At 39.2% G+C, this 70,783-nt stretch overlaps 5 protein-coding genes and 1 long non-coding RNA gene across 9 annotated transcripts; all 6 read left to right on the forward strand.

The window, feature by feature from the left end:
- Positions 1-784: 784 nt before the first annotated feature.
- LOC112179867 lies at positions 785-1,544 on the forward strand. The gene is made up of 2 exons (XR_002927939.2): positions 785-926; positions 1,152-1,544. It is a non-coding gene; the product is annotated as an uncharacterized LOC112179867 (long non-coding RNA).
- A 19,941-nt stretch (positions 1,545-21,485) lies between these two features.
- On the forward strand, positions 21,486-25,223 carry LOC112175076 (vesicle-associated protein 2-1). 3 transcript variants are annotated; one of them, XM_040509850.1, is made up of 10 exons: positions 21,486-21,599; positions 21,700-21,879; positions 22,989-23,059; positions 23,147-23,228; positions 23,665-23,780; positions 23,884-23,964; positions 24,160-24,231; positions 24,601-24,631; positions 24,846-24,988; positions 25,054-25,223. In XM_040509850.1, the coding sequence occupies exons 2-9, from the start codon at positions 21,750-21,752 to the stop codon at positions 24,938-24,940; spliced, it is 678 nt and encodes a 225-aa protein (XP_040365784.1). In that variant the 5' UTR covers positions 21,486-21,599; positions 21,700-21,749; the 3' UTR covers positions 24,941-24,988; positions 25,054-25,223. The 3 variants fall into 3 exon arrangements, with proteins under 3 accessions (XP_040365784.1, XP_040365783.1, XP_040365785.1); XM_040509849.1 differs by having other exon boundaries at positions 21,522-21,879; XM_040509851.1 differs by having other exon boundaries at positions 21,522-21,879; positions 24,846-24,899.
- Positions 25,224-40,259: 15,036 nt separating this feature from the next.
- LOC112179301 (vesicle-associated protein 2-1) lies at positions 40,260-44,167 on the forward strand. Its single transcript, XM_024317682.2, has 8 exons — positions 40,260-40,508; positions 40,611-40,728; positions 41,865-41,935; positions 42,029-42,110; positions 42,613-42,728; positions 42,825-42,941; positions 43,418-43,492; positions 43,812-44,167. The coding sequence occupies exons 2-8, from the start codon at positions 40,668-40,670 to the stop codon at positions 43,980-43,982; spliced, it is 693 nt and encodes a 230-aa protein (XP_024173450.1). The 5' UTR covers positions 40,260-40,508; positions 40,611-40,667; the 3' UTR covers positions 43,983-44,167.
- A 6,805-nt stretch (positions 44,168-50,972) lies between these two features.
- LOC112176094 lies at positions 50,973-57,523 on the forward strand. 2 transcript variants are annotated; one of them, XM_024313913.2, is made up of 15 exons: positions 50,973-51,397; positions 51,496-51,545; positions 52,125-53,786; positions 53,865-53,931; positions 54,034-54,096; positions 54,283-54,346; positions 54,438-54,531; positions 54,650-54,733; positions 54,819-54,908; positions 55,005-55,032; positions 55,292-55,819; positions 55,905-55,963; positions 56,483-56,592; positions 56,696-56,783; positions 56,870-57,522. In XM_024313913.2, exons 1-15 carry the CDS (start codon positions 51,016-51,018, stop codon positions 57,104-57,106), a joined length of 3,606 nt encoding a protein of 1,201 aa, XP_024169681.1. In that variant the 5' UTR covers positions 50,973-51,015; the 3' UTR covers positions 57,107-57,522. The 2 variants fall into 2 exon arrangements, with proteins under 2 accessions (XP_024169681.1, XP_024169682.1); XM_024313914.2 differs by lacking the exon at positions 54,819-54,908 and having other exon boundaries at positions 56,870-57,523.
- A 972-nt stretch (positions 57,524-58,495) lies between these two features.
- On the forward strand, positions 58,496-60,910 carry LOC112176688 (bax inhibitor 1). Its single transcript, XM_024314737.1, has 6 exons — positions 58,496-58,665; positions 59,455-59,598; positions 59,691-59,782; positions 60,077-60,263; positions 60,367-60,522; positions 60,613-60,910. The coding sequence occupies exons 1-6, from the start codon at positions 58,549-58,551 to the stop codon at positions 60,658-60,660; spliced, it is 744 nt and encodes a 247-aa protein (XP_024170505.1). The 5' UTR covers positions 58,496-58,548; the 3' UTR covers positions 60,661-60,910.
- A 165-nt stretch (positions 60,911-61,075) lies between these two features.
- Positions 61,076-64,349, forward strand: LOC112176689. Its single transcript, XM_024314738.2, has 5 exons — positions 61,076-61,908; positions 61,995-62,003; positions 62,037-62,160; positions 63,343-63,453; positions 63,863-64,349. Exons 1-5 carry the CDS (start codon positions 61,817-61,819, stop codon positions 64,094-64,096), a joined length of 570 nt encoding a protein of 189 aa, XP_024170506.1. The 5' UTR covers positions 61,076-61,816; the 3' UTR covers positions 64,097-64,349.
- Positions 64,350-70,783: the final 6,434 nt, after the last annotated feature.

Here is a 70,783-nt window from a genome sequence, read left to right on the forward strand (position 1 = left end):
AAGGGAATACTGTCATATACTCAATTGCGAACTTTTGATCAAAGAATTACTATCTGGCTAGTTATAAGAAAGTAAGATATTGCATGTTGTGCTCTATCAACAAGTCTTCTAAGTGCCTAATAGTGCTTATCATATTCTTCTTTATTTCTTTAGAAGATTTAATAATACTGGCTTTTAATTAACTGCTGGGTCTGCACTGTGCAGTCAACCTCCGTGGCCAACGAAAATATCCTCCAAATATGGAGTGCAAAGATAAGTTTCTCCTACAGAGCACAATAGTGCCTCCAAATTCTGATATTGATGAGCTTCCAAAATATACCGTAAGAAGTTTGAGTTGGATACCACTCTCTCTCTTTTACTAGGTTCCTTTGTCAGTTTGAAATGGTAGTGACATTGTCCACCAATTAATGAATCACCCAGTTCACCGAGGGAATCGGAAGGACAATAGAGGAATGCAAGTTTAGGGTTGTGTATATCTATCCGGGTGCAGTTCACCTACAGGTGTGTTTACATTTCCATTTTCATGTACATTACTAGAAAACCTCTAATAGTCGATCATCGCCACACTGATGCCATATGTGCTTTCTTTCGGTCCATACTGAAAAATTGTAATCTGTTTCCTTGTGAAAGCTCTTCACAGTGGTTAGTATATTTGCAATCTTTTCTTATTCTTAATATTTGAAATGTTTTTTTACTGTAGAATTCTTTGTGATTGTGATTTGTTTTCCCTTCAGATTTTATACCATTTCAAAGTGAACGTTTTGTGATTCTTTGTATGTATATGGGCCGCAGGAAGTTCCTGAAAACAAGCGTAGGTTGTCTATCTATAAAGGTATCGTTATTTCAAAGCAAAATGCTGGCATTCATACAACATTTCGCATTCGGAGGATAATTGCTGGCATCGGGGTTGAGATTGTTTTCCCTCTGTAAGTTCTTCTCCTATGTACTATATGTTCACTTGTCCTTCCCTTGATTTGCTACTTATGTATGTATGCCACTAACATGCTTGGATTCTCCTGCCCCCTCCTCTGCTCCCCTGAAGATTCTCCTCGAATACTAATTAGTGAAAATCTTAAAATGTTTGTCATCATATATTATATTTTCTGTGAAGGGAGTGTACATGTTTTATGTTTCATTCCTAGTTATGGCAGATACTCACCGAACATTAAGGAGTTGAAGGTACTTAGTCATAGGAAGGTCAGAAGGGCAAGGCTGTACTATTTGAGAGACAAACTTCCTAGGTTCTCGACTTTCAAGTGAGAAATAGAGATGCAGTCGTTCTTCGGTTGTTTTTGTGTCAGAATTGTCCCCTGAATCCTGTCACGTTGTAAGAACTATATCCTCGAATGCATTTGATGTCATGTGTATCACTTGTCTCCAATAGTTTTGTTGTATGTATCAGTTCTTTCCCTTTTTCAATTGTTCTTTAAACTCTGCTACTAGAAAGGAAGAAGTTTTTCCTCCAACTATGACATCAAACTTTCGACACTGCATGTAATTTATGTTTTCTTTACTGGCCACCCAACTGAAGTGTGGAGATAAAACCCTGTCTTTGTGTAACATGTCTGTGTGTGTGTGGATGTGAGTAGCTTGCGAATACAACTCTATCTCAGAACACGTTCAAATTAATCATTTGTTAGGGCCACAATGTCCAGTTCCATGGTAAAGCATCATTTTTCTAGAAAGTTGTTTCATTCTTTCTGTATAATCATAAGATGCATTATGCCTTCATGTTTTATTGTTGTCATCATGCAAGCACCAGTACTGGTTTTTTTCCCTCCCCTCCATGTACGATGTACTGAACTATACTAATGTATTGCCCTATTGCCTTCAATGATTCTTATTGTGTTAGCATCAGTGCTGGTTATTTGATTTTGTCTGTGGCGTTTAAGCATAGTAACTAAATTGCTTCAGAAACTAGCATTTGCTGCTGTTAGTGTTTGACGCAGTCGGATTGATAACTAGGTTTACCAGCAATAAACCTAACAAAAGGATTCTGGAGTTCACCAGAGATAAATGAGAAAATTCTCTATTTGATTGATAAAAGTTGAAAGATAGGTTCTGCAGCCGCATAAATAAGAGAAAAATAACCCTAGGGCGACTAACAATGAAACCCTAAAGCCCATGGGTAAAAACGAAAACAACCCAAAAATAACTAGGAAAACCAAAACGGGAAAAATAGAAAAATGCAATTTTGAGGCCCTAAACGACCACCGAGCTGTTTCGTGTCTACTAGTCACTTTTCGTTTTTCTCCTTTAGCACGATCCAACTGTTCTTCGAATTGGGCTGTCATCCGTTCTGCATCAGTCTCCTCCACCTCCGAAGAACTCGACCCCGAGTTCTCATGGATAAAGAACCTCATCTTCACGAAACTCATGCAGGCCATTTCTGGATTACCTGCATGAGTTTCGTGAAGATGAGGTTCTTTATCCAGATGAGAACTCGGGGTCGAGTTCTTCGGAGGTGGAGGAGACTGATGCAGAACGGATGACAGCCCAATTCGAAGAACAGTTGGATCGTGCTAAAGGAGGAAAACAAAAAGTGACTAGTAGACACGAAACAGCTCGGTGTCCGATTGGGACGTGCCTTACCTTTCTGGAAAGGAAATTGTGCCAAAAACAAGATTCATTTTTGTCATGAGCTGTGGCCTTTTTCGGGCTTTCGGGGTCGTTTAGGGCCTCAAAACTGCATTTTTCTATTTTTCCTGTTTTGGTTTTCCTAGTTATTTTTGGGTTGTTTTCGTTTTTACCCATGGGCTTTAGGGTTTCATTGTTAGTCGCCCTAGGGTTACTTTTCTCTTATTTATGCGGCTGCAGAACCTATCTTTCAACTTTTATCAATCAAATAGAGAATTTTCTTGTTTATCTCTGGTGGACTCCATAACCCTTTTGTTAGGTTTATTGCTGGTAAACCTAATTATCAATCCGAATGCGTCAGTGTTGTGTTAAATCAGGCACAATCTTAGACACAAATAGTACACACACACACCCATCTTGCCTTCTCTAGGTTTAGATTACACTAACATCTCGATCTCTTGTCATGATGAATTTGAAAGTAATCACTAGTGATAGAGATTGATTGCACTTTAGCCTAGATTATGTTCAAGCTTTTGTGATCAATCAATTATGACATTATTACTGCTTGACTCACCTTGGCTGGAAAGAAGCACCAGATCCCTCAACCGGCTCTGTTGTATATCCTTAGGCCATCTCCAGTAAGGGAGGGCTATATTGGGGCTAGAGCTATAATTTAGTCCCCAGAAATATTATTCTTTATTCATGAACAAATGAACCATCTCCAGTAAGGGAGGGCTATATTGGGGCCAGAGCTATAATTTAGCCCCCAGAAATATTATTCTTTATTCATGAACAAATGAACCATCTCTAGTAAGGGAGGGCTAAATTTTAGCCCTATCAAGTATTTTATGATTTTACATTATGTTTTTTAATTTTTATGATTTTATTTTATTTTAATAATATTTTAATTTAGACTAAAATTAATTTATGAGGAAAAAATTAATTTTTAAGGTGTATATTTGCATGAGGTATGTATGTGGCATTGTTGATAACATTTTCTGATAAGTTTTTTATTTTTTTATTTATGAATGGGTGACTTGTTTTTATTTGCTTTAACTTTTATTGTGTGGCTTTTTGGTTTCAATTGTAATGAATAAAAGTGTACTTTAATTCTACTTTACTTTCACCATTTATTTCATAAATAAAATATTACATAAACTTCATTAACATGATACAAAATGAATAAATTAAAAAAAAAATGCACTTGAAAGAAACTAGTTTATATTAACTAAAATTCGTCTTCATCGAATGACATTTGTGGATGATAGTCATTCGATGTTGAGCCGATATTCGGAAACAATTCCCGTGCGCTTAAATTTTCAAGTGTTTCTCTCTTTTTCCCATCAAAATAAGTCTTGCTCTTTGGAGTAAAATTAACGGTTTGCATCATTAAAATAGCTTCTTCTCTATCTCTCTCTCGTCGATCTTTCTTTATCTTCTCCCTTATTACTTTTGCCTCTTCCGCCTTCACATTATCTTCCGCCAATCGATCCATGCGAGCTAATAACTTATCTTCAAAGGCTTTCTTCTCCTATTCTTGGTCCTTGATTTACTTTCTTCTTGCAGCATTTCTTCCCATCGGCCTAGGAATCGGATCCCTAGATGAAGTTGGTGTTAAATTACTATCGACAGGATCATCATCATCTTCCAAGGACACCGGGAGGTTTCTTTGCACCGGGGGTGGACCAAAATGTTCTTGTGAGGGTGTGTCAAATGTTACCCAATCTTTGCACAAATCGTAGCAACTATGAAAATTGAACGATTTTCCTTTCATGTCTTCCCTAAACATATCATCGACGAGGTGTTGCTACAACAATAAATAAAAATAATAATTCATGAAATGATATTAAAGTACAATACATAAAAAATATATATGATAGGAATCTTACTTGATCTATGTGATTTGCTCCACTATGAAGCCTTCTCTCGAAACGTGTGACGCAAGAATGCCACTTATTCATGTATGGAAAGAGAAATTTTAGCCATCGTGACTTACAACTTTCATCCGATCTTGCATTTGGAGGATTGCCATTGAAGCCATCAATTAATTTTCGCTCCACTTGTTTCCAAATGCCATCTCCCTTTTGGCCATTACCTTTCGTAGGATTTTCGGATACTTTCATATATGCAACACAAAGAACTTCATCTTCTTTTCTTGTCCAATTCACACCTTTGAGAGAAGGAGTGGACATGCTTCCAATAAGTAGAAGTGGTGTTGGAGAGGGTAGAAAGTGTGAGAAATTATGAAGATAGAATATATGTATATATAGGTAAAGTAGGAAAAAAGTTACTGGTTTTTTTTTTTGGTAACACAAATGTTACCGTTTTTTTCTTGGTAACACAAATGTTACCGTTTTGTTTAGGAATACATATATACTAAAAAAAAAAAAAAAAAATTTGAAGCCAACGGTTAGTTGTGAATATGTATAATTATACTCATTAATTATTCACCATTGGATTTAATTGTTTGCATGATTATGAGCCATAGGATTGAACTATTGCATCACAAAGAGTAAGATTGGGCTGATTTTCCGTGGGTCCCACCAAAGGCTAAAGGGCCACCCATAGGGCTAAATGTAGCTCTCCACCCACCTCTCCACCTCTAGCCCCTTAGACCTTCCCTTGTTGGAGTCCATTTTATAGCAAAAAGGGCTTAAGGTCACCTAAAGCCCTCCTTATTGGAGATGGCCTTAGTCTTATCTTTTCTAGCTTTGTAGCTCTCTTCATATTTGTATTATTCTGGTAAAAAATAATATGAGGATGTCAGGAGAGGATCATGGGAAAAATAAATAAAATAGTTTCTTATTTCCATATTTATGGAGGAAAAAGCTATTCATAGTCCCTCTTTGTTCACTTTACTACTCGGAGCTTGTTCTTTCTTCCAAATTTTCCAGCTTAGTCTTGAAGAGAGCTGGAATCAAATTAATTAGGAGGTTTGTATTGTCAGCAATAATCTGCATTCTATGGGTTCAATAGATGACCCATTTTATTGATGAGATTTTACAACAAATACAAACGTTACGTTATTTGCCTAACTTGAAGAAATTGAAATTAGCAAAAAATTAAAACAAAATGTTTTTGACCTGGACATTATTACTGGGATGTTGCTGCTGGGGTTGGACTTGCAATGAAGTGGTGATCTGATATTGGTAGAGTGACCTTGACGTGAAGTTTTTGTCCTGCTTGGCAGTGGCCTTATTCCTTGAGAGTCCTAGCATACCACTGTGGTTCGAAGTTTCTACCATAGACTAAGTGGTAGTCGTCGAGTTTGTCAACAGGGATAGCATGAAGACCAGCAACATAGAAGGCGATAGGAGACCTTGTGTTGCAGGATTGATAATCTTCTCTAGTTACTTCGATCAGGTTATGAAATTCCTAATTGTAAGAGAAAACTGGAGTATCTCCAACGTGAAACTCTTTTGTGGATGTCCAATTCTTGTAATCATTGAAAATACTCCACCTAATTGAGTCACCGACATTATAAACAGCTCCAGCTTTGTGAATATCCTCAGATGAAGAAGCTTTTGAACAAACACTCAGAAGAACCATTGTAACAAAGAAAATTATTATGGAATAACTCAAAGCCATGATGGAACAACAACTCTAGTAGAGAGACCGAAACAGGAGAGTGTAAGGAATTACAAACGGAGTATCAAAGAGAGAGAGATCTATTTGCGACTGAAAATTTGTGTGACAAATATTGCACCCACTTGGGCACATAGGTGGTGATTTAGCCTAAATGACTAAAATAAGGACCAAGCGGGGCTTGCGTTGGTGTACTGGCAGTACTAGGGATTGATTACTTGAGCCCACAAACTTTTGAGTTTTTAGCCTTAATAAATGGGTTGCATTTTTGTCTTCAAGCGGGGTTTTCACACTTGGAGATTGAAGGTGATGCTCAGAACATTTTTACGGCTCTTAACTCTCCATAGGAGGATTTTAGCCCGGATGGAGCATTAGTAGAGGAAGCCAAGGTTCTTTTGAGTCATTTTCAGTCTTGTAGTTTGGGTTATATCCCTAGAGAGTGTAATAAGGCTGCCCATATATTGTGTGGCTAGAGCTGGCCTATCAATGTCGTTCTCTACTTATTGGTGGAGAATGACACCAGATTGGCTAAATCCAATTCTAGTCGACGATCTAAGTTAGTGAGTTATGTCATTGAGTCTTTGATATGGAGTGTGGTACTCTTCTCTCTGGTTTTGTAGGGTTTAATGAGGCCACTATATACTCCTTGATGTAGTTGTTTATTGAGGATGAATGAATTCCCATTTTGATCAAAAAAAAAAAAAAACTTCGAACGACGAAATGTGATAAAGTGCTCCACTTGATTTTGTATGGGAATGCCAACACTCAAGACGTACAAACTTTTGTACTCACATCCTCAATTGGGCAATTTGTTTCTACAGAATGCATGAAATGGTCACCTAAGTCTTAAAACCTGAAGAGTTAGTCAGACATACACTAAATTCATGAACATTTCAACCAGTCACTAGCTCCTATCAGTTCAATCTCATCTCCAATTCTCCAAAAGTTAGATTACATGGCACTGACTTAAAACAATCTAGAGAAAGTGCTATCTTGCCTCAGACAACAAAATCCCCAAGTAGCAACACATTACAGAATATAGAACGACATATATGTGTGTCAAAACATCCTCAATTCAAATCAATAAACACAATCTACTATTATACCCAGTACCCAACTCTCCCCTAATCGAACAACATTTCACACAAAAATTCAATCTCCCCTACCAATCTTCTACAGAAGAATATGTTGATAGGATAATGTGGAATTTAAACATGATAGACAAACTAGTTAGTGTTTTTGACTTGCATTTTTTTTTTAGCAAGAAAAACGTAGTTTTATTACTACTACTACTACTATTATTATTATTCTTATTATCATTATTGATTGCAAAATTACAGAATAAAAGAAAAGAATGACCCGCTTTTATCTACCTTCATATAGTATGTTTTCAAGAACTGTGAAACAGAGTACCAAAAAATAGAAGTTCCTATTTTTATTGGATATTAGATTTTCCATCCAATTTCCCCATTAACTTGCTGGGCATTTTTGTCTTTCCAATTTTCATTAACTCGCTGAGTGTAGTTTGGCTTGTCTATTCGCTATTTTTTTTCATAGCTTAGAGGCTCGCTTTTAAGTGAGCGATAAGTTCAAATATAGTTGGTCTATACTATGTACCACTGTGGCTCCTCCACGAATCATTGTTCATTGATCGCAAAATTACATAATAAAAGAAAAGAATGACCCGCTTACCAGGGACGTAGCCAAGACAAGGGCTACTTGGGCTACAGCCCAAGGGAAAATTTGGGCCAAAATCGACCAAGTATGGGTATAGCCCAATAAATATATATATATACACACACACACACACACATACATATACTGATGCTTTGCAGGTTGCAGGTTCCCTATTTTTATTGGATATTAGATTTTCCATCCAATTTCCCCATTAACTTGTTGGGTGTTTTTGTCTTTCCAATTGTCACCCAAAAAAAAAAAAATCTTAAGCATATATGACTATATGAGACTCCTTATTTTTTTTTGTCTTTTCTTTTCGAGAGAAATGAAACGACAAAAGCGAAGAGATGAAAAGAAAAAAAAAATTACCCTCATGTTATTTTGTTTTTGTGCATATTGACATTCTTGAACAATTAGTTTGTTAAGTTTTTTTTTCTTTTTTTCTTTTGGGTGACAATTGGAAAGACGAAAACGCCTGGCAAGTTAACGGAGAAACTGGATGGAAATTCTAAAAGCTAACGGTAAGGTGTGATTCAGCAAGAATTAGAAAAGTAAGGGTGTGAAAAATCAAAATTGAAATGTCAAGGGATAATTGGCAGTTATGGGAAAAGTTCAGGGGTAATTTGGATATTTTGCATATTTAAAATGGGCTTTTTTTTATCTCTGAAAAGAAAATGGGCCCAAGAGTTTCTAAATTTATAGAAACGAAAGAAGTAATTCTTCAGGTATTCCAATCCGTTTTTTCTTTATGGGATAACAAGGAAGTTTCAATCCTTAAAGGAGAATGAGAGAACCAGCTAGGGTTCTCTTCTCTACAAATAAGATAAACCGGTACCCTGCCCAACTCCTCAATTCATTGGAAGATTTGAAGCAGATAAAGGTCGACGAGAAACAGTTTTTTTGTAGTAGCGTATATCAATCATTTCCTAAAACAGAACCTCTGCCCTCCGAGCATGCGGCAGACATGGTTCCGATCAAATTTATGCTGTGGAATTACTTCGAAAGGTTTATTATAAAACATATCGGTCAGCCATTACAAGGTCAACCACTCCGGGAAGAATCAACCCTCTTGAAAGAGGAAGTAATTAGGGTTTCTTTGTCCAGCCTCAAGCTTTCATCTAGGAGACGTGAGCACAAAGAGATCTTGATTGAGATTGTTTCCCGAATGTAGGATCATATCTTATAAGATAGGCTTCGAGCTATTGTTGATAAGATTTCTGAGGTGGTTGATGATGAATGGACCGTCCCCTTACGGCCTGTGAGCCCCTGAAAATTTTGTTTAAATTTTTAGAAGGTAATTTTTCGCCAATAAGATTTTCGCAAGGTGATTTAAGTGAAGAAAATGATTTTGGTATCGAGATCACGATTTGGGCCTTATAATTTAAGTTTGGGCCAGAGTCCTTTGTTTTGGGCCTAAAAGGTTACTAAAGTTCATTGAAGCAAAAGGTTGTCGAAGCAAATTTGAAAGGAAGGCAAACTGAGTTGTAGTAAAGATTTGAATTTGAATTTTAACGAAATTGAGTTTGGACTCTAAGTGAAGTCAAGAAATTACTAAGGACGAGAAAAAGGAAAGTTACGAGCCCAAAACCGAAAGCAATTAACTAGAAGAGTTTCGTAATTTGTGCAAGGGCAAAATGGGCATTTCACGGACATAAGTATAAATAGAAAGTTGGCAAGGGAAAACCCTAGATTCCCATTCTCTCCCTCTCCCCTCTCTCGGCCGCATCTCTCTCTTTCTCCCCTGACCTCACTCCCTCTTTTTCTCTCTACCATCATCGGAGAACTCCAGCTCCGGCCATCACCTTGCAAAACCGCCGCCACCAATCGATCCAGCATCCAAAACCAACCCAAGCCCGAGCCTTACCTTCAACATACACCACGCCAGCCTCTGCGCACGACAACCCAAGGTTGCAACGCCACTGTTGCTCGACCCTCGCCGGTTCCCAGCCATCCCTTCACCACACCGCCACCGTCGATCCACTCAGCAAGTAGAGCGAAGCAAAACCCATAAACCTCTCCGTCCGCCGACGCTCCGCGATGCCGTCCGAGCATGACCGGAGTTCTCACTTCTGCATGTCTTCATTCTCCGATCTCTAGCTCGAATCAAGCTTCAACACTTCCATAAACAGAGTCAAAGCTACACTATCCTTCGAAACCCAAACTTCCGACCTCCGACTCCGACCAGAAGTGCCGCACGCGCTTCACGTGCAGCTGCTGGTGCGTGGGAGAAGCTAGCTCCACCGCTCATGGTCATTGGATCGTCTCTGTTAGGTAATTTACGTCATCCTATTCTGGGTTGAAGCCTCCATTCGATTTAGATTGAAAACTCTAATTTGTGTTGTTCGATTTGCAATGTGAGGTTTTATGGAGTCTGCAAATCTCAAATTTTTTTTAGAAGAGAAGTGTTGGGTTAGTGTCCATTGAAAATGGATTGAGGTAAGGGTCATGAACTCTGTGTTGGATATGAATTTGGTTAAGAATTGGATTAAGGATCATAATTCTGTCGTTTATTTGGATTATGTGAGGATTTGGTGGATTTCTGCATTGTGGGAAGTTTTGGAGAAAAGAGAAACTGATGAGTCAGTTTGATTGATGTCAAGAAAAAGGGTAAGCATCTCGAATTCTATTCTGGATGTGAAATTGGTTGAGTGTTGAATATTGATGCTATTGTTTTTCTGTTAGAGGTCCGAATGGGTTGATAGTGGTGGACTACAACAACTAGAATTAGCCTCTGGTTGGGGAAAAGAAGAATGGTAAGGGACTATGTATTTTGGAATCTGTTTGGCCGTGTACTAGTCGTACTTATCAAAGTTATGGTTTTATTGAGTATGCGTGATATAAATTTGGTTGTGGTATTTTAGTGAACGATTATGTTGGAAATTTCATTGTTATAAGGTGAATGACTAAATCAGTGAGCTCTTTAAAGAAGTTGTAAATTGCAAGTTAAATCATTGTTGTGAAAGAAAATGTTGAGCATGAGTAACTATCAATGTTGAGTGGAAATGGGTAATGACAATGGTGGATTTTATTTGATTGAGTTAAATTAGGATATTGGATTAAAGTTATGAAACCGTTACAATTGGAAGTGCTTTCTTAGTTACCATATCCCGGAATGAACATAGTAAACCAAATCATACGAGAATGGTACATGGATGTTAAAACAAAGGAAAAACAATTGAGTTGAACCGAACTATATTTAAGGGAAATTTGTGTTAAGTTTAATCACCATATCTCAAATGGTTCAAATGCCATTCCATTTGGACTATTTGGGAATGATAAGGGTGCTTGTTGCTTAAGAAAGGAATACTAGACAATGGCATCAGCTATTTAACCCGAACTAAATTATTGAAAGAAATATGGTCACCATATCTCGAATGAGCTTACCATTCTAAGTGAATTGTTCGGGAATGGTTTCTAATAATTATTGATCATGGGTTACTTGGTGAATTTTAAAGTGAGTTAGGAATCAATTACTTATCGGTATAATTTTTGTTAAAGGACTCGAGCGTATGCACTTGGAATTGGACAAATGATCGAAAGTCAGGAACGAACCCGAATGTGGACGAGCACTCCATATCCAGGTAGGGTGAGCTGTCCCTTCCTTGTTAGAGGCTTTTCTATGTGTGGAATGCACTAGTAAAATAGTATGTTGCCTGTAAATACGTTTTTGGTTGTTCATTAGTCGATGTCTCGTGATATCTGTGTTTCCATAACTGATATTTTCTTATTGCGAAAACCAAGGCTAGACTTGTATGTTGAGATACTGTACCCCATTGTATGTTTGTACTTGTGACCTAAAAGTGAATGGGACCTAGATGAGTAGATTCCTAGGGATCCCACAGTGTCGATAACCGTGAACCTTCGGAGGGGGCCGTGCTCCTATGTTTGTCGAGGAAGAGTGAGTACAGACAGTGAACCAGTCATAGGAGACTTAGGGTCAGGAAATGGACACTTTCGCTACTTGTATTCATAAGGACTACAGAGTAGTTGGCTGGTTCTCAAAGGATGACGAACTAGGTCGGTCGCCGATTTATTTTAGTTTAGCCAGCAGGTAAGTATCTCGGAGCTCCAAATTGTGTGAAACATACTGCATATGTTTTATAAAAGAGATAAATGTTTGTGGTTGCATCTTTTTAAAGTATTTTCAATAACGTGCACAATATTATGTAGTAAATATTTTCAAGTATATTATTTTTCAAACCTAGCATGGTTGGGTCGGCCCCTGCTGGGCATGCGAGGATGAAAGCTCACCCCTAAAACATTGTGCAGGTTTCCAGCATGTGGTCGGGGAGGGCACATAGAAGGCACATGGCCCCGCTTGGTGCATTTCTCTTTGACTTTGTTAAAAGAGGGTTTTGGCCCCTTATCAGATTTTGAAGCAACTTATTTATTTACTTTTTATTTATTTGTTTGTTTTCTACTCACTTATTTACAAAATTTCGGGAGACCCGCAATCCTAGGGCGCGTCTCTCATACTTGTTTTTACTTGGTGATTTGTTATTTTTCAAATTGGGCTCCTACTATAAGCCCAAATCTTTTAGCCCACTTTAAATTCCGCCTTTGAAAATATGTTGTTCGGTTGCTAGAATGATTTGTCCGAGAAAGTGTTTTGTAAACCAACAATCTAAACCCAAAAGGCCTTGCGATTTGGGGTTGATGAGTTATCGAGATGTTATTCATGACATGTCGATTTCTCATTGGCTCGAGGTCGCGGCGCTGTGGGACCCCCCTCTCGGGTTACCACACGGCCTATTAGTGTGAGTAGATCGAATGTGAATTTGAGTTTGTACTGTTCTAGGCCTCTAACTGGCCCAGTCGATACCATGCACCTGCCATTCCTCCTCCTACATTTAAAACATCACCGGATTTCAAATCATCGAGTTTGGAGAAAGTGGAACTTGATAGTTTGGAAGCTGCAGAGAAATCATGTGCTATTTGCATCAAGGACTTTGAGGCCGGTGTCCAAGTTATCCGCTTGCCTTGTTCGCACCTTTACCATGAACGATGCATCGATCAGTGGCTCAAGAAGCCTAGTCATATATGTTCCATGTGTCGATCTCCAATCTTAAACATTACTTGAGGCCGCAGATTTTAGAAAGAGATTAAGGATACTCCTCTTGGTAGCTAGATAGGCCATTAAACTGGGTTTCTCTTGTTATTCCACTTGTTCTTGATGGAATAAAAAAAAAAATTTAGCTAAAAATCTCTGGTGTTAAAGTTCAAATGAAAGCTATCTTGCTGAAAAAGTTAGTCCCTGTACGAGCGGCCATGATGCTTTCTGCATTTTCTACTTTTATGCAATATAGTTTTTACTTTTCTTTTAACTTTTATACTTCTTCACCCAAGTAGATCAACATCTGTCCCATGTCTTCTACTCACATAATTGAGAATCATGCACAATGTTCTTCCTCCTCTCTCTTGTATAAACTTCTGTTTCCCCCAACTTCTTTAATTTTGTCTTCTTCCCTTACTGTTCTTCTGCTTTCTAGTAGCTCTCTCGACAACTCATCACCTCACTATCCATCTTGTGCATTTGCTGACCTGTAGTTGTGCACTCAGCCTTCAGCGTAGCATCGCAATTTAACTCATATCCTTTGTTTCATCTTATTCCTCAAATAGTCAAATCCAATTTTTCCAACTTTAATTTAAGGGTTCTATCAAGACCTGAAATGAATAATCCTTCATTAGATTTGAGTTGGTACACTCAAATATTATGTGACCCCAAAGACAGACCAGCAAGAAGAAAAAAACAGCTCAATTATATGTTAAGTTCAGGTGGTCTTTCAATTCCTCTTATTAAGAAGTTCGTTCTCTTAGATTCATATTTAGTATATTCTAATCAGGTGGAACAACTTATTTGTGGCCATATAAATATATGGAAAAAATTCTGCTTACTACCCTGTACTTTTAAGGGTTCATCAGTTCAGTCCCTGCATTTCTAATTTAATTAGAAAAGTCCTCGCACTCTCCAATTTCATCAAATCGATCTATTCCGTCACTACTCCGTCAAAGTGATGACGTGGCCGGAGGTGATCTGATCTGTCAGGTTTGTGGGACCTTTTCACAGGAAAAATTTCCAAACTACCCATCGACTATATCTCCCTCCTCTTTCCTACCTGAGCAACCTAATTCCCCAAAACCCTGTTTCAATCTCTGAAGAACCCTAAAATCATAATCCCAAAATTAAAACCCTAATAGAAACCTTCATCCAAAAACAGAACACCGTAATAGAAACTCTGAAGCACAAATTTGATTCCCATTTCCAATCTCGCAGCCAAGAACCCTAAAATCCCAAACTCTGAAAGTCAAACAGTAATCCCTAAATTGAAACCCAGAAGCACGAAATCAAGAAACCCAAAACCGAATCCTCCTCCATTGGCGACCACTATTTTCCAAATTTGGAATCGAAGCTTCAATTGAAGACGTGGCGACATGGTGGGCAACGACCTTAACCTATGGATTTTGAGGGGAGCTAATATCAAAGCAAATGAGGTTCCAGGTTATGGTGAGTTCTTTTTTAGGGTTTCGAAGCTTCACGAGCTTATGCTAATTGTTTAGGGTGGAAGGTATTTATTCTTTCACGAGTTCGGGATCTAGGGTTTCCATAAAAAAATTGGGTTATGAGTAAGGGTTTTTTGATTTAGGGTTTAGGGCTTTGAAAATATAGCTTCTGGTGTTTGTTTATGTGGTTTTATGCTTTTAGATTGCTAAATTGTATGTGTGTTGTTAGTCAATGACAAATAAAGAAATAAAGTTGGTCTGCCATGTGCAAGGTGGTAGTAAAGAAATAGGGTTGGTCTGCCATGTGCGAAAAATTGCAATTACTTTCTGTGTAATGAGACCTAAAATGCAAAATTGTCAGTTTTGGCTTTATTCTGTTAACATTAGTTGTTGTAGACTTTATGGTGAAACAATGGTTGGTTAGCTTCTATCCTTTTTTTTATTTTTTATTACTAGTTGGTTAGCTTTTGTTGAAATGAACCTTTTTAGATTGTGATGTTATTTTGAAATGGTGTATTTGTGTGGTTTAATGCTTGTTATTGTTGTGATGATATGTATTTTGTAAATGGATGTTGCTTGCTAAATTGTTTTGCTCCTTGAATTTTTGTAGGGCACCGGGATTATTTTACAATAAAGGTGTTTCATGGGGGCTGCATAAGAGATAACAAGTATGTGGGAGGAAAGGTGAATTTTTATGACCATGTGGATAAGGATAAGATGTCCCTCGTAGAGGTAGACATATGGTGAGGTAATTGGATCCAGCATATGAAGGCAGAGAATAGATTACTGGTATAAGATTGGTTCCGAGGATCAAGCATTGACAAAGCTAAATAGTGATCTAGATGCGTTAACAATGTGTTGTTGTGTACCTTCAATTAGGTTGGTGTTACTGTATATAGAACATTTGGAGCTGCATGGTGTGTATGGGGACAACTTGGATGAAGTGTACGAGATGGAGGACATTTTTTTTAGCCAAGTAGGATCTAGTGGGGCAGTTTTAGAGGAACTACCATATAGCCCAAGAAAGAGACCAACATATGTGATTGATGAGATTCCTGATGAAGCTCCCGCAATATTACCTCCTAGACCAGCAAAGAGATGCATTGAGGTAGTTATAAGAGAAGTTAAGGATACTGTGTCTACTCAATAAAGTGTGGTTGCGGATATTGGTCCAAATGACAAGGATAAAGAAATTAAAGGTTAATGAAGGGAGCAACCAAAACTCAAATGGTATCAACTTTGAAGATCTGCAAGATATAGACATCATAGATTACATACAAAGTTATGGTCGACAAGGGTTTCAAGCATAAGCAGGATGAAGCAGATGATGGATCTGATGGTAGTAAGGATGATGACTATAACTTTGAGGTGGATGATGAAGATTATGACCCTTATGGTATAGATGATGATGATGATGTAGATGGTATGGAAGGAAAAGATGGTGGACTGTAAACTGAAGTTAGTGTAGAAACAAGTAGTCAAATATCTGTACTGAGGAACAGAGATTCATTTGCTGATTTAGAGGACAATGAGGACATGTTTGGAGAGGTGGATTCAGAAGAAGAGAGAATGGGACCAGCCTTAAACGCTGATGGGGAGCCAGATGAATTTCCAGAATTTAACCCGAAAATAGACATGAAGAAACCTAAGTTCTGCAAAGGGATGAACTTTGCTAATGTGAAGATATTAAGAATTGCATTGAGGGAGAAAGCAATTCAAGGTGGCTGGGAATACATCTACCTCAAAAATGACCTGCAAAGATTGAGAGTGATATGCAAGGAGGATGACTAGCCCTTTGAGCTTTATGCCTCAAAGATGCAACATGAGAACACACTCATGATCAAGACATATGAAAGTGAGCACAAGTACACAAGAAAGTGGAACAACATAATAGTGAGGTTTAGATACTTGACTTCAAAATTCAAGGACAAGATTCAGCTTAATGAAAACTGGAATACAGGTGAATATATACTTGTTTTTGAATTGTAATTGACTAATTGTGTACCAAACTAACTACAATTCTGTTTGGTGTGTTTGATATGCAGGTTCTCTTGCCTAGACCATGTCTACGAAGATTAAGGCAATGGTATCAAAGTAAATGGCCTATAGGGCTAAAAGAGCAACTTTGTTGGAATTGGAAGGCTCTATTAGGGAGCAATTTGCAAGGCTGGCAGACTTTGGCAGAGAGTTGCAACAAGGTGACCTAGCAACCACAATAGATATCAAGTGTGATTTCTCACACTCAAGCAACTAGCTCATTTTCCAGAGAATGTACATCTGTCTGGGGCCTTTAAGAATGGATTCAAGGCAGGTTGTAGGGATGTTATACGATTGGATGGTGCTCATCTAAAGAGTGCTTTTGGAGGGCAACTTTTGACATCTGTTGGGATTGATGCCAACTACACCACATGGGTCATAGCATATGCAATAGTGGAGAATGAGACTAAAGATTCAAGTATTTGGTTTCTGGAGTTGTTGGGAAAGGATTTGGATATCAATGATGGTACAGCAGGGTGGATATTTATAGGTGACAAACAAAAGGGATTGATGCCTGTTTTTGATAAGGTGGTTCCTTTAGCACATATTAGATTCTGTGTTCGACATATGTGGACTAACTTCAGAAAATTATTTCTAGGGAAAGAGATGAATGACCAGATATAGAAGTGTGAGCAACGACAATACCTTTCTATTTAAGAGACATGGACGAGATGAAACAGTTGGATGAGAAGGTATATATATATATGCATTTACTACTTCTTGCTTGTATTGCTTATATGCATGAATGTTTGTTGACACAATGATTTAGATGTTGTTTTGCAGAACCTGAAAGGCCCCCCAAGCATTGGTGCAGGGTTTTCTTTAACACTGTTGTTCAATGTGACATTCTAATCAATAACTTATGTGAGAGTTTTAATGGATGGATAAGAGAAGCTAGGGCGCGCATGGGTAAGCCACCTCTATCCATGTTTGAAGAAATCTGGGTAATGACAAGGATTCAACTAAGGAGGGAACAAAATGCAAGCTTACTATGGCAACATTTTCCCTAAGGCAAGGAAAACTCTTGAGAAGAATAAGTTGAAGGCTGCTACAGACTGTATTTCTACCTACAATAGAGGTCACCAAGCTGAAGTTGAGAACTTTGTTGGCTCTAAGAATAATGTGGACCTCAATCTAAAGACATGCTCTTGTCGAAGGTGGGACTTGTCGGGAATTCCTTGCAAACATGTCGTCTCGGCTATTTTCCAAAAGAGGGAGGACCAGGATGATTACGTTGTTGAATGCTACATCAAGAAAACCTATATGGCAATATACAACAACCTCATAATGCCTGTTAATGGCATGGATCTTTGGTCAAGAGGTGAAGGACCAGCAATGTTACCCCCCCAATATACAAGACAGCAGGGCCGGCCAAAAACAAAGAGGATTAAGAACTCTTCAAAGAAGGCTCAAGGCTCTAGTACTAAACCAGGAAGAGTACAGAAATCACTAAAGTGTGGGAATTGTGGAGGACTAGGTCACAATATAAAGATGCCATAGGCATTTGCCACCAAAGGAGAAGAGTGATGCCCTTAATAAAAGGAGGAAGCTAAACGATGGGGATGGTTCTGAAACTCAGGTACCTTAAATGTTGTTTTCGATAATTTTTTAAGTGTGAGATTATGCAAACTAATGTTGTTATTTTCGGCAGACCAAGAAGGGGGAAAAAACAACTTTGACAAAGAATGAATTGAGGAAGAAAACCAAAGAAACAATTGAGTCTCAAAGGGTATGATTAGCTCATTTACTTGACTGTGTTTGTATGTATTTGACTGATTTTAGCTTAACTCAATTACTTGCAATAAATTTCTTGTGTGCAAAAGATGGCTTCCTTGAAGGCCTCAAGGATAGTAGGAACCAAATCTGCCCTATCAAGCTCAAGGAGTGTACCACCACCATCTGCCCCAGCAAGATCAAGGCTTGCACCACCACCGCCATCTGCCACAACAAGATCAAGGCCAGCAACATCAGCAACTGCCAATTCAAGGCCTGTACAAACTTCTCAAGCATCCAACAACTAGGCTGCAAACCCAACTAGAACTTCTCAAAGAATTGAACAAATAGTTTAACTCCAATTTCACATTAGCAAGCCCTGCTTGAATTTTGTACCCCCTTTTTGTGCAATCTGTTGGTATTTGCAAACTCGACATCACTTTATTAGAGATGGTGTTTGAACATATTATGGGGATGTATTGTTGTAAGGCTCTATGTTTTTTGCTTTTGTCAAGCTAGAGCTGCATTGTACTATTGTGTTCATGGGTTTGCTACTGGATAAAATTAGATGAAGGACTTGGATGTATCTTTTGGTTATATATATGAACCTAAGTGGATGCTTTTGAACCTATGAATTTATGTTGTTATGACCTTTATGTTATGAATCCATGCTTTATGTTGGTAGGATGTCCTTTTTAAACAAGTTCAGACTAAGCTCAATGCCATGAGCTAGGCCTATTTGGGTGTACAACTTAATAATTTTTCCCCCAATCATGTTGTGACACGTCGCACTTTCGAGTCTGCCATTCTCTATTTTGAAAGGGAAAATGATAATCAAGAATTGGAGGGGAAACTATGGTTCAATTTGATGAAGGGAGGGAGATATAGTCGATGGGTAGTTTGGAAATTTTTCCTATGAGAATGTCCCACAAAACTACCAGATCAGACCACCTTCGGCCATGTCAGCACTTTAATGAAGGAAATTGATAAAGTCGTGACGGAATTGATCGATTTGATGAAATTAGAGAGTGTGATGATTTTTTTGATTAAATTAGAAATGCATGGACTGAACTGATGAACCCTTGAAAGTATAGAGTAGTAAGCAGAATTTAATCCTAAATATATACAATTAGGCTGAGACGCTAATTTATCTTCCTTTATGCTGTCAACAACAATCTGCCAACAATCTACATTCTATGGTTTAAATGACCCATTTGTTGATGAGATTTCTACCGCAAAATACAAACAATATTTGCCTTACTTTAAGAAATTGAAATTATTAAAAACAAAAATAAAAAAACTTTTGACTTGGACATTATCGATCACCGAGGTGTAGTGCTAGGGTTGGACTTGCAATGAAATGGTGATTTGACATTGGTAGTGACCTTGACGTAAGCTTTTGTCTTGCTTGGCAGCTATGGCATGGTTCCTTGAGAGTCGTATAGCTAGCATACCACTCTAGTTCAAAATATCTACCACAAATGAAGTAATAGTCGCCAGGTTTGTTAAGAGGGATAGAATCATGTCCGGAAGCATAGTTTGTGCTAGAGGAGACTTTTTCTTGCAAGATTAGGAATCTTTTCCATTCACTTCCATCAAGTTATGAAATTTTCTTATTATAAACAAAAAGTAGAGTGTCTCCAACATGAAATTCTTTTGTGGAATTCCCCATAGCATTTAGAAAACACATAGATACAATAACAATGGGAAAGAAATAGGCTATGTGCTGCATTTGATTTTGATTTGGCATGCTATGTTTAAACAGTATGGATTGTCCCAATAGCACATGTAATAGAGAGGGATTGATCCCTTATTAGTGGCTGCATAGTGACTAATGTCATTAGCCACTGTTATCAGTGTGTATTGGGATAAAGGGAATTAATTCAAATCAGTGTGGAATGGGGAAATTTCTAGTAGTGGAAGTCCAGTTCTAGTAATCACTGAAAATACTCACCCAATTGAGTCACTGACATTATGAACTACTCCAGCTCTGTGAACAGCCTCAAATGAAAAGGCATTGGATCACAAACTCGTAAAAAAGAAAATCACTATGATACTTCTGAAAGCCATGACGGAACAACAAAAGTAGTAGGAATACAAATCAAGTAGAAATGACCAAAGAGAGATCGATGCACAACTAATTTGAATGAAAAAGTTTGTGGCCACTCACGCATATATATTGTGCATGACTTTTAGCCGACATATGTAGGAACTGGAAAGGTTTCCAATTCAATAGCATTTTAGAAATAGACTTGTTCCTTTTTTTTTTTGAAATAGAAGTTGAATTCATTAGATCAACAGCAAAATGGCTGAAGTCTACCAAAACTTACATAAGAAATCCGGCAAGAAAATCTGAAATAGCCTACCTAAGCTAAAGCAAACCTTTAAAGATCACTGGGACGCTCACATTTAAGCGAGCCCATACAAGAATGAAAAAACATTGCCTCCTACCGAAAAGAAATCATTCAACTAGCCCTTATTTACCAATCACGCAATTGTGGTACAAACAAGAGACTAGAAAAGTCATAGAAAACTCATAGAAGTTAATCCACCCTCAAACAGGCTCATCCCTAATAAATTAGGGCCTAGATTGTCTTGATCTGAGCCCAAGCCCAAATCAAACCTTCTCTAGCAGGAATAGGCCCCTGCCCTATCGGCCCGATGTTGAGCCCAGGCACAAACTCGAGCCAACAAGGGAGATGCATCCCTGCACCCTGCTCCTTCGCCGCCACCGTCTCCGGCGAAGAACCATAGCTTTGGCGGCCGGCTTCTCCAACCGTGCATCACCATCTCGATCAAAGACCGCCGAAGCCTCTTCCTCCGAGCCCCGACCTCTCAACCAGACAACGATCGGATCTTCGCCGCCAAGCCCGACTCAAAGCCTTGCCACCTCAAGCCCAAACGCCGCCGTCCGACCCGACTCGTGCTCGCTCCTCCTCTGCAGCCCAGACGACAACCACGAAGACAATCCCCAGCCGCTCTCCGCTGCTGTCGCCCTCGTCACTCACCGCCTGGACTGAAAACTACAACCACGGTCTGAGGAAATCCCTCACCGCACCCACGATCGCCGCAGAGATCTCTCCCCACGTCGCCGCCGTCCACGATCGTCGCCTTTCCCAAAGAAAGAAGCGCCGCCGCCAATCGAAACCTAGGTTTCAAAAACCAAGTCGCGAAATAGACTTGTTCCTAGTAGGATATGCAAAACCAAATAAGAGGAGGATTACAAATTCTACAAGCGGAAATTTAATTAAAATTGAAAACCAGCGGGACACGTCAACAATGGCCTCACTCCTCTCTCAAAACTCATAAGCTTCTCCTTGCTCCCCTGGCCTTCCCCCTCTACGTCTTACCTTAGGAAACGGACTTCACCATTTGCTTCCTGCTGACACATGTCCTCTACACTGGCCTGTGTCCTCTCTCATTGCTTTATTTTTCTCCCGGACACCGAAGCAGAGCAAGTTGGATTGAAGAAATTGGAAACCCTACATTTTCTGTTTCTTCCGCCATGTGTTAGTCCCCAACTGAACTTCTCCCTAGCCTCTCATAGTCTCATACATTTTCTTTCACGATTCAATTCTCACCTACTTTTTCTTTTTCACTCACTCACAGAGTTAGGGATTAGTTCACTCTTTCTGAGCTAGGGTTTGTTTATTGTGGTAATGTGCATAAATGGAAGAGACGGGTGTGGTAAAGGAAGAGAACCGTTCTTATCTTGCTGTTCGTCTTTTAAGAGTGACGGTGGTGGTTTTCACTTGATCTCTGTTCATCCCGATGAGCTCAGATTTCCATGTACTTTCTCTAGCTTTCTCTTCCCATATCTTGAACAATGATAATTGAATTGAATTGCATAAACAAGAAACCTTGGGCATTTTGTTCTTTGTGGTTATATGCAAATTAGACATTAGATATTATTGATTATTCGAATGTTAAGATCTAGAGAGGGACTGGAGAGGCTTTTTAAGTTACAATTTGATGGTAGATAGGGTTGAAATAACGTGATCAAAGATCATCGTCTAGGAAGCCATTGGAAGTCATATAGAGGGTTTTGTTTTAACTCATTTGATACGGTTGTGTATTGCTCGACCTCTCATCGACACTGATTGCTTTCTTATTTAGTAATATTGTGCTTCTCTTGATTAGTTCACATGCATGGCCTCTGAATTAGTATCGTTTGGGTTTTGAGCTCTTCGTAATTAAGCTTCTTCCTAATCTGCATCTGCAGTGGTTTGAGCTAACTAAGTGTCAACTTGGCTATAATTGTATGCTTAATACCACTCCCATGGTTACAAGCTAGGTTTTGGTGCGAATTGGGACATAATGAGGTTCTAGCCTGAAATATATGTAATATGTATATCACTGACTGTGAAACTGTGAATATATGTAATGTATCACTAGAGGTGTAAATATGTAATGGAAACTGGTGATTATATCGATCACTAGTAGTCCTAGCACAATTTGGAAGCACTATAGGAATAGCTGAATGGGAGTTATAACAGGTGTGTAAATATACCCTGCTAAAGAGTCCCACTAGAAACCACATGAAAAACTGGTGCGAACAGCAGAGCACATGAAGCTCACTTGCCGATCACAAGTTATCAAAGATATCTTTCTCAAAGTTAAGCAGGTCTTAGATCCATGATTTAAAAAGTCATGTACAATGCATATGATAATTGCTGCAACTACTAGTCTGCTTGGTCTTTGAAATGTTCCTAACTGAAAGAATTTGTGCTATAGGCAATCTGATAACAGCTAATGTACTATAACATGATTTGTTTTATAGTCCAGGCAGGAGTAGTTCACATTCTTGGTTAAGTATTTTCTTCTGTCATAGGATGATTTGTTTTTTCTTCTTTTTTCCAATACACTTATAGTCTTATATTTTGACATATGTTGATCAGTTGAACTGAAAAAGGAAAGCTTTTGTGATCTAAAAGTTGTCAATAATACAGAACACCATGTAGCTTTCAAGGTACCAATTTTGTTTGGTTAATCAGTTTTAATTTTGTCATTGTAAATCTGTTCTGTTCTATTTTTGATTGTTTCCTCTATTCTCTAGGTTAAAACCAGTGCACCTATGAAGTTCTTTGTACGGCCCAATATGGGGGTTATAAAGGCTCAGGACTCATGTATCATCAGAGGTGTTACTTGTTACTTGTTATACATTTACAGTTTTCATTTTGCTTTTTAATTATATCGCCTTTACCTCAATAGTACTAAGAAATGTCTGACAACATATGGAGGTATCTTAAGATTGCACTGCAACGCAAATGATTTCTCAGTTCTTTAGCTATAACTTGAACGAGAAAAGTAAGAAATTTCTAATAACATATGAAGGTGTTTGGTATACACTGCCCAGAGGTATATGTCTAAGGGAATACTGTCATATACTCAATTGCGAACTTTTGATCAATGAATTACTATCTGGCTCGGAGCAGTTATAAGAAAGTTATTAAGATATAGCATGTATCAACAAGTCTTCCAAGTGCCTAATAGTGCTTATCATATTCTTCTTTATTTCTTTAGAAGATTTAATAATACTGGCTTTTAATTAACTGCTGGGTCTGCACTATGCAGTCAACCTCCGTGGCCAACGAAAATATCCTCCAAATATGGAGTGCAAAGATAAGTTTCTCCTACAGAGCACAATAGTGCCTCCAAATTCTGATTTTGATGAGCTTCCAAAATATACCGTAAGAAGTTTGAGTTGGATACTATTCTCTCTCTTTTACTAGGTTCCTTTGTGATCAGTTTGAAATGGTAGTGACATTGTCCACCAATTAATGTATCACGCAGTTCACCGAGGGAATCGGAAGGACAATAGAGGAATGCAAGTTTAGGGTTGTGTATATCTATCCGGGTGCAGTTCACCTACAGGTGTGTTTACATTTCCATATTCATGTACACTGCTAGAAAACCTCTAATATTCGATCATCGCCACACTGCCATATGTGCTTTCTTTCAGTCCATACTGAAAAATTGTAATCTGTTTCCTTGTGAAAGCTCTTCACAGTGGTTATTATATTTGCAATCTTTCTTATTCTTAATATTTGAAATGTTTTTTTGCTGTAGAATTCTTTGCAGCGCCTGAAGGAAGAAAGAGATTCAGCTGTTAAACAAACACAGATACTTCAAGAGGAACTGGTCAGTTTATATATAGTTAATTAATTCTTCTTCCTACTCTACACATACAAAAGACTGAGGTAGCTAGTGCTATAACTTACACACAAAAAGACTGAAGTTAAATGTTCAAAACAACATTACAAGGAGTTAAGAGAGAGCATCTGTACATTAGCATAACCTTTCTGCAATGAGAGTTTGATCTTTTTTTTTTTTTTTTCTTCATACATTCTCAACATGCTTATTAAACAGTACGTATGGGTGAGGTTAATAAGGGCTGAAACAAGTACTGGAAGCTTTATAGTTACATATTTTTAAGTATCAAAGCCAAGGTAATTATCACTTGCAACTGTCACCACTGACGTCTATTCCATCTCCTTTTCTTCGCAACAGGATATCCTGAAGAGGCAAAGATCTCGGAAAGGTGACCAAGGCTTTTTCTTCACCTTTGGAATTTCTGTATACTTAATTTAGTACCAATTTCTGTTCAATTTCTATCTCTCACACACACATTTTCTTTTACCATTCAATTCGCGCTACTTTTTCTCTCTCTCTCAAACATGTACTTCAGAGGGATTAGTTATCTGTTTTTTTTTTTTTCTGAACTAGGGTTTGTTTTGGTAATGTGAATATGGCAGGGTTTGGACAAAGATTCAGATCTTGGTGGTCGTCCATCATGAGTGCCGGTTGTGGTAATCATATGATCTCTGTTCATACCAATGAGCTCAATTAAGTACCGGAAATGTAGTCACTTAATTATACACACGGTATCAAATCCAAGGTAATAATTACTTGCAACTCTCACCGGCCACTGACGTTCTCTTATATCTCCTTTATTTGCTACAGGATATACGGAAGATGCCAAGATATGAGAGTTAAAAGGTAACCCGGCCCGGGCTTAATTTCTACTCACCCTTAATTTGGAATCTGTTGAAGGAAAATCAAGTTTAGTGTGCCTTATCAAACTAGGAATAGGAATAGGAGAGAAGGTTCTAGATTTCCCAATCCTACACGGATTGGTATTCCTTGTAACATTAGATTATGCACTTTGTAATCCCTATATATAGGGCTCCTATTCTCTATAATGAAATACACTTCTCTCATCAATCTCTCTCAATACCAATATACTTAAACACGTTATCAGCACGACTCTAGCCATAAAGAAAAAAAAGAAAAAAAAACCCCACAAAACTTCCTTTGCCAAAAATCTGCCGCAAGCACTTGCCTGCAGCCTTCTGTCTACCTGCGTGCCGACTACCCCAGCAGCCCTGCTGCCTGCCTTCCCTGCGCGCCCGTGCGTCTGCAGCCCCGCGTCGCTGCCCTGCTGCTCCTGCAGCTCTGCCGCACATCTGCTGCCCCGCGCACACCTGCCCCCGCAGCCCGTACGCACACCTGCGTTCGCTGCTGCCTTGCCCGCAACAACTGCTGCCCCGCGCACATCTGCGCACGCTGCTGCCCCGCCTACGCACCCGTGCACCTGCAGCCCTACACCACTACTGCTGCCCCTGCAGTTTGCCTCCGCTACTCCTGTACCACTACTACCACCGCAGCCCCTGCTGCCCCGCATTCGCTGCACGCTTCTACTCGGATTGCTTCGCTCCATCACGCCTGCATCGACACGCGCGTGATCCAAAACCAAAAAGTAAGTATCCAAAAGCGTAAGTTTTAAAGTTCCTAAATTGAAATTTCTTCTTTTCTCGGGGACTTAAAAACCTCCCTTCTTCTTCATCCCACCTTTCATAGAACGTGGGTTCGATTCAATGCGGAATCGTGGGGATTCACGCAATTAACGAACTAAGAGCGTTCGTAAGACTTCGGACTAAGAGCGTCCGCAAGCATCGATTTATGACCTTATAAACATCATTGTTTCGGTCTAATCCAATTTTCTTGGAAATCGATTTCTTGGTAGCATAGCTCGGAAATCTTAAATATTTAGTTGTCGTGGAAGTTTTAACTCCGAAACTAATATATTTCTTCTTCTTATTTCAGGATGTCGAAACTTGACTTCCCTGCACTTACCTCAACTGGCTCGGACTATCATAGTTGGGCCACGGATGTTGAGCACCATCTCACTTCAAAAGGGATCCTACCCTTAATTCAAGCTCCTAATCCTACTCTCATATTTGAGCGTACGGCTACGAACAATGCCACCGCCCTCATCTTGATGAGGCGCCACATGGATAAATCACTCCGACTGGAGTACATGGCAATCAAGGATGCTAGAGAATTATGGGTCGCGCTAGAAGAGCGATTTGGTAATATCAAGGATACCCTCCTCCCTGACTTGAAAGTTCAATGGGGCAATCTACGATTCGCCGACTTCAAGTCTGTAGCTGAATATAATTCAGAAGTTCTACGCCTCAAAACCATGTTGGGGTTCTGTGGACAACCCGTCACAGAGCAAGAACTAATTGAGAAAACTCTCTCCACCTTCCCCGTCTCAGCAATTTTGCTCTCAAAGCAATATCGAACAGAATTCGATACTAGACGGATCACGAGATTTCATCAGCTCATTACTATTATGTCTGTAGCTGAAAAACATGATAATATCCTCGTGAAGAATTATAATTCAAGGCCTATCGGAACTAAGAGCGTTCATGAGGCGAATTATAATAATGCACCCAAAGGAGGGCGCAAGGAGCGGAACCCTAAGAATAAGGGACACAACGGACGTTCTGGTCCATATAACCGCCCTACAAAGGAAGGTACTCGTCAGAATGAAGGACGATCACGTGGCAATACATGGCAACGTGGGAGAGGAGGCCGTGGGGCTCCAGGACATGGAGGAACCACCCAGGGCCGTGGGAATGGCGCCAACTCCTATGGGGGACGCCACCCAAGTGCAAACAATGCACCTCAATTAAAGGGAGGAAATCACAATGACATGTGTCATCGATGTGGATCTAGTGAGCACTGGTTCAAACAATGCAACGCAAGCAAACAATTGGCTGCGCATTACAAGGCATTTAGAGACTTCAGAGAGCATGAAGCCAATTTTGCCGAAAATATAGAAGAAGATGGTGATGATGCCGACGTCAATCTCACCATAGCGGACTTCAAATCTGACAAAGAATTGCACAAGGATGCTGCAGATTTTGATTAGTATAGTCCTTTACTTTTCCAAGAATTATGTAATGGCTATTATGCCTTAAATCAATAAAATGACTTATTGTATTAACTCTTTCCCTCTAGGCGTACTCAAGAGTACTTGTGATGTCTAGGCAAGGTTTGATCTGAGAGAACGGTTTTAAAAGTGAGCAACGCTCCACCAAAATCTCGCCTTACCTTACCTGGTCACAACTAAATTGAAATTACCGAAAGGATTGAGTGACTACGATTTGTCTACGGTTTGATTTTTATATTGGATTAGATTTTGGTCAAGAAACTTTGATGTAATCATTGGCTATCATTAATAAAGTATCGACTTATTTTATTCAAATGTCTTGGACATATTCTAAATTCGAACTTTATTATTTTTCAGTATGTTTCCCGGAGAGCTCGAATGCCTCGTGGATAGTGCCACTACACATACCATCCTTCGAAACAGGCAGCTATTCCTATGGATGGCGCCTACTCGATCTTCTGTGACTACGATGGCTGGACCATCTCAATTGATTCATGGTCGAGGACCAGCTCAATTTATGTTGCCTAATGGCACTACTTTGAATGTCACCGAAGCCCTTTATGCTCCTAGGGCAGGAAGAACCCTATTGAGCTTCAAAGATATAAGAGCCAATGGTTTTCATGTGGAAACACATTGTGAGAATGGACAAGAGTTCCTTTGCATCACCTCTAATGACTACGGACATAAACGAGTATTAGAGAAACTTATGTGTCGCTCTAGTGGGTTGTATGCAACCACTATTCGAGTCATTGAATCCAACCATGTCATGAGAGATGATTTATGGGATTCCGACACGTATAGGCTTTGGCACGACCGTTTGGGACACCCAGGTCGTGACATGATGATCCGTATATTAAAGACTTCACACGGACATCCCTTTTTCAGAACGAAAAGAAGTAAAACTCGGTTTTTGGACACCGAAGGAACCCCTGCGCCTCACGGCGCCGTTCACCCCCAAATCCGGCCATCCTTGGCTGGCGCCGCCTTCCCCCTGCGGCCTCAGGGTGGCATTGACGCCACCAAGGGTCCTTTGTCTCCAACTTTTACTTCTAAGGTCACTTGTGACTTTGTGGCTCAACCAAAATCCTCATTGGTTGTTTCTAAAGCCCATCATTCGTTCTGCAAAGCCTGCTCTTTAGCAAAGTTAGGATCAAGACCATCCTATGCAAAGGACACCAAGGAAAATATACCATTCTTGCAAAGAATTCAAGGTGATATTTGTGGACCTATTCAACCACCATGCGGACCATTTAGATATTTTATGGTGTTGGTTGATGCATCGACACGCTGGTCACATGTCATGCTATTGTCCACAAGGAACGCTGCATTTGCTAAACTCCTAGCACAAATCATTAAGTTACGGGCTCACCACCCTGATCATCCCATTAAGTCTATAAGATTAGACAATGCTGGGGAGTTTACATCAAAGACTTTTGATGATTATTGCATGTCCATTGGGATTGATGTTGAACATCCTGTTCCTCATGTTCATACCCAAAATGGTCTCGCAGAAGCCACCATTAAACGACTACAAATGGTTGCTCGAGCATTGGTGATGCGCACCAATCTCCCTATTTCTGCTTGGGGCTATGCAATATTGCATGCAGCTGTGCTTATTCGTCTGAGGCCCACTGCCACCCAACCCTTCTCTGCGTCCCAGATGGTTACTGGGTATGAGCCTGATGTCTCACACTTACGCATATTTGGGTGTGCGGTCTATGTGCCTATTGCGCCGCCACAGCGCTCCAAAATGGGTCCTCAAAGACGATTAGGCCTTTATGTTGGATATGATTCTCCAACGATTATCCGCTACATAGAACCCTTGACAGGCGATCTCTTTACCGCTAGATTTGCGGATTGTCACTTCGATGAGACAGTCTTCCCATCGTTAGGGGGAGATAAGAACATCAATGTTCAACAGGAACGACCGGAATTGTCGTGGTCTGTCCCCACTCTGTCTCATCTTGATCCCCGAACCGCACAGTCTGAAATTGAAGTGCGGAGAATTCTCGATCTTCAGAACGTAGCAGAATCGATGCCTGATGCGTTTTCTGATATCGCTAAAGTGACGAGATCACACATACCTGCTGCAAACGTGCCTGCAAGGATTGATGTCCCTAAAACTAGAGGACATGACGCTAACTCAAGAGGATTTGAGCATGGCGCCAACGTCCCCTCTCACAGTGATGGTGACGTTGTGGCTAGGCCCATGGCTCCTGCCAGGAAGCGCGGGAGGCCTATAGGTTCGATGGATTCTCGCCCAAGAAAGAAAGCGAGTTTGGCACAGAATAATCCATTAATCATCGATATAAATAATCCATCTCATGAGAATATTCCGGATTATGGTTATGTCCAAGAGACATCATTGGGGGACGCTCCAATGTCAGAACCAACTCCAGAGAATAGAGAGATCTCCATAAATTACACTAGTGTACATGAGATGATGGATAGAAATTCTATGGCGATTGATGATGCATTTGCATATCATATTGCGAAAGGGATTATAGAATATGATGATATCGAACCTCGCTCTGTTGAAGAATGTCAACGAAGAGCAGATTGGCCTAAATGGAAAGATGCGATCCAGGTTGAATTGGATTCACTAACAAAGAGACAGGTATTTGGGCCTGTAACGCAGACACCCCCAAGTGTAAAGCCTGTTGGCCATAAATGGGTCTTTGTTAGAAAGCGTAATGAGAAAAATGAGGTGGTAAGATATAAAGCCCGCCTTGTGGCGCAAGGTTTCTCACAACGCCCTGGAATCGACTACGAGGAGACATATTCTCCCGTAATGGACGTTATAACGTTCCGCTACCTTGTCAGTTTGGTAGTTTCCGAAAAACTTGACATGCAGCTTATGGATGTGGTTACAGCATATCTCTATGGGGATCTAGATTCAGAGATATATATGAAGGTTCCAGATGGACTTCAATTACCCAAATCAAGTGGCTCTAAACCACGGAGCGCGTTTTCAATAAGATTAAAACGCTCACTATATGGATTAAAACAATCCGGACGGATGTGGTATAACCGTCTAAGTGACTACTTGATTGGGAAGGGATATATTAACAATGAAATATGCCCATGCGTGTTCATTAAAAGAACAAGTTCCGGATTTGCAATCGTAGCAGTTTATGTCGATGACATGAACCTAATTGGAACTCTAGATGAGTTAAAGGAAACTGCTAATTACTTGAAATCCGAATTTGAGATGAAAGATCTTGGGAAAACACGGTTTTGTCTCGGTTTAGAACTCGAGCACCGTAGTGATGGAATCTTGATCCATCAGTCTGCATATACTCAGAAAATTCTAAGGCGCTTTAATGAAGATAAAGCAAAGCCTGCAAGTACTCCCATGATCGGCCGTAGTCTTGAGCCCGGAAAAGATCCGTTTCGTCCAAGGGATGAGGACGAAGAACCCCTAGAGGCCGAAGTGCCCTATTTAAGTGCAATAGGCGCATTATTGTACTTAGCTCAATGCACAAGACCGGATATCTCATTCGCAGTGAACTTGTTAGCTAGACATAGCTCTGCGCCAACACGCCGCCATTGGATTGGTATAAAGACAATCTTTCGATACCTAAGAGGTACGATTGATATGGGCTTATTCTATCCCTACAGAGAGAAAAGGAATGACGGAAAATTGGGATCGGACCCAAAAAGGCAAAACGCCCCCGTCCATGGAATGGCCGCCGGCCATGTTGCCGGCGCCGGCGCCGCCGCCGCTCATGGTGGCCGGCGTCCTCCTATCTCCCTCCATCAAAACGACAATGATGTCTTGATGGGCTTTGCTGATGCAGGGTACCTCTCTGACCCTCACAAAGGTCGCTCCCAAACAGGTTATGTCTTTACCATGGGAAGCACTGCGATATCTTGGAGGTCTACGAAACAGACCCTTGTTGCTACTTCCTCAAATCATGCAGAGATTATTGCTCTACATGAAGCTGTACGTGAATGTGTATGGTTAAGGTCTGTAATTCGACACATTCAAGGAAGTTGTGGTTTGAAGTCTACCACAGATGAACCTACATGCATTTATGAGGATAATGCAGCTTGTATTGAACAAATGAAGTTAGGTTTCATCAAGGGTGACAACACCAAGCATATATCGCCTAAGTTCTTTTATAATCAGCAACAACAATCACTTCTAAAGATTGAAGTGAATCAAATCCGATCAGAGGATAATGTAGCGGACTTATTCACTAAGTCGTTACCTAAATCCACCTTCGAGAAACATGTGAAGAGCATCGGATTGAGAAAGTTATCCGAACTCCCACGATTGTAGCAATCAGGGGGAGATATCGACATCAGGGGGAGTTATGATGTCTACATGTTCGATCTCGAAGAGTGAAGGACGTGTTGTGCTCTTTTTGTCCTTCGACCAGGATTATTTTTGTCCCACAGGGTTTTTGTTACCTGGCAAGGTTTTTAACGAGGCAACGGATGAAGCGTCACCACCAAGTTTGAGCGGCACAAGGGGGAGTGTTGAAGGAAAATCAAGTTTAGTGTGCCTTATCAAACTAGGAATAGGAATAGGAGAGAAGGTTCTAGATTTCCCAATCCTACACGGATTGGTATTCCTTGTAACATTAGATTATGCACTTTGTAATCCCTATATATAGGGCTCCTATTCTCTATAATGAAATACACTTCTCTCATCAATCTCTCTCAATACCAATATACTTAAACAGAATCATTATATATTTGCATATCGATCTCTCTTTCCCCAAGTTCAAGTTTCAAGAGAATAAGGTTCAGTCATGCATGATGAATTTGAAAGAAGTTAATTGTAGTGCTAGCTAGGTCGAGAGTGATTGCAACAGTGTATTGAATTTCGGAATAGACCTTCGAGATCAAATCAATTATAGCATCATGACCATATCACGCACACTGTCTCAATGGCATATATAACATTTTGCTCATTGTTTAAGGATATCTCTATTTGTGTTTAATCCAAACTCTAGGTTACTTGACCTAGTGGTAATAGGGTTCAATTAGAAGAATCTAGAGATTCTCTTTTCTTGTATGATTCTAACTCTATGCATTGTAATCCTCTATATAAAGAGGCCCCTATTATCAATGAGGATACGCAGCAAATTCCTCTCAATTCTCGTTTCCCTAAAACACGTTATCAGCACGAAGCCTTAACCCTGAAATCCTAAATTCGTAGCCTTCAAATCCCAGAAACCACCGCCGCCCACCTTGAAGTTCTCAACTCCAGCAGTCCAGAACCGGCGGCCCCACCCCCAGAACCGGCCGGCAAATCACCGAACCGGCCACCGGAAATAGTAAAAGTCCCTCTGCCCGGTTCAAAGCCTTCCTCACCACCTACTGCAGCCATACTCGACCACCTGTAGAATCTCCACCCCAGAAACCCGGAACTGGAAATTTCACCAGCGGAACCGGCCAAAATTCAACCGAACCGGCCACTGACGTCAAGCACATCTGAACCGGCAGAAAAGAAAAAAAAAAGGGAAAAGAAAGAAACCTGTGCAGCCCAAGCCCAAACTGCTGAAGCCCAAGTCCAGCCCACGTGCAGCAGGCCCCAGCGAAGCCCAAGTGAAACAGCCGAGCCGCCAAGCCGCAGAATCCCCTGCCACGTCAGCATACACGCAGGCGTCCAGTCAGCTGCCACGTCATCAACCGATCTGTCACGTCAGCTCCGACCTGCCACGTCAGCACCCCCGGTCAACAGTCAGTCAACACCGGTCAACCCTCCAGTCAACGGCCGATCAACACTTTTCCGGCCACTTTCGGGCAGCTACATTAACTTTCCCAGTGACATTTCCGGCAGCTACAGTAACTTCCCAGCGACATTTTCCGGCCAATTTTTCAGTCAAGATTTCCAGCAATTTTTCAAGGTAAACTTTTCTAAAAGTTCCCGTTTTTTTGAAGTTTTTCAATTTCTTCTTCTTTTCTCGGGGACTTCCAACATCCCTTCTGCTATCCCCTTTCTTCTTTATAGGGGAGACCAAAAGCCGAACTGTGGGGGTTCGTGCTCACTCCAAGCTTGGAGCTTGTAGAATCCTCCAAACTTAGAGTTTGTTGAGAAGAAAACGATCGACCACATACATCGTTGTTTCGATCTAATCCAAAACCCCTCTTGGAATCAGATTTTCTTGGAAGCGACTACGCTCAGAAAATTCCTAATTTCTTGGAAGCAACTACGCTCATAAATTTAATAGTTTTCGTGGTAGCCTTTTTCTCTCTGAAACTAACCCTAATCTTGTGTTGTTTTTCAGGATGAGTTACCTGAACAAGTTGAACTTTGTTCCACTAGAGACAACTGGTGCAAGATACCATAGGTGGGTCCGAGATGTGCTCCAACATCTTAAGGCTGATGGACTTCTGGAAGCCATCCAAGAGCCTAGTCCGAACGTGCTCTCCATTGAGCAAGCTACTGCTTTTGAAGCAAAACAAGCTAAAGCCATAATTCTCATGACAAGGCACATGAATGACGCGCTCCAAAATGAATACCTCAATGAGGAAGACCCAAGAAAGCTATAGGTAGAACTTGAGCAGCGATTTGGCAACGTTCGTGACTCCTTGCTTCCTGATTTAGAAGTGCGATGGCATAGCCTCCGCTTTTGTGATTTCAAGTCTGTGCTTGATTATAACGCGGAAGCTCTTCGTATCAAGTCTCTAATGGAGTTTTGTGGCCAAACCATAACTGATACGATGTTGATCGAGAAGACTCTCTCTACCTTCCCCGTCTCTGCACTGATGATTTCAAAGAATTATCGAATTAATGTAAATGCAGGACGTATCACAAGGTTTCATGAGCTCATTGGCGCCATGAACGTAGCTGAAAAGCACGACAATATTCTTGTGAAGAACTATAATGCTAGACCCGTGGGAACTAAGCCTATTCCGGAGTCTAACCATAGTCGCGCCCCCAATGGAGAACACAAGGAGCGAAACCCTAAGAGTAGGGACAATTCTAGACATTCTGGTCCATATGTTCGCCCTAAAGAGGAAGGAAATCGCCAAGAGAGGCGTGCACGGAACCGTGGAGGTCGACGTGTGAAGAGAGAGAGAGGCGGAGCCTCCGACCATGGTGGTAAAGCCACCAAGAGCATAGGTTGTCCAAATCGCGCCCCAATGGTGCCTCGATCAAGGGAGCCTGACCATAATGATGTTTGTTTTCGATGTGGATCAACTGAACATTGGGCCAAAGCATGTACAGCACCCCAGAATGTTGCAAACGCATACAAGACGTATCGTGAAGCAAGGGAAGCAAATTACATGGAACAAGAAGATCAAGATGGCGATCTAGATCTAAAGGTGGAAGACTACAAGGATCAAGACCCAGAAACTGGTGATTTTGATTAAGTCTTTTTATTTTCCAAGAGATGTAGGCGATTGCCATATTACTTTTTATTGGATTAGATTTTCTTTGATTAAAGAAACAATGATGTACTCCGTTGGCTTATGAATAAAATTTCGAGTTCTTTTCATTATGACTCAATTTTGATTCTGAGCATATTACTTTGTGACTACGATGACTGGACCATCAATATTAATTCAAGGACATGGAATAGCCCAAGTTCCACTTACCAAATGGCACCTTGATTACAGTTGTCACAGAAACTCTCTACGCTCTTAGGGCAAATCGTACCCTATGAATAGCCAACGAATTCCATGCGAAAATGCATGTAGAGAACGGAAATGAGTTCCTTTGCATCACCTCTAATGATTGCGAACAAAGACGCATCTTAGAGAAGTTTATGTGTCTCTCTAGTGGACTCTATGTCACTATTCGAACTATTAATCCAATAAAGTTACGAGAGAAGATCTCTTGGATTGAGACACATATTGGCTTTGTCACGACAGGATAGGTCATCCTGGTCATGATATGATGATCCGTCTACAAAGACTTCATATGGACATCCTTTCTCTCGAGCGAAACGAAGCATGAATCAAACGTTGATTTCCGGACTAAGTGTGACCGACGCAGCTGCCTAGGGCACTGCCTCCGTCCACCACCAGCTTAGGGCTGGCGCAGTCCCTATCCATGACACCATGGATGGCGTCCATCATGGTGATGATGGACGCCCCAGGTGATGCTGCAATCACCAACTTGCTTCAAATAACGTTTTAGACGCTCAGGCCTAACCAAAATACTAAATGGTTGCTTCTAAGGCCTCTCGCTCGTTTTACAAAGCCCGTTCCTTCGGGAAACTAGGACTGAGACCGTCCTATGCAAAGGATATAACAATACTCATTTTGTTCTTACAAAGAATCCGTAAGGATTTTGTGGATTGATTCAACCAACTTGCGGATGCTTAAATATTTCATGATGTTGGTTGACACGCAAACATGCTGGTCATGTGTTGTGCCATTTTCCACCTATAAATGCTGCTTACGCTACACTCCTAGCCCCTATCATATGACAACGGGCTCACTCCCCAGATCATCCTATTCAGTCAATTGGATTTGACTATGCTAGAGAGTTTACATCGAAAGACTTTCGATGGATATTGCAATAGGCTTGATGTTGGACATCACATTCCCATGTACACACCCAATTGGTCTCGCGGAAATGACTACGATGGTAGTCCAAACATTGGTAATGCGCACCAATCTTCTTACATCCGCTTGGGGTGATGCAATATCGCATGCAGCTATGTTAATTCGTCTACGATCTACCGCCACTCAATGTACCTCTGCGTTACAGCTAGTGACTGGGTACACGTATCTTGTACTTACGCACATTTGAGTGAGCTATTTATGTGCCAATTGCGCCGCCACAACATTCTATGATGGGTCCTTACAAACGAATGGGCAACTACATTGGATTTGAGAGTCCAATAATCGTCCGCCACTTAATGCCCTTGCCAGGCGATCTCTTTACCGCTAGATTTGCGAGTTGTCACTTTGATGAGACAGTCTTCCCGTCGTTCGGGGGAGATAAGAACACAGATGTTCAACATGAACGACAGGAATTGTCATGGTCTGTCCCCACTATGTCTCATCTTGATCCCTATTAAAGTGACGAGATCACACAAATATGCTGCAAACATGGATGCAAGGAAGGACGTCCCTATGAGAGGACGTAGCGCCACCCTACACGGAGGTAGGCATGACGCCAATGCCAAAGAGAGTGGCACTTTGGCGTTACAGGTCATGGCCCCAGCTAGGATGTGTGGGAGTCCCGTAGGTTCGAATGATACTTTGGCACATTCCAATCCTTTGATCATCAAGACTCCAAATCCGTCTCATGAGTATCTTCCGTGTGGTTATGGTTGGGGGACGCCTCAATGTCAGAACCTATTCCTGAGAATATAGAGCTCTATGAAACTCCATCATAATTGGTGATGTAGTTGCGTATTTCATTGCGCATGAGTTTGTTGAGTCAGATGATATCGAACCACGCTCCGTTGATGAATGAATACCAACGTAGAGAGTTTTGGCCTAAATGGAAAGATGCGATCCAGGTTAAGATGGATTCTCTAACGAAGAGGATAGAGATGCCAACACCTCCTAACATAGAACCTGTTGACCAATGGGTCTTCGTTAGAAAGCGTGATGAGAAAAAGAGATGGCAATCTCGCCTTATGGCGCAAGGTTTCTCACAAAACGCCCTGAAATCGACTACGATGAGACATATTCTCTCGTAATGGATGTCATTGCACTCCACTACCTTGTCAGTTTGGTAGTTTTCGAATAACTGAACATGCAGCTTACAAATGTGGTCACTACGTATCTCTATGAGGATCTAGATACGGAATATACATGAAGGTTCATGGTGAACTTCATTTACCCAAGTCAAGTGGCTCTAGACCATGAAGCGCGTTTACAAAGAGGTTGAAACACTCACTAAAGTGACTACTTGATTGGGAAGGGATATGCCCACGCGTTTCTATGACAAGTTTCGAATTCTATCTCGGTTCATGTTGGACATGATCTTTATTAGAAGCCCTTAAAGAGTTAAGGGAAACCGCTGAACACTTGAAATCCGAGTTTGAGATGAAGGATTTTGGGAGAACACGATTATGGCTCGGTTTGGAACTTGAGCATCGTGTCGATAGATGCTTAGGCATTTTGACAAGGTCAAGCCTTCAAGCACTCCCATGATCGTCCGTAGTCTTGATCCTGAAAAGGATCATCTTCGTCGAAAGAATGATGACGAAGATATGCTAGAGGCAGGAGTGCCTTACTTAGTACAATAGGCGCATTATTGTACTTATCCCAATGCACAAGACTGGACATCTCATATGTTGTGAACTTGTTAGCTAGATATAGCTCTGCGCCAACGTGAAGCCATTGGATTGGTGTAAAAGATATCTTTCGATATTTGAGATGTACGATTGATATGGGCTTATTTTATCCCTACAAAGAGATGATGGATTCGGACCCATCACACACCAGGTACACCGCCAACACTGGCCTGCGTCCATTATCCCCATCCCAAAACGACATGTGTTTTGGAAGGTTTTGCTGATGTTGGGTATCTCTCTGACCCACACAATGGTCATTCCCAATCCGGTCAAGTGTTCACCATGGGAAAAGACTATGACATCTTGGAGGTCTACAGAATAGACCCTAGTCGTTATATCTTCGAACAATGCAGAGATCATTGCTCTTCACGAAGTGGTTCATGAATGTATATGGATTGGATCCATCATTACGCATGTTCGAAGCAATTGTGGTTTGAAGTCTACCATAGATGAGCCTACGAGCATTTAGGATAATGCTGCTTGTTTTGAACAAATGAGGCAAGGCTACATCAAAAGCGATAACACCAAGCATAATCAGCAACAACAGACTCTCCTCGAGATCAAAGTGAACTAGGTTCGATATGAGGACAGTGAGGCAGACTTGTTTACTAAGTCATTGCCCAAATCCACGTTCGAGAAACATGTGGCAAGAATTGGCTTGCGGAAATTATCTAAACTCCCATGATCGTAGTCATCAGGGGGAGGCGCAGACATCAGGGGGAGATGTCTACATGTTCACCTCGAAACGTGAAGGGTGTGTTGTGCTCTTTTTCCCCTTCGACCGAGGTTATTTTTGTCCCACTGGGTTTTTGTTACTCGGCAAGATTTTTAACTAGGCAACGAGAGAAGCACTGCGTTTGGACAACACAAGGGGGAGTGTTTAAGGATATCTCTATTTGTGTTTAATCCAAACTCTAGGTTACTTGACCTAGTGGTAATAGGGTTCAATTAGAAGAATCTAGAGATTCTCTTTCCTTGTATGATTCTAACTCTATGTATTGTAATCCTCTATATAAAGAGACCCCTATTATCAATGAAAATACACAGCAAATTCCTCTCAATTCTCGTTTCCCTAAAACACTCTTAGATAGCTTTTCTAGCTTTATAGGTTTTTCAATTTATTTTTTATTTTGTATATATATTACTCTTTTGAGAAGAGACAACAATATCTATGATTGATAATGCAGTTATAATACAGAATAGTCAACCCTAAATCTGAACCTCCGGTACCCGTAACTAGATCTGAACCCTCCGGAATCATTTCCTGTCCAGTTAAAAACTATTCATGTGTTCTTTAAAAAATAATAATAATAATAATCTATTCATGTGTTTCAACTCCGACCAATTTCCAGCACCATCAAACCGCCATTTGCTTTCAACACCCAAACAAAAAAACTCAGGTTAGTCCGTATCGTCATCGTAGTGGTCGTGCCTTTGTACACACCCAAGAGATGGTCCAAAAAATTAACCAGGTCCTTCAAAAGGCTCTTCAAATACTACATTGAAATAATTGAAAATGATGATCAACCTACTCCACTACGTACTAGTACAGTAGTACTGCTAATCATGAACGTACCCGATCCAATCAAACTATTACTAGTTCTCCAAAATAACATTCATTGTCATAAAGGTTATTGAAAGACACGATCTTGCCATACCAAAAACCACGATATAATCGACTCTCTCCATTCATCAGTCTCACTATAGAAAGCCTGGATGTTGAATTTGAAAAACATTGATAATTGCGTGGCACTTTTGGATTGGCTAGTCGATCAATATTAGTAGTATAATTCCTTTTTTTTGTTATTTGAGAAGATAGTAGTATCACTCCTTGAGAGAGATTATTAGGTAGAGTAAACATGTCATGTGGCTGGTATGTCCAAGCAATCATGTTTCTCTATTTTTAAATTGTATTATGAAACTACCCATGTTTAATTAAAATGAAGTACCCAGAATAATCCCTTGCATAGACATTGATTGGTTGGCGTATCACCACATGACACGCTTGCCTTACTTAAGAATATCTTGTATCTTGATGACATGCTAAAGATCTTCTCTTATCTGAGGGAATGTCTTCTAACAGATACGATGATACTACTAGCCAATAACAACTCACCAAGTGTATTATTGCATCACACAGCATGATGTGTCTACCAATTAGAAATCACTTTTATATAAATATTTTTTTAGTTGATCTTAAATATTTTGAAGAGATGAAGGCTATCTTATACATGCGCGTCAGGGCAGACCTACAACCTTGACTCTGAAGAACTAACATGGGACACATACGTGTCTCTATAACCCTCAAATATAGATTTCTTCATAAGATTTACAGACCGCGTGACCCAACGCAAGACTAATAACAGTGAGAATCAAACTTCGATTGATACTCAACCACAAACACGTCTGTACTAACTGAACCAACCCACGTTAGTCACTTCTTTATAGCTCATATTATCTTTGACTATTGTCTCATAAAATTTTGAAAACATCTCCCACTCAACCCTTGCATTGGTCATTGGTACCAACTCCTCCTACCGTATTGGCAAATAAATTATTTTATTTCCAGATTAAAAGGCAGAGAGACACGTCAACGTAAAAAAAATACCAGATCAATTGACACGTCCTGAGGTCCCACTTCCAGTCTGGTAGTTGTAAAAAGACTGGTACGCATTTTCTCTCTCTCTCTCTCTCTCTCTCTCTCACTTTTGAAGCGGGCTTCACCATTGCCCTGCTGTCGACACGTGTCCTCCGCTACACTCCCTCCCGTCTCTCTCATTGAAATTCCGAAGCAGCTCCGCCATTCCAAAATTCCCGAGCACAGTTTTGTGGTTGGGTGCTGAAGAAAATCGCTCTCTCTCGGACCGACACCCGATCTTGGTGGCCCAATTTGGACCGAGCAATCCGTACCATTCTTCATTCCTCCACCTACGCTTCTTCCTCCATGTGTTAGTCCCGTACGTATTCAATTTCACTCTCTCTCACACACACATTTTCCTTCTCCTCTCTCTCTCTCTCTCTCTTTGTCTCTGAAACATGTTAGGGTTTGTGAATGGCAGGGTTTGAGATTGTTTGGTGAATTGCTTGGAAAGTTAGAAAACAGTGTTCGTGGAATCATGAGTGCCGGTGGTGGTAATCAGTTGATCTCTGTTCTTCCGGAGGAGCTCAGATTTCAATGTAATAATCTCTCTGTTATTCCCTGTGCATTTCTGACATTGTTCTGCAATAGTAATGTAGTTCTTGGAGATATTGATGATAATCGAAATGCATGAACAAGGAAAATTAGGCATTTTCTTGATCATGTTTATTGTTTTTTTTTTTTTTTTGGATCAATTGAACAGTAGATTATTTATAATCAGAAGTTTGATCAGTAAAAGCTAAGCAAAGTTTATGATATAGATTAATGACCTCAAAAGGCTTGAGATACAATTCATACAAACTTTATGGTAGGTATGGTTGAGCTGTTGAGATTAGTATCTTAAATCTTAAGATGGCAGTAGGTGCCAAGACTAGGTGGAATATGATCAAAGATCGTAGCATCTGAAGAAAATGAAAGCCGGAAATGTTTTTGGGGATAAAATTTAGGGATGGTTTCTTTACCTGATTTAATATGGTTGTGTGCCTGACCTCTCACCTGACACTGGGACATTCTTGTTTACTGCTAATGTGCTTCTCTTGTAACTGTTTGGTTCCTCATGGCCCCTGGATTTGTATCCTTTGCATTTTCAAGCTCTGCTTTTTTACGTTTTTTTCCCCCTTAATTGGGATCTGCGCAGTTCTTTGAGCTAAATGGTAGTTTTGTTACTACCGTGGCATGGCTACAACCTAGGTTTTGGTAGGAATCTTTACATATTAGGTTCTAGTCAGAGTATGTAAAGAAAACTGGTATATCAGTAGTGGTCCTAGCTAAGTTTAACAGAATATAAGAATAGTTGGATGCTGGAAATAATATACAATAAGCTGGTACAGAGTCAACTAGAAACCATATGAACATGCCAACACTGGACCACATGAAGCTCACTTGCTTCCCCTGGTTATGAAACTTTTCTTTTTCCTCAAGGTTAAATTTGTATTGACCCATAATAAGATAAGGATATACACCACATATGATAACTTTTCTTTGAAAGGATTCAAATTAAAAAGTTCTTTCTAGTAGTTAATGCAAATAAGCACACATTGAACTGTGACCTGATCTCCTTATAGTACCACTCCAGGCAGGTTTTCAAACTATTGGTCATGTATTTCTTCTTTGATAGTTTAGTATTGTTTGATACTGTTCTAATGGACTAGTGGTTTTGACATTTGCTGATCAGTTGAGCTGGAAAAGCAAAGCTTTTGCGATCTAAAAGTCATCAACAACACAGAAAACCATGTTGCTTTCAAGGTACGAGTTCTGTTGGTGAATGATATTTAGTTTTTGTCACTAAAAGTACATTTTGTTCAACATGTTTTTGATAGTTTCCACTTTTTTCCCTAGGTTAAAACCACTTCCCCTAAGAAGTACTTTGTACGGCCCAACACTGGTGTTATACAGGCTTGGGACTCGTGTGTAATCAGAGGTGCTACTTGTTACAGTTTTACGGTTTTCATTTTTGCTTTTCTATTTTTGTTAGCTTCACATTGAAAGAAATTGTGACAAAATATGAAGGTATCCTAGAACTATGCTGCAAAGCAGATGAGATCCCCACTGCTTTAGCTAATAAGATATAGAGGTATCGTAGGAATACACTGTAAATTCGATACCTTACAATCAGTTGAGTACTAAATTTCTTAGGACATATAAAGGTATCTTAGAAATACACTCCCCAATAATCATCTCCATTGCTTTAGCTGTAACTGTAATGAGTGCAGTAGAAATTTCTCAACTATGATGAAATTTTAGGAATACACTGCCCAACGAATGAGAACCTTTTAATCTAAGAGTTTTACCAGTTGTAAGAGTGTAATATTTTCTCAAGGTCTATCCGCAAGCCTGCAAAAGTGCTAATAGTGCTTATTTATCCTCTATTCTCTTTTAAAGATTTTATAATTACCGTCTTCCACTAACTGCTGGGTCTGCAGTCACCCTCCAAGCCCAACGAGAATATCCTCCAGACATGCAGTGCAAGGATAAATTTCTCCTACAGAGTACAACGGTGCCTCAAAATTCTGATGTTGATGAACTTCCACAAGATACTGTAAGACGCTTAAGTTGAACACTATTGTCTTTTACATATTAGCTTGCTTCATATGAAATAGTAGTGACGTTGTGCACTATTTAATGTTTCATCCAGTTCACCAAAGAAAGTGGAAGGACAATAGAGGAGTGCAAGCTTAGAGTTGTCTATTTAACTCCGGGTCAAGGAAACTCAGAAGATGGAGCTTCTATGCGTGGTCTTGATACCAATTCTGTGAGTTATATTGAAGTACACGATTTTGGAATAACTGTTTGTCTTGCTAAAATGTGCATGTACAGATTATTGGTTTGGTTTGTTGAGGCCAGTTCTTCACTGAATTACTTCACATATTTAGTCCAAGAATGTGGTGCATATTAAATTTCCTCCCTTGCAAGTTGCAATATGATTTATAACTAGAAACCCAAACCCCAGCTCTAGACTTCTTGAGATTACAAGTAGTGTGTGAATTAAGTGAGGGTGGTATTCAGTATGATATTAAAATAGCAAAGGGATGATGTGAAGAGGCTCCAGTTGCTAGCACAACTACGAGTGTGGCTATATTGTTCTAGCTTAATTTTTTTCAATCCATAGTTCCTTACTGAAATCTTGTAAAGTCCAATATCTAGTTTCTTGCTAAGCACACCACATTGGTGTATGGTATGATAGTTTTTCTTATTCTTACTCTTTAAATTTATTTATTTTTACTGTAGAATCAGACTTTCCAGCGCCTGAAGGAAGAAAGAGATTCAGCTGTTAGACAAACACAGACACTTCAACAGGAACTGGTCAGTTTATAATTATTCTTCTTCTTGCTATACAGTGACATACAGAAGACTTTAGTAGTTAACCTGTCCTAGAACTTTGCCATAAATAGGAGGAGTTAAAAGGAAATAGCATAATCTGTCTGTATATTTCATTTTAGTGACTCTCAACATAAGGTCATATAGTATGCCTGAGGTTGACAAGAGCTGAAAGCCTGAAATAAGTAGTGGGTATAGTCCCATATTAAATATAGAGATGTCGTTTGAAAGAACATACACATAAAGAGCATCAAATATTTACTCGCAGCCCTCACCACTGACGGTCTACTCTTGTTCACTGCAGGACATACTGAAGAGGCGGAGATACCGGAAAGGTGACCCAGGCTTTTCCTTCACCTTTGCAATTTTTGTGGGACTTATTGGACTCATGGTTGGCTTCCTCTTGAATCTGTCATTGTCTTCACCACCCATAGAAGCTTCATCATCCACAGAATCTTCACCATTAATGGATTGACGTTATTCAGGACATCAGGAGATATCTACGTGACAAAATTCATTGTATAATCCCTTTGGGCGTTCTGGTTGGTGGAAAGTCTGCTTTACTTCAAATTTTTTTTTCCTTTTGTATATTGATGATTGTTGCAAATTTGCATCGTGATTAGTTGATTTATTATAAATATATGTGTTTCTATTTGTCTACTTTTCATCGTGTTATGTTGCACTGTTCCTGTGATTCTATTACTGAATTCAGATTGTCTAAACGTATACAAGATGATTGTTTTGTGAATATAAATCACAATAGTATCACTGACCACATATAATTGAAACAGAGCAATCCAAAGATACCTGAAAATGTGATCAATTGCAAACAGTTTCTGCAATATTTCAACTACTCCCAATTCAAGTACAACATGTTCATAGAGAGAAATATGGCAGCTGATATTCTTGCCAAGGCCAGTGTATCTAACTCTCCTGGATTTTGTCTCCTCCGAAGACCTCCTGCTATGGTTACCACTACCTTACTAGATGACATTGCTGCTGTAGCTCACCCTAGAATGTTTTCTAGCAGTCTAAGCTAGGCTCCTTTTTGCTTTTCTTTCTGGGCCATTGGCCCCCAATGTACCCAAAAAAAAAGAAAAAGATACCAGAAAATGATTGAATCGATGACCAAAATTTGCCTCCTTTACTCAACAGCCAAGGGAACTCGATCAAATAGATAAATGAGAAAAATCATACGCTTATAGCTCGGTAAATCCTAATTTTAATCTCTCCACCATACTGGCCAGACCAGCTTGCTGGATATAGAGAAGTTAGCACCGCTGTAGGTGTCGACCGCTTCTATAAGGATGAAGGATTTGGGGTAGTGGCGGATACAAGATATAAAATTGGGGTGGGCTAATTTTAGTAGGTGTGTGTGTGTGTATTTTGGTTAATAATACTCCTAAGAAATTAGATTAGACACTAAAAAATTGGAAATGCTCTTAAAGAAACACTAATGGAAGTGTAGAACTAAATAAGAAAACATTTTAGAAATTTTTTCAAAGAAACACTAGTAAAAAAGTAGAAAATTGGTAACACAAGGAAAAATAAATTGTAGCCAAAGGAAGGAAAAAGAAAATAGAAAAAAATGAATGTGCGGTAAGTCGGTTAGGCAGCTGAGTTATCTCACCTTAGGTCAAGTGTTCAATCCGTGGTAACCCCCATTTCTGTACCAAAAATAAAAGAAGAAAGAAGAACCTGGGGGAAAACTGGAAAAGCATAAAAAGAAGCAACTTTACTTCTAAGAGCAAGTCCACACGTAGTCAAGAAATGTCAAAGGGTCGACCAGTTAAGAAATTGTTCACTGCCACTGGACATATGTTTCCACCCGTTCTGTTTCTTGACTAGTCAGATTTACTGTTCATTGAATTTTTTAAATATTTTTTTTAGAAAATTGAAATAGATTTGATGTAAATAGATGGTAATAATGGAGATTTATGGATAACTAATGTCAGAATTGTGATTGCTATAGCTTTTCGGAAAGGGAATGACGCTAGGAAGAGAATTCGTCGCTTTGCCACAACGTGTGGGGTTTTTTGAGCTTTCGGGATCGTTTTGGGCCTCAAAATTGCAATTTACTATTTTTATAATATTTTCGGTGGACAAATTATGAGCCACGTATAGTTACCGACAATATTTCTTGAAATGAGTGAAGCCACCACCGACAATTATTTTGAAATGCTTGAAACAACCACCGACATATTTGAACGAACCAGATCATTTGCATACTATTCAATCTAACGGTTATTGTTGATGTAATCTTTATCTAAGATTTCGGATCAGATTATGTCGAACCAGGAGTGGACACGTGTCCTTATCATCTGATCACGTTTTATGTGAAAATTGTAAATAAATAGAGCAAGAGGCAGCACACCATTCACACACAATCTGATATTGGCAAATCTCCTTCTTTTTCATATCTCTAGATCAAACACATTTCCTCTCATTCCCTCATTTCAATGAAGAGATTGTGGGCTAAGTATCGACAATCTCGAGATGAAGATCATGAAGAGATGTGTACGACTAATGCTCTTGTGGTAGCAGCAGTCGCTGAAGCTGAAGCTTCCTCTCAAACACGACGAGGGGGTTCTCGATCGGGGTGTGTACCAAATGAGGACAATTTAGGGAATCAAGAGGGAAAAACATGATGGAATATTACTTTGTGGAGCTTCCAGTTTTCAGTGAAGAAGAATTCCGGATACGGTACAGGATGAGTCACAATGTTTTCAATCGCATCTCTAGTGACCTTTGTCGCTATGACCAGTACTTTGTCTAGAAATCAGATACTGCTAAGAAAGTCGGACTACTTCCCCAGCAGAAGCTGACATGTTCCATAAGAATGTTTGCTTATGATACTTGGGCAGATTAATGCTCTGAGTATTGTCGGATGGAGAAATCTACCGCCATCGAGGCTCTGAAACGATTTACAAGAGGAATCGTTAATCTGTACTCGGCAGAATACCTCCGGGCTCCTACTCCGGCCGACCTTAGAAGACTTCTCGCCAAAGCTGAGAGAAGAGGCTTTCCTAGGATGATTGGAAGCATCGACTGCATGCACTGGCAATGGAAGAATTGCCCAACAGTTGGGCTGGAGAATACAGCGGTCGAAAACGTGTGCCCACTATCATCCTCGAAGCAGTCGCATCTTATGACACATGGATATGGCATGCCTTATTTGGAATGTCTGGATCATGCAACGACCTCAACGTGCTTGCGTCCCTGTTGTTTGACAAGCTCACTGCTAGTCGAACGCCTCAGATCCAATTTCAAGTGAATAACAGAATTCACAATTTAGGCTACTATCTCGCTGATGGTATTGGCGACTTTCGTGAAATCAATTCCAAGGCCTACACGACCCAAGGATCTGAAGTTTTCCCAGACTCAAGAGGGGTACAGGAAGGATGTGGAAAGATGTTTAGGCATTTTACAGTCACGCTTTAGTATTGTTCGAGGAGTAGCTCATGGCTGGGATAGAGAAGACGTTCGATACATCATGCTGACTTGTATTATATTACACAACATGATAATCGAGGATGAAAGACCAGATGACAGTGATGAGGATTTGGAGTCCGATGAAGAAGATGATACCAAAATGAGGCCCAGGTTTGGGAAGGATCGACCGGTGATGACTTTGATCCTGTTAGTAGAGATGGTTATTATTTCAACGGATTCATGGATCGATAAGATGCCATTAGAAGTGCAAACCTCTTCTTTTTAGGCAGAGCTCAACCCCATCACCACCGCTGATCTTAGTTTTCAGATCACAAACCCACAAACACTGAGCTCAACCCACAAATTTTTCTTCCTAAGCCAAAGCTCGAGGGTTTTAACAGTTAAACTCCCACCTTTCCAAACCTCTCGATCCAATATCCCATTCTCTTTCAATCTCAATTCTCTTCGATCCATTCAAACCCACCGTAGTTTTCCAGCGACTCCCATATCCAAAACGGCATCGTTGGCCTCATCTACGACATTCCTATCCCCATCGACAACGCTGACACTGACATCTACAACAACTCAGTCTAATTCAAACTCGAGAACGCAGTTTTTGAATGTGGGTATTGATCTTTCTGTGAATCTGAATGAGGTTATGTATGTGGGTTTTTCTTTTGTGTGGCGCTGGTGATTTTTGAGGCAATTGTAACGGTTCTTCATTATTTCTATTCTTGGTGGGCAATTGTATGTGGGTATTCATTTTCACTATTAACTTTCAGTTAAATAAGTTCTCATGGATGACTTAATTCTCATTTTGTTCGTTGTTATGAAGACACAAGCTTCAATGGAATTCCCCAGAGTCTGTGCCCAGTTGTTTGTTCTCACATCTCAAAGTTATAAGTATAAGCAAGGGCGGATCTATAGGGGTGGGAGGACTCAAGCCCTCCCCAGACTTTTGGGTTGAAAAAAAAAAAACCTATATATATGATATATATTTTTTGTTTGTATGTATGTTTGTTTGACGAAGCCTACCTGTGCAAACTCCCAAATTATCAAAGTCAAACTCCTCTCTGGCTCTCCCATTCTCTCCGTCCATCATAAACTCTCATTCTTCTTCTTCTTCTTCTTCCCAAAAAGGCCTAAATTTCAGACTAAATTCAATCGTTGAATACTTGAGCTCTCAAGTTCTTATCTTCTCGCTCCTGCATTCCCACACTTATGTATAATTGTACTAAATTTTTTTTTTCCTAAAGAGACACATAAATACGTAGCCCACCCCATTTTCAGATCTTAGATCAGCCACTGAGTATAAGGAATTTTAGTGGAAGGCCGAGGATGAGATGAAACCAAGATAGAAAGAGAGCGACTTATCTTGCTCAACTAGTATAGGGATTTTTGAGAGGGGTATAACAGAGGGGTTTTGAGTTTAGAGGGCTGTGAAGAAGAAGACAGAGGATTATGGTGGTGGAGTAATTTGGTTCTTTGAGGAATTGGAAATTTGGGGAATTTTTGGTTGGCGATTATAAAATGGGTGTGGAAATCGTTGATCAAGGTTTGTATACCAATTTGGGGTTTTTCGATGGTTCTGGTTTCAATTGTGGTAAAGGAAAATGGCTTTTTTGCCTAGCTCTTCTAGGGAAGAAAAAGAGGTATGCAGAAAAATAAAATAAAAAATATTTTAAAAATTAAAAGGGGAGGAAGTTAGGGTTAGAATAGAAATTTTACCATTAAAATGGGTCCCACCAAGCTGCAGGTGGCGTAGAATGATTTGCCACGTCACGAGTTAATGGCACATTTAGATGGAAAGTTAATAGAATGGACATCTTGAGTGAGATTTGAGAGTCCGAGGAGTATTTTGTTGAGATTAGAAGGTAAATGATTGGAATGTAGAGACCCTCAAAGTATAGAGAGTAAGCAGTATTTTGTCTAAACAACAAATATGGTGTTCCATGAAAGAGTGAAAAATCACACTACATATCTTTTCCTTTCAATTATAAGAGATAACTAGATTCATCTCTATCTCCTCAATTGCTATATCCATCCTAACCATCGTTATCTCTATCTCATTTCTTTATGTTTCTTCAAATCATCATCAATGGAGAGTTTAGCCCAACCCTCGCCCATAAATCCTCCCATAACCCATTACCCTACCAGCTTGAACAACAAATCATGAACAACTTAAAATGTCACAATATATGTTCCATCCAAAACCTTCTAAACCCAAGATGACAAGGGCTTTATCACCCACTTGATCCTCTTGGTCGGCTTAGTGTTAAAGGCCCTTCTCTCCAAGTTCTGTAGATACATAAAGCCTCAAAAGAGGGGAACTTGCGATAGATTCTTCACCGTGTGCAAAATCTGTAAGCATAAGAGAAGATAAGGTTAGTTGTTATTTCGATATCAAAATATGCACAATTTCATTAGGTTTGGATAACGAATGTGATAATGAATGAAACTCCATCATCTTTGGTATTGAAATATAAATATTCTTGATGGAATACGATAGTCACTTGAGAAAATTGGTAAGTAAAAACTGAAAAAGGAAGCAAACAGAGGAAAAAAAAAAACCTTGCAGGCCAAGGAGGAGGAACATATGCTATGCAATCTATAGGAGCATTCTGTTCTGCTCTAATTTTTTCCGTACCACCCATTTCTAGGAAGAAATAAGTTAGTTTGAATAATCTTAATCGTCTCTCTGCTTTTGTTTCTCCCATTCTATTTCTGTCCATCCTACCTCTAAAAAGAAAAGAATTGACACTCACAAGTTTCAAATCGACAACCATGAGCTAAGAAAAGAACACGACTGATGACTCACATATGTAGCGAGAAAGAAGGTACGAATTAATTTATAGAAAACTGGAGGACAAAACCGATGGGGGAATCAAAGTTTATTTTGGTAGTGGCGTATGCAGAGCACCCATATAGCAGTTTCAGAAGTAAAGAGTAAGCAATTTCTAACACCTTATTGATTTTCATCATGTCATTTCGCGTGAAAGTGCACGTAACTCATGTCGAACTTCCATAAATAAGAACTTTTAAGAGGTTTTTCATAAACTTTTCACAGGTTTTCACGCTATAGTGCAGAGCATCCATGTAGCGGTTAAATGAGTAAAAATCTAGGCATAAGCAATTTTAACACGAAAATGTATCATTTCAACTTTCAAGTGAAAGTGCACATAACTTGTGTAGAACTTCCATAATAATTTTTTTAACAGGTTTTCCATAAACTTTCACGGGTTTTCACATTATAGTGCAGAGCACCCATATAGTAGTTACATGAGCAAAGAGCTAATTATAAGCAATTTCTGACACACCTTACTGATTTTCATGTCATTTCATGTGAAAGTGCACATATCTCATGCAATAGTTTCATAAAAGGATAATTTGTCAAACAGTACATGAACTAAAGGTCAATGTGAATTAATGTTCCTCACTTTACATTAATTACACTTTGGTACCTAGACTATAAAACCCGACCAACTTTTGGTACACGCCATCAATAACTATGTTAGTTGGCAAGCCACCTGGCATATTTTCAAGGATAAACTCGTCTCCTGACTATCCACCTCTTTTTTTTTTTTAACTATCCACCTTTAGAAAGTCAATCTTTTTTAATAAAAAGAAAAAGAATAGTGGTGGTGCGATCTTGAACGTAGATCCACCTTGGAAAGTTTTTTTTGTCACCTGTGCTGGATGAGAATGTCAGCGGTAGTTGTAAAGTTGCAAATTCTACAATCCTTGAAGATGAAAGAATTGTGGCAGATTCGGAGGCAGAACTTAGAAAAACTGAATAGTGGTGGTTAGATGAGGACATCAATAAAAAACTTAGTTTTAAATTTTTAATCAGATTTTATAAACAAAAATAAAAAAATTAGAATTTAGAAAATTAGATTAGACGCAAAACGTTAGCACCATTACATTTTAAATTCAAAATTGGAAAAACAGTAATGGCGGGAACTTCTCACGCTCTCAATCTCAAACCCTACACGTGTCCCCGCATTGCCGCCTCTCTTTCCCCCTCAATTCTACATCTCTCTCTCTCTCTCCCCGATCCAAATCTCAGACCCACAGCCATGGCAACTAATCCACTCGACTCAGCCCTCACCGCCTCAACCATCTCCGACTCCGACAAGGCTTGGCACCTCCTCGCCCTCCTCTTATCTCTCGGCCGCCGCACCCCGCCCTCTGAGCTCGCCGCCCGATGCACGGCGTTCCCAGCAACTACTCATTCGGTCCGACGCCTTTGCTCCGTCGCCAATTCGCCGCTCTCCTTGTCCGACGATCTATACGTCACGCCGTCTCTACTCGCCTTAACCGCTCTCGCGGAGTCCGTTTCATGTTCCGGCGCCGCCGGCGGTGCACTGAGAACCTACTCAGGGAAGAGGAAGCGCGTCGTTTTGGATTGCGGATTTGTGCCCTCGGCCAAACGGAGATTGATTGTGGATTTTGAAAATGGTAAATTGTTGCTTTTCTTTTCATTTTTCCCCTATTATTTTTTTTTTTTGTATAAATTTATGATGAGTTTGGTTAGTAATTGTGGCGATGAATTGCAGTATATGAAGAGAAAGGAGCGCGGAAATCAGTCGTAATTTCTCCTCCAAAGGTAAAATTAAGTGGTTTCGCAATGCATCTGTAGTTGTGTAAATTAATTGTTTTTCTTCTGATAATTTTATTTTTGTGCACAATTTTATTTTTTAGTCTATAGATGTTGAATAAACTTAAAAGAGTAGAATTTGGTGTACATTAATTTGAGATCCCATTTATCTGGTTACCAAAATCCAAAATTACGTATGACAACTGTTAGAGCTTTGCTTAAATTATTTAATTTTCGCATATTATAAACTTTACTTTTCCTCATTAGTCTAGCTAGTCTTAGCAATATGAACAAATTTCTTTTCCCAAGTTTCGTCATTCAAAGAACTGTGGCCTTAGTTTGGCGAAAAGTAAATAGTCCGAGTGATTTGATATTCTAAGTTACAAAAAAGTGGCTAGTTTAGTTGCATTCTCTGGTAAAGCGGCTGTGTCTGTACTCCTGTCCTTCTTTCTCTTTTGTTTGAAGCACAATCCCCTCGAGGTTTTCGGCTTCTCTATTCATTTTAAAAGAGTTTTTGTTGCATGCTTAAAGTACAACCAAGCAAAGTTGCTTTTCCAGACAGCTTTTAAACCAGATCATTTTTTGCAGATACATTTTCATATGACTGACTACCTCAGCAGAAAAATAAATATGCTACCAAGCGATGTGGCTGTGGGGTTGAATAAACCGATGTTCAGTTCTCCATTATTTATTGAATATAGTGCTGAGCCATCCAGTGGTGGAGTGAAGAACATTGATAATGTAGAAGATCAAATGGAGACCGATCTAACTCTGCAAAGGAACATTAACAAAACAGTTATGGCCTGTGTAGATGATTTAGAGCCAACTGTTCCAACAGTGTCAGAAGATTTAGTACTTTATGAAGAAGCTAACATGCACGAGATAGATAGCTTGGCCAAATCTTACCTAGAGAAAAGTAAAGAAAGCATTTTGTCACCTGTGCTGGATGAGAATGTTAGCGGTGGTTGTAAAGTTGCAAATTCTACAATCCTTGAAGATGAAAGAATTGTGGCAGATTCGGAGGAAGAATTGTTAGTAGATCCAGGCAACCGCAATGGTGAAAGTGAAAACATGTCCCACCCACAAACTGCTCTCTCTGATAAGCTGCCTGGAATCGACTCCAGAAGATTAGAAGAGGAGGACTATGAAGATACAATACCTTTGAGAAAAAGGCTTATAAGAATACTTGAGACCCGAGTCAAACTTCCAGTTACTGATTTCTCTGTTGCTGAAAAGCAATTGTTGCAGCCATTTGAAAAGGTGTCCAAGGATTTAGTACTCTATGAAAGAACTAACATGCATGAGAAAACCAAAGAAAGCATAATCTCACCAGCTTTGGATGAGAGTGTTAGCGGTAGTCGTAAAGTTACAAACGCTACAATTCTTGAAGATGTAAGAACTGTGGGAAATCATGAGGAAGAACTGTTCATAGATCCTGGCAACCCTAATGGAGAGACTGAGAATCTATCACAGCCATTTGCTGCTGTTTCTGATAAGCAGCCTGGAACCGGCTCCAGAAGCTTAAAAGAGCAGGATTTTGAAGATACGATACCATTGCATAAAGAGCGACATGAGAACCAAACCATTTGTGTCGCCACTGATCTCTCCTCTCCTAAGGTGTCCAATGATTTAGTACTCTATGAAGGAGCTGACATGCATGAGATAGATATCCAGGGAAACTCTTACCAAGAGAAAATCAAAGAAAGCATAATGCCAGCTTTGGATGAGAGTGTTAGTGGTAACTGTAAAGGTACAAATGCTACAATGCTTGAAGATAAACGAATTGTGGGAGATGCAGAGGAAGGATTGTTAGTAAATCCTGGCAACCCTATTGGAGAAACAGAAATTCTATACCAGCCATATACTAATGTTTCTGATAAGCTGGCTGGAATTGACTTCAGAAGATTGAATGAGGATGATTATGAAGATACAACACCTGTGAATAAAAGTCTTATGACAAGAAATGAGACCCAAACCACCTGTCCTGCTACTGAATTCTATGTTCCTCAAAAGCAGTTGTTGAAGTCCTCTGCAACAATGAAGGCCATGGACAAGGATAAAATATCTTCAAGATTGCAATCTCTATATAGTTGTAGTCTAGAGCAAGATCAGACTGTTGCCACTCCCAAAGTGAACCTCCAACATAAAATGGATCAGAAGACAAATAGCATGGTACACAAATCAAAGCAGAATTGTGGTGACATGCATATTAATGAAAGAAAGAGACGATACAAATCTATTTCCTCTAAGGTATGCTGCACTAATAAAAATTAATGTCAATAACTGCAAGTATGCTTTTATTATGATCTTAACTCTAATGCTTTGTAGGATCAGCCAGAGAAAAAAGAACTTCCAAATTTTGATTCTTATATGGTAGAAGAAGAAGAAGGTTCAGGTATGTATAGGCGTAAAGCTCTTACTTAGATATTGAAAATTGGTATCCTTAACAAGCTGTTTGTATTGTGGATTAATTAATCGCTGTTTCCTAAACTGGTAGGTGGTTATGGCACTGTTTACAGGGCGAGGAGTAAGAATGACAGGACAAGGGTTGCCATTAAGTGTAAGTGAGACATTTTTTTTTGTCCTGCCTGATCTAAGGCTTAAAAGGGGTTTGAGCTGCATCACATACCTTAAAGCCCTTCTAGTTAGAGGTTTCTGGTTCATTATGAAAGTTGTTGCTGCTCACCCCTTTGAGTTTAACCCAAATTGAAGTTCCTGGTCTCAAATTTCTAAAATGGCCCTGCAGGTCCACATGCTAATGCTCATAAGAGCCATGTTAACAATGAGTTGAGAATGCTGGAAAGGTTTGGGTACGTATTTGAGAAGTTTTACTCCAGCCAATGTTGTGCTTCTGACACATGAAGTAGTAAATTCTTATTTCCCTGTAAATTTGTAATTTAGGGGGAAGAACTTTGTGATCAAATATGAAGGCTGTATCAAGAATGGAAATTCAAGTTGCTTTGTATTACAGCATGTTGAGCATGATAGGCCTGAGGTAACCTTGGACATTTTGATAACTTGCAGTTTTATTTACTTCACTTTACTTCTATTTTTTTTTTCTTCAGAAGACACTACTTTTTGGTCTTATTTTTTTATGTCGGTATTACCTTTAGGTTTTAAAGAAAGAGATAGATGTTTGTGAGCTCCGGTGGTATGGATATTGCTTGTTTAGAGCACTTGCAAGCCTTCATAAGCAGGTAGGCACAGTTGCTATCTATATTCTATTTGGATTCTGGATCTTTTAGTAAAAGTTTCTCTATAATGTATATTCCTGCATTCCAGGGAATCATACATAGAGATGTTAAACCCGGCAATTTCCTTTTCTCTCGTAAGGCCAACAAGGGTTACCTTATTGATTTCAATCTATCCATGGTTAGTTTACTTGTAGTGGTATTCTATTTTCTTATTAGTTTGTGTCACTATTTATGTATTTGTCTAATTGTATTTCATTTATATTTTGTTTGACAGGACTTGCATCAGAAGTATGGAAATAATAGTAAGCTTTCATCTCCCTTCGTGTATCTAGATTTTCTGTTGACATGGTTTTAGTTATTAGACTCAGATTTTGTTCCGTTATTGATTAAATAGATTGTCACGAGTTAAGATTAGTTTGATTGCTATATATCTGATACATTTTGTCTTTGAGCAAACTCTCTCTCTCTCTCTCTCTCTCTCTCTCTCTCTCTCTCTCTCTGTCACTAGTATATGGCATTAAAATATTATAACATGGTGAAACTAATTTGAAAAATTCACAGGTAAGTCAAGAGGGGGATTTGATGTAAGCAGCAATGATGAGAAGCTTATGACTGCAAAAAATTTACCTCCAATCACACTTAGGAAGTTGCCAAGTGGTAAATCTTTACTAACAGCCAATGGAGAGACCTCAAAAGGTTTGAAATCCACTTTTGATATGAAGGATCTAAAAAAGATGGCTTTCAGCCAAATGAAGGCCAATAATGATTCGGGTAGTAGGAAGGTAATCAAAAGTCAGGGTGCAGATGGCTCAGGCATAACGTCAGTAAAGGATGTTACAAGTACCAGAACTCCTTCGGCAGAAAGGATGAGAGAACCTTTGCCATGCCAAGGAAGGAAAGAACTGATCAGCCTAGTACAGGAAGCAAGGCAGAGTCCAAATCATGAGGCATCAAGTATTTCAGCTCTTATGAGAAAGAGGGTTCCTGCCCCTCCCGTAAATGTTGATGGCAAGCTTTTCCATGTCACTCCGATGCCTATGCACTCAACTACCAGTGGTATTGGTGGTCCATGCTTGATAAGAAGCAGAGGTTTGTTTCTTTTTATTAATTTGGTCAATCTGGTTGGAGTAAACATTTTTCTTTCCTCAAATTTTCATGTTAAATTTTTTCTTAGGTCTTGGAAAACATAAAGAAGGCCCTTGTGCTGGAACAAAAGGCTTCAGGGCTCCAGAGGTGTGGTTTCCTAATAAACATTAAATATTGCCTTGCTTTAAATCTTTATATCCTCAATATGAGTGTTGCAAGTACATGTATGATTGTGATTATTTACAATAAGAAACATTCTTAAGTAGACAGCAACAGATATATTGAGTTTTTGCCAACCATGAACGCAAAATAGTTGAAAGTTACCACTGGTAAATGATTGAAGTTGCTTTCTGTTTTCCCAAAGTAATACTGTCTCTTCAGGAGAAACAAGTAGGTGGGGAGTTGCTAAATGAATATGACTAATACCCCTTTTACCTAATCTAAAAGCAATTATGTTATTTTGTAAAAGTGTAGTCTTGACTCAATGGATCATGGGAATAGGTTCCAGATTTGAGAAAAAAAAAATCTTTTGTTTTTAGTTAGTACCCTGTGCACTTACAAATGATTATATTTTATAATATATGTAACCTTATAGCATTTAGTATGCGTTTCATTTCTGGAAACTTTTTCTTGGACTGACGGGGCCACTGACCATGGTCTATGCAGGTTCTCTTCAGATCTCCACATCAAGGCCCCAAAATTGATATCTGGTCTGCCGGAGTCACGCTACTCTACTTGTTGATTGGCAGAACACCCTTCCTTGGTGAACCTGAACTGTAAATACTCAAATATCCTTGCTTTTGATCCTTAAGATTTATGAGTACTTGTCTTTTGCATTCTAATTTTTCATTTTGCCAACCATATTATGGTTATTACCAGGAACATCAAGGATATAGCAAAGCTGAGAGGCAGTGAAGATTTATGGGAAGTTGCCAAGCTACACGACCGTGAATCCTCATTTCCAGTGGTATTTATCATTCATAACTGTGAATTACTTAACCGATAGTGTTCATCAGAAGATATATTGAATTGCGAAATATTATTTTTTCACAGGAGCTCTATAGTACAGATTGTTTGCCCTCTATTAAACTGAAGGAGTGGTGTAGAATGAACACAAAGAGACCGGACTTCTTTGAGCAAATCCCAAGACCCCTTTTCGATCTTGTGGATAAATGCTTGATGGTGAACCCTAGGGTTAGATTGAGTGCAGAGGAAGCGCTTAAACATGAGTTTTTCGCTCCATGCCATGAAGAACTGAGAAAGCACAGGCTTCAAAGGCAGGTATTATAGCATGTACTCTAGAATAGAAGGTGCTCTATACATGACGAGGCATCATCACCAAGCCAAAATTAACATTGTCTCAATTGAAGGCTTAATCAGCTAACAAATCATGGTAAATTCCTTTCTAATTAAAGGCTCTAAAGTTCAACTTTATGATGCTGTATTCTTCCTGTAACTTGTAAAGCTTGTAATTACTAACGTAACAGAAATCAGAAATTATGTCAACCCTTCTTCTGTAGGATATTTGTAGGAAGTGTTTCTTCCTATATATGCACATGCACAACACGATGAGAATATAGGTGATATATTTATTTAATTTATGCCGGAAAAGTTAAGGGTATAAAATTTCATTTCAAAAAGCGTGTTGGGTAAGCGTGTATAGACAAGGACTTTGCTGAAGTCAATGTTTAGTTCTGAACATTTATATCAAGTGGTCAAAATTGGGATTGATTATGACCAATCAGAGCAAACAATGTCATGTTGTTGACGTGGCAGGGTTCGATTGGTGATGTTTTGTTGTTAGATTATTTTCTTATTTTTCTTACGGGCAAAGCTAAAATCGACAACAAGAAGCGGAGGAACCTAAACCGGATTAATTGCGCCGAGTCAACCCAACGCGAAAGATCCAGAACCATCCATTAATTTTACCAAAATACCCCTGTCTAAACCATTCATGATTAAATTTAACTCATTTCAGTGAGTTTGGTATGCCGACATTCCTTTATACAAAACTTATTAGTTTTTTAAAATGAAAAATATCTAATTAAAATTGGAACTACTTTGTGAAACTTTCAATAGCAATTCCTTTTGCGTTTCATTTCAAAATTAGAACGTGTTCTAGTCACAAAGAGGATGCAAAACACTCATTATCTAAAACTATGAAAAATAATTTAATGTGCTCAACTTGTATTTATGATAGTGATAGCTTGAAAAGTTAACGAGAGTAGATTCTATTTTAGGGGGAATTTCATTTCCTATTTTACCATCCACACTCATTCTTTTGTTTTTTAGTAACTTAAATTTTTCAAAATAGGTATGTCCCCTCCTAAGGAATGTTTTTCACAAGTTGGGATTCTAACTAGAGACTTTTTATTACCAAGAAAAGCTCTGCAAAATCTGCCTCACTTACAATCTAGTATGCTTCTATTAAACCAACTCCATTGGGTCGGTATTTATTCTCTTTGGTGAATAAAGAAACAAAGTATTTATTTTCGACCAAATAAAAACAATGATTTCGGATCCTAAGCAAATTTTGATGGATCTCATTCCATACCACAAGGACATTTCGGTAAATTGGCTTCTGTACCTATCAAGGTCATTTTCGTCACTAAACATCTCGAAGTTTCCAGGTAGCAATCTACAAGACACCGCTATAAATATCAGATCCCCAATTCCTCTATTTCAGTATTTCACATTTTTTCCGAGCAAATTTCTTTTCTGCGAAGCAAGCAATGGACGCCTTCACCTCCTTCTTCGATTCCCAATCGTCTTCAAGGAACCGCTGGACTTACGAGTCGCTCAAGAATTTCCGTCAGATCTCTCCCGTCGTTCAGAATCATCTCAAACTGGTAAGCCTCTTTCTCCGATCAGATTTTCTCTCTCCGTTCCGGCCGTGTTTGGTTTCCTAGAAAGTTAGGAAGAAGATCGTTATATTTGTATGAAATTTCTTATCTCTGTGTGTGTTTTATCGTTCTTGTTCGCCTTCATTTGGTTTATCTTTGTGATTACAGTTTTTGATCTGAAAATTGTGCTGGTTGTATTGATTGTGATATCTATTTCCTTTACGGAAGAAGAGGAAAATACGTATATGATTTTCTTATGTTGTGTATTATAGTTTCTTGTTCACCTTCGTTTCGTATATGTTTCTGATTTCAATTCTTTGATGAGAAAAGAATTGTAATCTAGCTGGTTTTTTTTTTTTATATAGATTGTGCTATCTAGTCGGTTTGTTCTCTGTTCTGAAATTTGTTTTCTGTGGTCATGGTGTTGTAATTCGCGAATGCTTTGGTACTGTATTTGTTCATGTTTAGTTCTTTTAGAAAAGATTAGAAGGAGATGAGGTTCGAGATGTAAAAGAGAAACACGTATGTAATGGTTTGCAAAATTAGTATTCCAGATAAACATAATTAAAGAACATAGAGGAACATGCCCTTAGTGTTCGGCTATTTTGGTTAGGTTGATTGCTTGGAATTGAGAGTAGAATTGTTCCTTTATTGCTGCACAACTTATTTCGCTTAGTTTTGTGGTTGAGTTCTTAGGATTAGCTTGGTTGAATTTTTGTTTTCGTTCTCGTCTTTGCTTGGCCCAAATGGCTTACTTGTTTAAACAATATGATTTATTGTTTAATGTCATATTAGGTCTACCTCACGCTATGCTGTGCTCTCGTTGGTGCGGCTGCTGGAGCTTACCTGCATCTTATCTGGAACATTGGTGGCCTTTTAACAACTCTGGCCACAGTGGGATGTACTATCTGGTTACTCTCCACCCCTCCCTATGAAGAGGTAGAGTTATTCATTGTTCTTTCTTCTGCCTCCTGCAGTCGTGTGTTTTTGTGATGTTTTGTTTTTATTGATTGTTATTTTCTGTTGAACAGAAAAAGAGGGTTTCTCTACTAATGGCGGCTGCAACCTTTCAAGGGGCTACTGTTGGTCCTCTTATTGATCTGGCCATTAACATGAACCCAAGGTATGTACCTGTTATTATGTTTTTGCTGTGCATTTCTCTGTAACAGTCGTTGCCATTTATTTTAGATTGAACTGTATTGTTAGCTTTGAGCAACGAACCATGCAATTATGGGAAATAATTTCTTAGAACACAATTGGTTTTGTTTCACCTTGATGAGAGTATGATAGTTGTATCCTTTCATTTTTATGGGTTATCCAACTTAAGTGTGGCTAATGTTATGGTTTAACTTGTGGATATTAGATTTTGAGCGCTATCCTGATCTGTTTTTTTTTTTCCTTTCTCTTTTTTGAACAGCATCCTGATCAGTGCCTTTGGGGGAACTGCTTTGGCCTTTGGTTGTTTCTCAGCAGCAGCCATGTTGGCAAAGCGCAGAGAATACCTTTACCTTGGGGGCTTGCTCTCTTCGGGCGTGTCCATCCTTCTCTGGTTGCGATTTGCTTCTGCCATCTTTGGTGGTTCAGCTTCCCTTTTTGAGTTTGAGGTAATAAATCATAATGTACTAATGTGACAATGTTCTACATGGTCATTTGAAGAAGTAGGGAGGTATTTTTTGGCTGTTTACACCTGTTTATTCGTGTTTGCAGTTGTATTTTGGGCTTATGATTTTCGTGGGCTACATGGTAGTCGACACCCAGGAGATGATCGAGAGGGCACACCTTGGTGATCTGGACTATGTGAAGCATGCCCTAACCCTTTTCACTGATTTTATTGCTGTTTTTGTTCGCATACTCATCATCATGGTAAGTAACGAAGTAACTTTTCTTCTGTTGTCAGTTTTCACGGTTCTTTCTAGATTGAAACCCTAAATAAATGCTTGTTGCTTATGGCAGTTGAAGAATGCTGACAAGAATGAGAAGAAGAAGAAAAGGAGGGATTGAGCTGTTTTCCCCTGGATAACAAGAGTGCATACAAAGGCAACAATCAGAGTTGCATGTCAATAGGGTTTTATGTCCAACTTTGGATACACCATAATTTCTGTTAATATTCCCTACTTTTGTGGGTGGTAGACTGGTAGTGGTTTTCTGGTGTTGCTGCTGGTTGTGGCATGGCTACTTGCAGAATGCTTGGACCTATTATAAGCTACTGTAAACCTGACGAGTTTAGTGTTGATAAATGTCTTTTGCTGTATTGATCTAGTGTTGTTTATGTGTTTCCTCTTCTTTTTGATCATGACTACTGAGTTGAGGTGCGATGTTTTGGCAAAATGTTGCCAGTTACGATGCACCCAGCTACGACCATCTGTTCTCTGTTGGGTCTAACAGACCCTAAGGTCAGAGTGGATTAGTGTGCGCTAAATGTTTCATTACAGCTGTGATGAGCCTTTGCTGCGGTTCTGAATAGAGTTTGGCTATCCAGCTGGATAAAATGATCTATATCGAAACGACTAAAAAGACACCAGAAGCACGTTTAACTGTATCAAGAAAAAGTCAAAATGCTAGTATGGTCTTGGCTTGATGCAAAACAGAACGTGCAGAACGTATGTCATTAGACCAACTCGGCAACTCCCCTATTTCAATTTTTCAAATCAACACGCCGCTAACTCCACAATTACTCTTAAGTTGACGGAAAATGTCCTGGTTCGGTAATGTAATTAACCGGTGTGTCTGGGAAAAAAAGAAAGAAAAAAAAGTCAGCGTGAGTGTAGTTTACAGACACTGGTTATCCAATAACTGAATCGGTGGAAGTCTCTACTGGAAACTTTATACTTTAAATTTGGGACAACATGTTTTTTGAGAAGTCACTTGATTGTATTGAATGAAGACCCCAAAAAGATTAAGTAGACCTCACTTGATTTACGTGTTGAATGAATACTCCAAAAAGATTAAATAGACCTCACTGAAAGCGAGACTTGTTCTTGCTAGTTAGTTTTTCGTACTTTTAACCCTTTTTGTAACCAAAAAAAAAAAAAAATCGGGTAGAATTTTCAAATCAACCATCGCATGATTTGTTCTAATTTTTATTACTCTCTGTTAAAGAGTTTCACCCCATCCGGGTTATATACAAAACCGCGAGTGCTACGTATAAAGCAAAGAAATGATGCGGATCCAAAACCGCATAACCGGCCCAAACAAGCCCCGACTCTGGTCAGTCTCAATCCCCAGCATTTCTTGTTTCCACTCCCCAAGGTCAGAAAAATTTCATGATTTCAAATTCTATCTATTCTTTTCCTATTTGTCATATTTAAACGCAGCGTTTCAATTGAAATCGGCAGATTCAACTCAGAGGACTGCGATTCTAATCGGAAGTGTTAGGAGGTTGGTATGAATAAGATTTTGGATTTTGGAAGGAAGGCTCTGTTCTACGCCAGGGTTCTTTCCGGCTATGAAGAACGCAGAATCCGAAGCTATCGCTTGCAGGTCGAGAAGCGTATCAAACAGGTTAGCTTTTCTTTTTTCTATTCTCTGAATTCTTATTCTTCTTGTTTTAATCCGATCCTAAACCCTCAATTGTTGTTATTCTTTGATTGATACAAATTCTGTCGCAATGAATTGTCCGTTCCTTGATGATTATGTTGAAGAATTAGTTGCTACCGAGAATTGGAAGAGAATCGGATCCGGTTTGAGATACAATCAAAACAATAATGGAATGTAGAATTTGAGGAGAGATGCGAATCCTTTGTTTTTCATTTTTGTTAACCTAGTTGTGAAATGAGCCTGAGCCTGAGGGCCTTCTCAGTTCTCAGGTTCGTTCTAAAGAATCGAGCGTTACCTTCGGTTTTAGTGTTTTAGGGTCCTAGTTTAACTTTAATATTCACCAGATCAGGACATTTTATGCTTTGCAGCTACTATAGTGATCATTTTATACAAAAATTGATGCAAATTCATGACTTAAACGTCGTTTACTTTCTAACGAATTAAGAACTATTTACTAGTGCCGGTTAAGAACTTGTTTACTTTTTTGGATACTTAAGACAATGGTGGATAGCTTTCATAGGCATGCTTTCACCTGCGAATTGTATATGGGCTTAACCTGTACAGTGTTTTCATGAATGACCAAGAAAATATCCTCATCAACTTCTCCCGTCTTGTGTGGCCTTAAAATCCGCATCAGAAGGGTGGGCTGAGAGATACATGAAGAAAGATTACCCCACTTTTTAATGAAATGTTTGTTTTCTCCGTAACTCATTTATCATTCTTGCTTGGTGATTAGAAAACATAACATCATAAGGAGGATTTAGATGTAGACGAGCATACGGAAAATCATTCTATGCACCAAGTATGATAATTCAACTGTTTCATGTTCAAGAATTTGAATGAATTTGTGGAAATGACTTGTACTTGTCAATTCTGCCGCAATTTGTAATTGTTCTCTTTTTGAACTATTTATTATCTGCAATAGAAGCAATTCTGTCCTCAGAACTGTGCATCATGGCTTTACTTTAGAATGAAACATTTTAGACTGGATCTCTTACTTGGTATCTCCTTTTCTCGCCCCGGTTGCTATAAAATATCTAGCTTTAGAGTACACCAGTAGCCGAACTGCACCTGCCTTAATACTATGAGTGCAAAATTCTTTTCCCACCTCTTTTCTTATCAAAGCACTTATCTTTCTCTTTCCAGGCAGAAGAGCGGAAGCTGGCTATAAGAAAGCTTCCTGAGCAGACTATTTTGTCGGAGGTTCGCCGTATGGTTGAGGAGATGCAGAATTTAAATAAGAAGCTAGAAGAGACTGTAAGTTCTATTGCCAGTGCTGATCTCATTTGGGATAAGCTTATGTTAGTAGAATTTTGATGACTTCCTGTTTTTCTATTTAAAATCTCATCACAAAGATATCTGTGTGATTGAAAGCATTATCCTTCGAGACATATACTGGATACATTTGCTGTCTTTCGCACCTCAAAACTCAATCAAAAGTTTTAAAATTGAACATAATGACATAATAATTATGTACCGCAAATTCCCCTCAATAAAGCATACACCCCAAAATCCCCCCTGGTGTTGGTTTTAATCATGCCTGCAGTATAAGAAATCTTTGTTTTTTTGTTTTTACCTACTTTAGTATACCTGTCTTTTTGTATGCTTTCTCTGATGAAGCCTGTCTCATCTAACGAAATTGAATGCATTTCTGATTTTTCTGCAGGAGGCTGCTATTGAAGACTACTTCAAGCCACTCGACCAAGAGGCTCAGAGGATAATGAAAACACAACTTGAAGGAGAGGAGAGAACAATGAAGCAGATGATGAAAACCATGCATGACCAGGCTATGCTTGATATAGCTGAAGAGGAGAGAAAAATAAAAGCACAAATAGTCGACACAAACCAGAAGAACCAAGACCCAAGACCTAATACCCAACATCTGCCACCGCCCCCCTGAAGGTTAGACAAGATGATTTTGTAATAATTGGTAATATAGCTTTAGGATTACTCCTGTACGAGCATTATCAGTTTTGGTTGTTTCAGTAACTGTGCTTTGGTATGAATATAAGAGAAGTACTCTGTACTGCAAGTTTTACCACAACTCTTGGATTATGAACCGACTTGGCAATAAAGTAATTGTCTCATCATATGTAACACAGTTCTCTCCCCTCGCCATTTCTTCAGTAATGAATTTATACAACATCACGTCACGATTGTTGTATATAATACTGCATTCGTTGCATGCATCTTGGACAATTTGGCTACAAATGAATTAGAACGAAAAAGCACAAGGAAAAGGGAGTGATTTTGCTGCTGAGACCCCCTCTCCTCCCTATACAATTGCAGTTTGTGATAGCTGAGATTAGACTGAAGTAATTGTTGGAAGGTTCTCGCGTGCCAAATAAATCTCTACTCAACCTTTACTCCTAAGTCTGGATGTGGGAGCTGTGTAGCCGTCGTTGTGAGTATTTGCTCCTATACGTCAGGTCCCAAGTTCTGTTCAAACCCCTCGGGACTGGGGTGACTGAGCCTCGTGTTGCCTTCAAAGACCGGCTACTCGTGCTCCTTCCGGACTCAAACATAGCGGTGTTGAACTCCATTTCTGTCTTTCCAAGCATGTAGGCCAAGGACTAATTACCAAACTTGACTGGAATTAGGCTGCCTCTACTTGCGTATTTTTTGACCCTGCCCACCTTCATACTCCGTGAAAACTGGAAACTGACGCAGTCAACAACTCAACATAAAGATACAGGTAGATGTAGATCATCCACATTCATCACAAAAAGCCAACTCAAATTGCATTTCGTTCTCCGAAAGTTGGATAAAATAATTGCCTCAAATAGCTCAGCCCAAGTCCTTTCAAATTAATGCATCTGATGGAGTCTATTCATTGGACTTTGTCTTAGTAAAGGGATACATCATGATTTTCTATCTTTATTGGGTCTTGTTGGATCTGCCCCTGGTTCTATGGCTTCAAGCAAATGGAGTCACTCGCATACAATGTGAAAGCTTTTACTTTGGCAAGACTGAGAGCATATGCGAGGGTCAGTGGGGTATTTTGGATCAATGGCAATTTCAAAATATAATTCATGTATGCTTAGTTTTAATAATTTAATTGACATATTGAATTGCAGACGTGTCACAGCAGCCGTATCCATTACTTAGAGCAAGTATACCCGTTGAATTATCAGGTCATGGTCACTGGGTCAGACACTATTCATTATTTTTTTATGTTTGTTTCCATCCGTTGGGTGTAGGTCACTGAGTCAGTTTGGAAATTGATCTGGGTCACTTCGGGTCGGTTTATAGGTCAAGAAACTGATGACTAATAGAGCGACCAGAACGACCCAAAACTAATCCAATAACCCAAATCTAACGGGTGAAAACAAACACATAAAAACAATGACAAGGGTCAGTGGGGTACTTTAGATATTCTATCCTATAAAAGCAATGACAATGACAATTTCAAAATATTAATTTTAATAATTTAATTGATATGTTGGCACAGCAGCCGTATCCATTACTTAGGCAGCAAAGCTAGCTTGGCAATATTTCTTTTCTGGGTGTTTTAACCTTTTTTCCTTCTATGACCGACCTTTTTCCTCCATTCCTTCTACTTTAACTTGAGCTAGAAGCCTAGAAGCTCATGACCATGGACGTGTGGGTTTAGCTTTGGAGCTAGATATTTCAGTGGATTTAGCATCAAGTTGTGGCCATTGGGATTGGTTAGTCATGTCAATTAAAATGGCCTAAAATAGACCTCATGATTCGAGTTGTTTATATATTAATGTTCCTTATGGGGCATGTAGCTGTTAAATGGGATTTGGTTTGGGTGACATTTGATGGAGGACAAATGCCAAATTATAGCCCTTTTTCCCATGTGCTGATCTAATCAAATCCTGTAATGGCTTGTTCATTAATTAATCCAAGCATCTCCAGTACCCTCTCTTTGTCTACACATTCAATTCTTTAATGACACGTTCACTTATTTGAAATATAAAATAATCATAAATCGAAGACAACTGGAATGAGAGAAGAAATGAATCGGTATTGATTTCGGATGAGTTGATTCCTAAACGCATCTCCCCCCTTCGTAATCAAATTCCTGAGTATTCAGGAATCGATTCCTTACAAGGAGATGGGACCTACACTAATTCTGTTTCCTTCATGTGTTAGTAAACGCATGAATACTTTTACCCGGAATCATTCTGATTCCTCTATGTGTTAGTAAACGTAAAATAATTTTACCCCGTAATCATTCCCTCCCATTCCAAGTAAGTAAATGTGCCCTAAGTAAGATCAACAATTGGAACCCAAATAAGGCCATGCAACCCTTTTTTTTTTTTTTTTTTAAACCTATAGGGGACAATAAACATAAAAGATACTCTCTAATGGTCTGTCAATAAAATATTATAGTTCTTGACCAAAAGCACTAAAATTCAGCAAAATTGTTTCACTTACTGTAGCAACAGATTTTATTCTCACTAATTCAATTTAAAATAAAATAACAATTTTTCCATTCATATAATTAAGAAATTGCATCCATGCCACTCTTTCCTCTCTCTCCACGCCGCTGGCACCGTCTCTCTCTCTCTCTCTCTCTCTCTCTCTCTCGCCAGTCATCCCTCTTGAACGGAGTCTACATCAATCACCGATCGACAACGTGCTGGCCCAATGGCCGTCATCGTCGTCCTCCGCCGCCAGAAATCTCTTTCTCAAAGGATAAGTATCGGACAGTTGAGGAAGAAGAAGAAGATCGATCATCTACATCTAGGGATCGAAATTTAAATTCCATGGAAGTTAATCGGTTAAAAGGAAGCAGATTAGGATGAAACCCGCCCCGACTATGTTTGCGTTTCCAACGTAGCTATTGAACTCGTTTTGGTTGGCATCTCCTTTCTTGCCGTAGCTGATGAACGTTTCGGAGTCGGCGTTGGTTGTCGTAGCTATAGCCCGTAAAGGAGAGCTTGTGATTGTTGGAGGTCGAGTCGAAGGAAGTGAATCAAAAATTAGGGACGTTGACCTAGTCATGATAGCTGCTGAAATAGCTAGATCTGACAAAGGCGCCGGCCGTTACTCGCAAGACGTACAAGTACACCTTCGAGCGCAACCTCGGTTTCCCTCTCCTCCCCAACGTCTTCTAGTAAGCTATCACTCTCAGATCGATTCATGGATTGAAAGGCCCAAATATGAGCCACCTAAGTTTGGTTTTCTTTGGGGAGGAAACCTTGAACTTAGAGTTCCGGTCGTGGGTTTGCAATCGGCGAAGAAGGGAGAACCATAGAAGACGTGGGTGCCCAAATCAAATTTTTTTTTATTTGGTGAAATGGTGGCATAAGGCTTAGAAGGAAAGAATACATGTCTATTGGGAGGCAATACATGTCTATTGACGGGCAATACATATTTTGAATTGATGTAATTTTTTTTTTTGTTCCTTAATCAAAGCTTTATTTGTTTAATTTTAGAGAGATTAATTTCCATTCAGGCAACCGAAATGTCTATTGGGGGACAATAGAGGTTTATTGGCCTCGCCAATAAACCTCTCCGGCTCTCTATGAGATCTCTGACAACCTCTTTGGGGACATCCGGCGAGGTTTCATACACTTTTATTGCCCCCCAATAGAGGTTTATTGGGGGCCAATAAACCTTTCTGGCGACCTATGAGATCTCCAACGATTTCTTTGGAGAACTCCAATGAGGTTTTCAGAGAATTCCGGTGGGCGGCTACCGGTGACCGGAATCCGGCTGCAAGTGACGAGACTCCGACGAAGTCTCTTATAGCTTCTTTCTCTTCCATTCTCTCTCTCTCTCTCTCTCTCTCTCTCTCTCTCTCTCCCCCTCTCTCTCTCTCTCTCTCTCTCTCTCTCTACTCTCTATGTAACAAAGGGGTGAGGGTAAAATAATCTCAAAAATAAACAAAAAACAAAACTTATTTGGGTATTAAGGAAGACCTCATTAAAGTCTTTATGGGTAAGAGGAAATTAAAAACACTTTATGGGATAAGTGGGATAAATGACCCTAGAATTCGGGTAAATAGACAAAAACCCAAAACATTAATTATTGAGTGATTCTAGTTGGACCTCCAAATTTGATATTTGGACTTCTCTCACTTATTAAACATCCAATTTACTTTATTGAATATTTAAAAGGCTAAGTACACATCCTTAATTTTACCAAAACACCCTTGAACAATTAAATCTATATCTCAACAATTTGTTGTTGTTGTTGTTTTTTTTTTTTTTTATCTATATCAATTCAATCACCAAGAATTTTGTGAGAAGCTATCTACATCTTTTAGTGTACTTTCAGTGACGGAACCAGAAACTGATTCTTGGAGGGGCCGAACAAGTAGACAACTATAAAGTTTTTTCTTTTGTTAATCTAGATCATAGCTTTTTTTTGTTAGTTTTGCAATATGGATGGTTCTCAAAAAACTTTGGTTCTCAAATAAATAATATATATCGATTAAATCTAATTAAAAGGAATTGATCTTGGATCTTAGTTAGTAATAACTACACCAAAATATTCAATAAATTTAGTTTAAGAAAATTTCAAATCAGATTGTTTTGAATTTACTTTATATTAAGTGATGGGGCCATATATATAAATTAATTATTTTTACTTAATTTTTTTATGTTAATTATAATATTATATAGGTAATATAAGGAAATTTTGAAGGAAAGAAAAGTTTAATTGAATGTTATATTAATGAGGGAGGTAAGAAGAGTATTTGCTTTATTTTATATATATATATATATATATATATATATATATATATTTGTCTCTCTTTTTTCTTTTTTTTGAAAAGGTCTCTCTTTGTACTTATTTGTCTTTTTATATGAGTTGATAAAAGTCTATTGACAATTAAAAAAAGATGAAGGTCAAAATATCAAATTTGGAGGTCCAACTAGAACCACTCTTAATTATTCAATTGAAAAAAAAAAATCTCACTTAAATGTCGCAAAAAAATTATCTCATCGCTATAAGTCCAAGATTCTTTTTTGTAATGTATTTTGACGTTGTGATAAGTTCATGCACCTAAATATTCACCAAGCCCTGGAGGCAAAAGTTAAGAAATCTTTGCATATTTATCTCTAATTAGAGAAATGCTTTCCATTGTTATGTTAACCTTTTGTGCTTTTCCAGAATTCAAGTAGTAGCAATATTGTGAAATACGTAGCCTTGGCTTCTTCATCTTCTTCTTTTGCAAAAGTGGCTGAATGAGTCTCCAAAACCTGGGGCTTCTTACTACATTTGTACAATAATCGATTCTAAAGCCAGAACCGAAAATTCCTATCCTAATTTATTCTCTGTCTCCATATACATGAGTCTCTTTTGACCAAAAAAAATAGAAATATACATGTGTCTCTCATCAAATTGCAAATCCTGATAAGAGTCCACCATCCTTTTTGGTTTGTTTTCGAATATCTAGTCTCTACATACTCATATTTTTTCTTTGCAGAATCGTTGTTGGCTAACTTAATCACTACGCATTAGGCTTAATAGTGATTAGCTTAATCTTGTCTTTTATGGTTTAACTAATTCACTAACGGGAACTTTGGTATGGTAGTGATTTTTAATCTTTTGATACTCTTGTTGATAAAGTTGATTAGATAACTAATCTCGTAGCATCACGCTATGAGTAGTAATTAGTTCTATAATATTATTCTTACGGAGAAATGTAATCAACTTTGATCATAGGCACCTCCATTGAGGCTGCTTTTAATGAATTTCTCTTCTTTGCGTCAAAAAAAAAAAAAGGAGAAATGTGAAGCCAAATTTTGTCACTTTTTTTTTATGTAGGATTTATTTCGAGATGAAGAGAATGTGAGGGCCGGAGGGACACCATAGGTCGACATTCCTTATTTTCAATGTACTGATTATTGTTAGGATTTTGTGGGGTCATTTGTCACGACTTCACAATATATGGTCTGACCGCTACCTAATCATTTTGACCGTCCAGATTTGCTCACCTGAGGGACAGTTTTAAGGGACTGTGAGGGACAAATGCATCTTAACCACATGTATTAAATATAAAAGCAGAAATTATAATAATCTAAAACTGTGCATTTATTTTCAGCCGTCAGATTCACTTGTTCCTCACAGTCCCTTAAAAATTGTCTCTTAGGTGAGTAGGTCTTTTGACCGTCATACTAACAATAAATTTTAATACATTTAATGAGTCTCAAACCAGCTGAAGATGTCAAGATAACGTTACATAAATGTAAAATATAATGCAGTGTTTCTTATTTCGCCAATTGTGGCATTCCTCTATACCTAGTCATAAGTGTGTAGAAATCCAATAAGATGAGGCTTTTTTGTTTCACAGTGAACGATGGATCCTTGATCTAGACAACTCTCGTTGACTACCATTCATGTAGATCTTGCTAGGTTTGTGAGAGTGGAAATTATTCTATGCACCGACGGTGTAAGTGACCCAACTCTTGTAAAATAATCTCAACCCTTGATATTTATTATCAACTTTATTTTTAATAAACAAAAAATATATTTAATGCAATCCAATCATTCATTTATGTTGGTGCAAGTGCACGGCGGTGCTCTGAATAATCTCTCTTGTGAGAGCCAGCTTCTAAACTGATCCAAATTGGGGGCAGGAAGAGGTCGAGTGTTAAACAGCTTCATT

Source organism: Rosa chinensis, chromosome 7 (assembly GCF_002994745.2).
Source record: "Rosa chinensis cultivar Old Blush chromosome 7, RchiOBHm-V2, whole genome shotgun sequence".
Taxonomy (NCBI): Eukaryota; Viridiplantae; Streptophyta; class Magnoliopsida; order Rosales; family Rosaceae; genus Rosa; species Rosa chinensis.

Excerpts from the sequence above, each read along its gene's own strand:
- LOC112179301 (XM_024317682.2), top strand. The coding sequence starts at position 40,668 with ATGAGTGCCGGTGGTGGTAATCAGTTGATCTCTGTTCTTCCGGAGGAG. Across the intron at positions 41,936-42,028 it reads AAAACCATGTTGCTTTCAAG|GTTAAAACCACTTCCCCTAA; the intron begins GTACGAGTTCTG and ends TTTTTTCCCTAG. Across the intron at positions 42,942-43,417 it reads GTGGTCTTGATACCAATTCT|AATCAGACTTTCCAGCGCCT; the intron begins GTGAGTTATATT and ends TTTTTACTGTAG.
- LOC112176094 (XM_024313913.2), top strand. The coding sequence starts at position 51,016 with ATGGCAACTAATCCACTCGACTCAGCCCTCACCGCCTCAACCATCTCC. Across the intron at positions 51,546-52,124 it reads TCGTAATTTCTCCTCCAAAG|ATACATTTTCATATGACTGA; the intron begins GTAAAATTAAGT and ends CATTTTTTGCAG. Across the intron at positions 55,820-55,904 it reads ATGCTTGATAAGAAGCAGAG|GTCTTGGAAAACATAAAGAA; the intron begins GTTTGTTTCTTT and ends ATTTTTTCTTAG.
- LOC112176688 (XM_024314737.1), top strand. The coding sequence starts at position 58,549 with ATGGACGCCTTCACCTCCTTCTTCGATTCCCAATCGTCTTCAAGGAAC. Across the intron at positions 60,264-60,366 it reads CTTCCCTTTTTGAGTTTGAG|TTGTATTTTGGGCTTATGAT; the intron begins GTAATAAATCAT and ends TCGTGTTTGCAG. Across the intron at positions 60,523-60,612 it reads TTCGCATACTCATCATCATG|TTGAAGAATGCTGACAAGAA; the intron begins GTAAGTAACGAA and ends TGCTTATGGCAG.
- LOC112176689 (XM_024314738.2), top strand. The coding sequence starts at position 61,817 with ATGATGCGGATCCAAAACCGCATAACCGGCCCAAACAAGCCCCGACTC. Across the intron at positions 62,161-63,342 it reads TCGAGAAGCGTATCAAACAG|GCAGAAGAGCGGAAGCTGGC; the intron begins GTTAGCTTTTCT and ends TTCTCTTTCCAG. Across the intron at positions 63,454-63,862 it reads ATAAGAAGCTAGAAGAGACT|GAGGCTGCTATTGAAGACTA; the intron begins GTAAGTTCTATT and ends ATTTTTCTGCAG.
- LOC112175076 (XM_040509850.1), top strand. The coding sequence starts at position 21,750 with ATGTGCATAAATGGAAGAGACGGGTGTGGTAAAGGAAGAGAACCGTTC. Across the intron at positions 23,229-23,664 it reads GGACTCATGTATCATCAGAG|TCAACCTCCGTGGCCAACGA; the intron begins GTGTTACTTGTT and ends TGCACTATGCAG. Across the intron at positions 23,965-24,159 it reads CGGGTGCAGTTCACCTACAG|AATTCTTTGCAGCGCCTGAA; the intron begins GTGTGTTTACAT and ends TTTTTGCTGTAG.